This window comes from Schistocerca serialis, chromosome 1, assembly GCF_023864345.2.
Source record: "Schistocerca serialis cubense isolate TAMUIC-IGC-003099 chromosome 1, iqSchSeri2.2, whole genome shotgun sequence".
Lineage (NCBI taxonomy): Eukaryota > Metazoa > Arthropoda > Insecta > Orthoptera > Acrididae > Schistocerca > Schistocerca serialis.
In genome coordinates, this window is record NC_064638.1 from 48,444,557 (window position 1) to 48,516,645 (window position 72,089).

Sequence of the window (72,089 nt, forward strand, 5' to 3'; positions counted from 1 at the left end):
TATCTTGGTGATCACGTTCAGAATGCGTTGTGCAATGCGTTCCATTAATTCAGCTACGTCCGTAATTGGAGCACTGAACACAACATCTTTCATATAACCCCACGTAAGACGCACGGATAAAGATCAGGTGACCCGGAAGACCGGCTGTAGGGAAATGACGGCTGATAATTCTAACATTTCCGAAATTCCCCTGCAGCCGATTCATTGGCTGTACAACGTGCGGAAGAGAGCCATCTTGCATAAAAATGACCCTACAAACACGCATGCACGCTATGAAAGGGTCGGACTGACGTTGGTGCGCTTAACAATCTCGTAGCGTTTACCAGTGACGGTACAGATAATAGGATCAACAGGGCTACTTGCCTCGAAAAACACGATCAACGGCGTCGTCATCCCGAGCCGCATAGTCGCCTTTGCAGATGGAAGTGGTACCGACTGATGTGCGTGTGGATTTTCTCTTGCCCATACTCTGCATTCAAATGTCTCTGGAGGTCTTCGTTTGTTCGTTTGTCCACCGAATGTTGCATAGTCAGTCATTGTCCACTTACAAGTGAACAAGAAATTCCAGAGCGAAAGTTTGTCTTGCTAGCAAGTCAGCAGGAAGCAACCCCTGAACATGGGTCATCTTGTACGGTTAGAAATGCAGGATGTTTCGTAGGACTTGCTCGTAGGCATGTCCAACGTTCGGGCAGTTCCCCATGCACTGCATTTTTGCTCACTACAAAAAAAAAAAAAAAGAAAAAATGGTTCAAATGGCTCTGAGCACTATGGGACTCAACATCTTAGGTCATAAGTCCCCTAGAACTTAGAACTACTTAAACCTAACTAACCTAAGGACATCACACACACCCATGCCCGAGGCAGGATTCGAACCTGCGACCGTAGCAGCCTCGCGGTTCCGGACTGCAGCGCCAGAACCGCACGGCCACCGCGGCCGGCTTTTCCTCACTACCACTCGACCCCTACTGCAGTGCTGTGCCCATACCTCCGACAGATGTCACATCAAGTGCTTTCCTCCCTATGTTACACTGCACTAAAAATTAAAAAGGTATATAATGAAATGAAGGTCTATCTTTTCGAATTTTGTAATGATTTTTCTCCATAACCCAAACATACATCGGACCAGTGCCTTTTTCCATACCCCTGAGTGTCCGAAGCTTCTGCATGGCTACTGGCACACAGCCACCGTTCTGGTAAAAAGAGCTCTACCAGCAGCGCGCGACCCTTCAAGTAGACAGCCATGCTGGGCGTGTCGGAGCAAACTGAGGGGCAGCCGCGTGGCGCGCGTCTGCCTGTTGTGGAGCGTACTCTGACGCTTACTACTGGTCAATTTTTTTTTTTTTTGACGTCCCCCCCCCCCCCCCCCTGTGTCAGTAATATGATGTTAAAATATGGCGTCATTCTGAGCAGTGTTCTCTTTCTACAACGTTTTGAAACTGGTACGTTGATTACGGGCACTTTGTAGATATATGCAAGTGAAAACCGGAACGTGGAAGAATGCAAAGTGACGACCGAATTCACCTTAAATGGTACCATAGAATGCCGCACAAAAAAATAATTTTGAATTGTTTTTTCCAGCAATCTTGCAAGCAGTACAAACTATTCAACATTACAACTCTCCATGAGGCAAGCATAGTTTACTCAGAATAGTATGCTACATTAAATATAGCTCCAAACCAGACACGTCTCAACACTCCAAGCACTGTACACGAATGTGTATTCGCACACCAACTTCAAACAAGGAGCACATACGAATTCTCCGTCACCAATGAGAACTTTCCAATGCAGTGGCAATGCAAAGGGTTTGCAAATATGTCAGAATAGATTTGTATTGAAGGTTAATATCGCAGACATAGTCGTGACATAAACATTACTGATTTTGAGAATGAGACAATAGCTGGTGTGAAAAAGAAAGAACTAACAACAGACAGCTTCAGTAGGCCTTTGGAATCTTCACACTAAATTATCTGCCTACAAAAAACTATTGAGACTGGGAAAACTGAGGAGTCTGAAGAATGTTTTTCGAAATATTCATTCTTTGCCAGCTCTATCACGTGTACCTTTACCGCGACACATAAATATATTTATCACTGATATATGTTTTTGATTATGATCAGTGTTGTTTTTCTGGGGGAACGCTGGGGGATGCGTACCCCTAAACTTTTTCGTCAACAAAGTACACTGCTGGCCATTAAAAATGCTACACCACGAAGATGACGTGCTACAGACGCGGAATTTAGCCAACAGGAAGAAGATGCTGTGATATGCAAATGATTGGCTTTTCATAGCATTCACACGAGGTTGGCAACTGTGGCGGCACCTACTATGTGCTGACATGAGGAAAATTTCAAACCGATTTCTCATACACATACAGCAGTTGACCGGCGTTGCCTGGTGAAACGTTGCTGTGATGCCACGTGTAAGGAGAAGAAATGCGTACCATATCGTTTCCGACTTTGATAGAGGTCGGATTGTAGCCTATCGCGATTGCGTTTTATCGTATCGTGATATTGCTGCTCGCGTTGGTCGAGATCCAATGGCTGTTAGCAGAATATGGAATCGGTGGGTTCAGGAGGGTAATACGGAACACCGTGCTAGATCTCAACGGCCTCGTATCACTAGCAGTCGAGATGACAGGCATCTTATCCGCATGGCTGTAACGGATCGTGCAGGCACGTTTCGATCCCTGAGTCAACAGATGGGGACGTTTGCAAGACAAAAACCATCTGCACGAACAGTTCGACAACGTTTTCAGCAGCATGGACTATCAGATCGGAGACCATGGCTGCGGTTACCCTTGACGCTGCATCACAGACAGGAGCGCCTGCGATGGTGTACTCAACGACGAACCTGGGTGCACGAATGGCAAAACTTCATTTTTTCGGATGAATCCAGTTTTTGTTTACAGCATCATGATGGTCGCATCCGTGTTTGGCGACATCGCGGTGAACGCTTATTGGAAGCGTGTATTCGTCATCGCCATTATGGCGTATCACCCAGCATGATGTTATGGGGTACCATTGGTTACACGTCTCGGTCACCTCTTGTTCGCATTTACGGCACTTTGAACAGTGGACCCTACATTTCAGATGTGTTACGACCCGCGGCTCTACCCTTCATTCGATCCCTGCGAAACCCTACATTTCAGCAGGATAATGCACGACCGCATGTTGCAGGTCCTGCACGGGCCTTTCTGGATACAGAAAATGTTCGAGTGCTGCCCTGGCCAGCACATGCTGCAGATCTCTCACCAACTGAAAACGTCTGGTCAATGGTGGCCGAGCAACTGGCTCGTCACAATACGCCAGTCACCACTCTTGATGAACTATGGTATCGTGTTGAAGCTGCATGGGCAGCTGTACCTGTACACGCCATCCAAGCTCTGTTTGACTCAATGCCCAGCCGTATCAAGGCCTTTATTACAGCCAGAGGTGGTTGTTCTGGGTACCGATTTCTCAGGATCTATGCATCCAAACTGCGTTAAAATATAATCACATGTCAGTTCTAGTATAATATATGTATCCAATGAATGCCAGTTTATTATCTGCATTTCTTCTTGGTGTAGCCATTTTAATGGCCAGTAGCGTAATTTTTTTTTTTTTTTTTTTTACTATGTTGAGAACTTGGAAGAGTGCCAAAGATTTATTTCACGAAAGTAATTTTTTTTATTTCATTTTATCGTGTTGTTAATTGCAATACGAACGACACCAGTGCAGTTTTTGGTGGGAAAAGATATGTCGTTGACTGTTTCAAGCATTTCGAAGCTGCGGCAACGGTTCTCGACAACTGAGTCGCTGGCAGCCAGTTCGACGAGCATGTAGTGCCCTCGCCCGCTAATAGTCGGCGATGGTAGTGCAAAACGGATATCCGTATGCTCAAACGCCGAGCTACCGATAGATGTCTCTTCGGTCCCACTACTATGATCCTTCGCGATTCATCTTTGTTCTGTTGTTCTTGATACGTTTGCGTTGAACAAGTGAATGTGAACGTGGGTTTTCCCAAATGAATCTGATCGTCTCACCAACAAGAGCTTCATTTCATCTTTGCATAGTCAGCAAGCCGATGTTCATAAAGTCGGTTGGTCCTCCACTGATGCAGTTCCAGCCTATGGACTATGTACGCTCTTAGTTCACGAAAGGCAGACATCTTGCTACTGATAGCAAGAGTAAAGTAAGAAAGCGTCAAGACTAGCCATGAACTAAAGTCAGTTTGGAAACTGTTGAATTGCTATTAATGTAAGTTATACTGTAGTTTTAAAGTGAAATAAAATTTCAGCAGTATTAAAGATTGGGTCAGTTGAAGCATGGGATACCACCCATCATCTATGCCATTTCGAGAGCCAAACCAGGTTACAAAATATTTTTGTAATATAGTTTCTATTGTTGTTGATCATAGGTGTGGATGGTTTTTGTTGTATTGTGTCTTTTAGTGGTGTTTTACAGGGTAAAATATGTGTTCGGTAAGATTTCCTTGTATTGTTTTGTATGTCGGAGGGTTGATTGGACTCACCTGTTTCATTTGAGGTCTATTATAGGTCAGTTGAAGTGTACGATACCATTTTTTTCAATGGTCGGGGGTTGATGGGAATCGCATGCTTCATTTTAGGTGATATAAACTGAAGTGTTCGATACCACATTCGCTTGTCTGTTTGGGTGTTTCTCAGTATCGCCCGCTTCGTTTGAGTTGTAAAGTCAACTGAAGAGTCCGATACCATTTTTTTGTAGTTCGACATGTTGATGACGTATCCCATGCTTCGGTTACAAGTAATTTTCACTGCATTATATTCAATGTCGGAGTACCCTCAAACTTTTTCTTACAAAAAAAGCACTGATTATAATGGACAAGTTTTTGTAGTCATACAAGAGGTAGTTGGCAAATCGATGAGACTTCCACTTCAGAGACTGAAGTTATTAAGAGATAAATGTCACATGAAATTCATTGCGCTAAAATGGAACTATAGCAAAAAATATACGTACAGAGCTGCGTGAACCAGTTTTTAGGCTAAATACGACAATAGGAACAAAACTCTCAGACAGAGGACATCCTGCATAGTTTAGTACATCCACACGTGTTATCCGTCTCTGTCTAAGTCTTGCTTGTCCTGTGTCGTCTGTTGTCTTTTCCATTGTTCGTTTTTATTCTGTGTGGGTGTTTGAAGTTTTGAAAAAAGGGACCGATGACTGTAGCAGTCTGGTTCCTTCAATCCCACAAACCAATCAGCCACACGTGTTATCAGCACACACATTCTAAAGACTAAGCTTGTTTACTGTTGGGATGATTCATTACAGAGTGCATCGAAAGTGTCTTAAATGTGGATTTTAGTTTTATATTTTACTTTTACGTCATGTTGTGTTTGCGTCTTGTGATGTTCGTCACTGTCAATAATGAGCAATGCACCCCTCTGGTGCTGTTAATGGCCCGCTGTTCGTATACAGAAGAACAAATTGATGTCTACTGGTGAGCTCTGCCAAGCATTTTGAAAGGAAGGTGTTTTAAAGAAATTTTGATTATACATTTCAATGACATTCCTCGTTTGGAATCCTCTTCTGAATCACAGTTGTCTTGGGAGAATATCCTGACCTCTAGGATCGCCTAGGCTTGTATTAGTGACAACCTCTGTCACATTCGCTGCTCAACGTGACCATCAAAATTAATACGCGTAAGAGCAATTATCATAATTAAAAGTTGTATTTTTATTACGTGCAACGGATAATTAGGATGAAAAAGGTATTCTTCATGACAGGTATGTGAGAGAAGGGAAGGCTGATATGCAGACGACAGGTAGTTTGTAAATAACATGAACAGCTTCGCACTCGTTTACTCCCTGTCTCAATTTCAGAGCTATTAGGCGTTGGGCGACCATCTATATTTCTGATCATTTAATGCAATGGAGTAGGGGCCGAGGACGAGCAACTTTGGGTACTTCTGAAGCGTGAGATTCAGAAATCAAAGTATGAATTTATTATCTCGAATGAAAAACGGCCCACAGTTGCACTAATTATGTCTATTCTAAACCTTGACCATGTTATAATAGTATAGCCTTCTTCAGAAATCCTGTTTTCACAGTTTTTAAGACGTATTCATATACCTGTGTGCTGCCTTCACTAACTGGGCAGGTACGTATTTCATTATTTTCATTAGAGACAATTTCGTAACGGTTGCTGGTGTTGCTGCCATGATGAAAATAATGACTTTATTAATTTAGCAATAACACTCTCTACCGTATCTTCCTTCGCCGTCGGCGTTGTCGTTGTTATCGTGAGACACCGTTATACCAAGAGGAAAGGCGCGTCGATCTTAGAGCATGAGATATGATGACCTTAAGCCATTGACAACACACAACGGTCACGCTAGCACCTGATTCCAGAATAGCTGCAGTAGTTAAGATCTACGAACTATCCCTTGTTGACCAGGTCCCCAAAACTTAACTCGTAACGAGATCCTTTCAAAGCAAATCGTCATAACGATAGTCTATAAAGGCTTCGTACAACGAGAAGAAATGTTACGGTTGATTGAATAATAACAGATACGACCAAACTGTCTTGTCTCTTCTGCTTTATTTAATATAACTTCGTTCACAGTTTCATTTCGCATTCACCGAAACCCTTTGATGAACAGTTTTGGTTGCTTAACACCAACAGTTAATAATAATGATACATCTTTTCTCCTTTTTATAAATTGAAGCCCGCTCTCCGTGATATAACAAAAAAAAAAAACCGGTCTCAATACCGCGTCCCTCGTGAGATGCGAATAGACTTATCCCGGAATTGACCGCCCTGTAGGTGTACTCAATTTAATGACCACACTTCGCTGTCCGCTATTTCGCGTAACTGAATGTCCATTTGTTAGTCTGATTAAACACTGTAGCTATTTAAAATTCGCCCCTATATTTTTCACAACGCACAACTAGCACTTCGTTACTTATTTTTTTTCTTTCTAAGAGTAAACGAAAAAAAAGACGCCGTATAATCGGCTTAGTCGACATAAAGCAAAACACCTTAATATGCCTCTTCTTATAGGATCGGCTACTTTACTCATTAATTTACTCCATATTGTTTCCAATAACACTAAACAGGTATCGCCGTTATATTTTAATTGTATTCAAAAGCATGTTACTACTATTATGACCAACCAAATCGTCACAAATCGCGCGGCGTGCGTTTTTAATGGTAACTTTACGGTATTCAATTTCCGTTGCAGCTATCTTGACTCGTAATGTTACACGGCCCCCCAGACTGTGATGTCTTGAAGAGGGTTCCAGATAGAACAGACTTTTTTTGTACAGTGTCAGGAGAGGGTATTTGTTTCGGTGAATACACTCACTCTCAGATTCACTCAACAAGTCAGTACATACATTCTACAATATTTAAGTTGAGTTAATGGGCCTAGACAAAATGCCTAAATTCCACATTTGTTTATAGGTTGTCTTAAAAACACTTCGCACTAATCACTTTCACACCACATATTTTTCTTGGATGAAGCCATCAGTTCTTCAACCGACTGTGCAAGGCAGGGATCACAGCCGGGTTCGACGATTGGCATCCTAGGCCAAAACCCTTATTAGCCCAATTGTTTAACCAGAGAGGATTTGGTCCTTTTCTGTTCCTCTTAATTCCACTTTTAAATCATCCATCCTCGCTGTTCGGTGAGAGGATAAATCGTATTTCAGCGTCGACATTGTTGCTGATACCAAGAAGGTATCTCATGGAAATCGTCGGTACATTCTTTAATTTTCTTTGTAAGTTAGTATAAGTACGTATTTATCCACTGGTGCTTTTATTTAGTCCACTGAGTGTAGTCTTGGTATCATTCAGTGTTTCTTGAATCTATATTTTGCTCATTATTGATAATACTTCTTCAGGTCTATGTGAGGGAACAAGCCTTTAATTACATCACTATCACAATCTGCCAGGAGGTAGCTCCCTTCATGAGGTATTTTCATTATTTTGTAAGGACCTGTATATAAATATTGCCATTTCTTATTCAGTCTTTTCCTGGTTGATGCTTTTGGGTGATTTCTCAATAAAATTTCTTCCCCTACATCATATGTGACTACTTTCTTCACATGTTTATCAAAACGGGTTTTTCTCAATTGTGCTTGATGCTTCAGGTTTTCGTAGACCTTCTTCACCATATCTTCTTTCTTGGTAATCTTTTGTTCTATCGCAGGTATTTTCTTCATCCATTCTGGCACAATACTTTCACCAAATACTATTTGGTTAGGTGAATAACCAGTCGATAAGTGTGGTAAGTCATTATACACTTTCTCAAATTCATAAATCCAATCGATCCATTTATAATGTTGTTTGGGTATGTACGTCCGTAAAAAACGGTTCAACTCTCGGAAGATTCTCTCAACCGGATTTCCACAAGGGTAAAATCTTGAGCGTTCTACGGATCGGAGCGTGGAATGTCAGATCCCTTAATCGGGCAGGTAGGTTAGAAAATTTAAAAAGGGAAATGGATAGGTTGAAGTTAGATATAGTGGGAATTAGTGAAGTTCGGTGGCAGGAGGAACAAGACTTCTGGTCAGGTGAATACAGAGTTATAAACAAAAAATCAAATAGGGGTAATGCAGGAGTAGGTTTAATAATGAATAGGAAAATAGGAATGCGGGTAAGCTACTACAAACAGCATAGTGAACGCATTATTGTGGCCAAGATAGATACTAAGCCCACGCCTACTACAGTAGTACAAGTTTATATGCCAACTAGCTCTGCAGATGACGAAGAAATTGAAGAAATGTATGATGAAATAAAAGAAATTATTCAGATTGTGAAGGGAGACGAAAATTTAATAGTCATGGGTGACTGGAATTCGAGTGTAGGAAAAGGGAGAGAAGGAAACATAGTAGGTGAATATGGATTGGGGGACAGAAATGAAAGAGGAAGCCGCCTGGTCGAATTTTGCACAGAGCACAACATAATCATAACTAACACTTGGTTTAAGAATCATGTAAGAAGGTTGTATACATGGAAGAACCCTGGAGATACTAAAAGGTATCAGATAGATTATATAATGGTAAGACAGAGATTTAGGAACCAGGTTTTAAATTGTAAGACATTTCCAGGGGCAGATGTGGACTCTGACCACAATCTATTGGTTATGACCTGTAGATTAAAACTGAAGAAACTGCAAAAAGGTGGGAATTTAAGGAGATGGGACCTGGATAAACTAAGAGAACCAGAGGTTGTACAGAGATTCAGGGAGAGCATAAGGGAGCAATTGACAGGAATGGGGGAAATAAATACAGTAGAAGAAGAATGGGTAGCTTTGAGGGATGAAGTAATGAAGGCAGCAGAGGATCAAGTAGGTAAAAAGACGAGGGTTAGTAGAAATCCTTGGGTAACAGAAGAAATATTGAATTTAATTGATGAAAGGAGAAAATATAAAAATGCAGTAAGTGAAACAGGCAAAAAGGAATACAAACGTCTCAAAAATGAGATCGACAGGAAGTGCAAAATGGCTATGCAGGGATGGCTAGAGGACAAATGTAAGGATGTAGAGGCCTATCTCACTAGGGGTAAGATGGATACCGCCTACAGGAAAATTAAAGAGACCTTTGGAGATAAGAGAACGACTTGTATGAATATCAAGAGCTCAGATGGAAACCCAGTGCTAAGCAAAGAAGGGAAAGCAGAAAGGTGGAAGGAGTATATAGAGGGTCTATACAAGGGCGATGTACTTGAGGACAATATTATGGAAATGGAAGAGGATGTAGATGAAGATGAAATGGGAGATATGATATTGCGTGAAGAGTTTGACAGAGCACTGAAAGACCTGAGTCGAAACAAGGCCCCCGGAGTAGACAATATTCCATTGGAACTACTGACGGCCGTGGGAGAGCCAGTCCTGACAAAACTCTACCATCTGGTGAGCAAGATGTATGAAACAGGCGATATACCCTCAGACTTCAAGAAGAATATAATAATTCCAATCCCAAAGAAAGCAGGTGTTGACAGATGTGAAAATTACCGAACTATCAGCTTAATAAGTCACAGCTGCAAAATACTAACACGAATTCTTTACAGACGAATGGAAAAACTAGTAGAAGCCAACCTCGGGGAAGATCAGTTTGGATTCCGTAGAAAGACTGGAACACGTGAGGCAATACTGACCTTACGACTTATCTTAGAAGAAAGATTAAGGAAAGGCAAACCTACGTTTCTAGCATTTGTAGACTTAGAGAAAGCTTTTGACAATGTTGACTGGAATACTCTCTTTCAAATTCTAAAGGTGGCAGGGGTAAAATACAGGGAGCGAAAGGCTATTTACAATTTGTACAGAAACCAGATGGCAGTTATAAGAGTCGATGGACATGAGAGGGAAGCAGTGGTTGGGAAGGGAGTAAGACAGGGTTGTAGCCTCTCCCCGATGTTGTTCAATCTGTATATTGAGCAAGCAGTAAAGGAAACAAAAGAAAAATTCGGAGTAGGTATTAAAATTCATGGAGAAGAAATAAAAACTTTGAGGTTCGCCGATGACATTGTAATTCTGTCAGAGACAGCAAAGGACTTGGAAGAGCAGTTGAACGGAATGGACAGTGTCTTGAAAGGGGGATATAAGATGAACATCAACAAAAGCAAAACAAGGATAATGGAATGTAGTCTAATTAAGTCGGGTGATGCTGAGGGAATTAGATTAGGAAATGAGGCACTTAAAGTAGTAAAGGAGTTTTGCTATTTGGGGAGCAAAATAAGTGATGATGGTCGAAGTAGAGAGGATATAAAATGTAGGCTGGCAATGGCAAGGAAAGCGTTTCTGAAGAAGAGAAATTTGTTAACATCGAGTATAGATTTAAGTGTCAGGAAGTCATTTCTGAAAGTATTCGTATGGAGTGTAGCCATGTATGGAAGTGAAACATGGACGATAAATAGTTTGTACAAGAAGAGAATAGAAGCTTTCGAAATGTGGTGCTACAGAAGAATGCTGAAGATTAGATGGGTAGATCACATAACTAATGAGGAAGTATTGAATAGGATTGGGGAGAAGAGAAGTTTGTGGCAGAACTTGACAAGAAGAAGGGACCGGTTGGTAGGACATGTTCTGAGGCATCAAGGGATCACCAATTTAGTATTGGAGGGCAGCGTGGAGGGTAAAAATCGTAGAGGGAGACCAAGAGATGAATACACTAAGCAGATTCAGAAGGATGTAGGTTGCAGTAGGTACTGGGAGATGAAGAAGCTTGCACAGGATAGAGTAGCATGGAGAGCTGCATCAAACCAGTCTCAGGACTGAAGACCACAACAACAACAAAATCTTGAGATGTAAATGTGCTGGATTCCTTGTTCTTTCATAGTGTCTCTCCATACTTCGCTTGTATAATAAGCAGCGTTGTCTGTCAAGACCATTATAGGTTTGCCAAGCTCAGTTATATAGTTGTTGATAAATTTGCGTGACATGGGTCGAACGTGGAGATTTTTCAAAGGATATAATTTCACATATTTTGAAAAGAGATCATAGAAAGCCAATACATATTTGATCCGTCCATGTGTCATGGGACATGGCCCACAGACATCACATGACACCAACATTAAAGGTTGTTGTGGGATGATAGGATGTAATTCTATCTTTCGACAATAGTTTATGGGTTTCGCCTTCTGACATATTTTGCACCTCTTAAGAATATTTGTAGCTATACGTCCCAAATTTGGATGATAGAAGTATTGTGCTATTTTGGTTGTACATTTAGCGGCACCAAAATGACCCCAATTCAAGTGAGTCTACCATACTAGTGATTCTAAATATTTATTTGGAACACAAACTTTCCAAACATCTTCTTCATCCTTCTTTCGATACAATATTCCAGATTTTAATTGATACTGTTCTTGAGAGTGACTTAGCGTTTTGCTTTCAACAGAATGCCTAATGGCTTTCCACAACTTATCATCTTCTTGCAGTTGTGGAAGACTTCGACATAGCTGTGAAATCTGCCTCTCACAATATTGCCTTGATAAATTCATAACTTTAAAGTCAATAGTCCGTTCTTCACACTCGTCGTCATTCTTTCTTTTCGGTAGTCTTGAAAGAGCATCGGCTATGATGTTGTCTTTCCCTCTGATGTATTTGAGCATAATATCATATTCTTGCAGTAGCAAGGCCCACCGGGTTAAACGTGAATGGAACATCCTTCCTGTTAAAATAAAAGATAAAGCTTTGTGGTCACAGAATACAATGATCTTCTTTCCATATACAAAATAGCGAAACTTTCTAAGGGACCAGACCACGGCCAGTACTTCCAACTCAGTAGTACAATATGCACGTTCACAGCTAGAGAGTGTTCTGCTGGCAAACCCAATTATTTTGATGGTACTGATATCTTCTGGATTGTCCATCTGGAAAAGAGTGGCACCCAATCCTGTTTCAGAAGCATCCGCAGCAATATAAAAATCTTGATCAAGTCTCGGATTATGTAATAGTGGAGCATTAGTAAAAGCATTGCGAATGTTATCAAAAGCTTGCGTGCATTCGTAGTTCCACTCCCACATGACATTTTTTCTTAACAGCCGTAACAAACAGTCTTGGCTTCCTAACTGATTGGGTAAAAATCGTCGAAAAAATGAAACTAAGCCTATAAATGACTTTAGTTCCATCCTATTTTTTGGATATGCACATCTGTTAATCGCATCCATCTTTTTAGGATTTGGTTTTATCCCTTCAGGAGTGATTATATGTCCAAGAAATTTCAATTGGTTATGAGCAAACTTGGATTTGCTCAAATTTACAGTAACTCCGTATTCCAAAAATTTCGCAAAAACTCTTCTTAATAAGTCCAAATGTTCCTCCCAAGTTTCAGAAGCAATTAGCAAATCATCCACATATAACGTAACTTCATTCAAAAGGTCTCTGCCCAGCACGGTATCTAATGCCGATATGAAAACACCACCGCTTATTTTCAACCCAAATGGCATGACGGTATACTTGTACCTTCGGCCCAGAAAAATGAATGCAGTATATTTTATAGATTCTTTCGATATTCTAGTTTGCCAATATGAACTACGCATATCCAAAGAAGTTAAGAAGCGGGCACCATAAAACTTTTGTAGTAACTCTTCTAGGTTCTCTGGTCGCGTTTGTACAGGTATAATGATCTTATTGATCTCTCTGGCATCCAACACCAATCTGATGTCACCATTGGGTTTAATTACCGCCACAAGAGGGTTACAATATTCGGAATCTGAGAGCTCAATAATACCCCATTCTAACATTTTATTGATTTCCTTTCTGACTACTTCTTTCTTTGTCCATGGGATAGAATAGGAAGTATGACAAAAGGGTTTATGTGCATACGTCTTTATATGGAATTCAAAGTCTTTTATTATACCCGGACGTTTACCAAAAATCGACTGATATGCATCCAACAAGTAGTACAGTTCGTCCCTTTGGATAACAGATAAATATTCTGATTCTAACACCTTTTCCTGCAATGACATTTTATCAATCATTTCTTCAGAACATTCAATAAGGCATATATCATACACATTTTCATCATCAATACTGACATATTTTACCATTAGATTCATACGCAACTGATTTGGAATTACTCGGCCCTTTCTCAGAGTGGCTGTCAAAACATTACCATTGGAATTAAATATACATTCAACTTTCTCTAAATTAATGATTGCACCGGTCTCACATAAAAAATCCAAACCCCAGATACATGGTACTGTCATTTTAGGAAGAACCAGGAATGTACTTTCTATTTGAGCCCCCCGTATTGTAACGTCGACACGTACCTGTTTCACAACTTTTTGCATTTTTGCGCTGAACGCGCCAGACACGGTACATCCTGTGATAGGAAAAGTGGGTATTTTTACCCCTCGGCTTATCTGTTTTAAACAGTCCAGCGTCATGACACTAATAGTTGCTCCAGTATCAATTAATATTTCAACATCAACATTATTTATACTTGTTGGAATTATTGCCTGTAAAATTTGTCCACATTTATTAGAAACTTCAGGTTTTTCTTCAATTAATTCATTCCTTATATCCTGATCATTATTGTACCTTAATACTCTCAGTTCAAATTGATGCCTGCCTTCCTTCTCCTTTCCAGTCATCCTAGGAAGGCATTTGGTGACTGGTATTAGTTTAATCTATCTCGTTGAGTCATCGGTGGGGGTTCATGAACTTCCACAATCCGTACAGTATGATCCGAGTTACGGTATTCACCTCGTCGCACATTGGAGGCTTCTTCGCCCTTTGGTATAACTCCTTGTGCTGGATGAGGACTCGAGGCATTTGTTCCATCCTGCCGATGAACATTATGCTTCGAATTATCTTCCCAAGGTCGAATACAATTGGGATCATCACTTGGGTACCTGTTACTCTTATTACTATCACTACTATGCACAATCGCGTCACCATATCGAGGTTTACCTCTAGCACAGTAAGTATCTCTTCTGTATTTATTATAATCATTGTTTTTATTGCAACCATAGGATGAAGATTGTCCACGCTCCTGTGATGCGGGTTTGATCTGGTTTTCGGTATTATTATTATCATATGTTAAATTATTATTATTATTATAATTATTCGTATTACTATGAGTGTGAGTCGACATTTGATTACCACTCATTTGTCTTGCGTCTTCCATAATCATATCTATAGAGTCAATCACCGACAAGAACTGTTCTGCATCGTGGTCAGGAACATTTATTAACTTTTCACGTATATTTATGGGCAACCTTCCCTTCAAAATTCTGATCACTTCCTTGTGAGAAATTGGATCACTCCAATAACGTGTCTTATTTATGTACTTTTCAAAATATTGCCTTAAAGTACTCCTTTTACTGTTAAAATACTCAGGTTGGTAAACCTCTTTTCTTAATTTCTCTTGTTTACTCGACGACCAGTATTAAGCCAAAAAAAGTTGTTCAAACTCAGCGCAAGTATGGAAACTTTCACTTACTTCAGCGGCCCATAATGCGGCTTCTCCGGTAATTTTGGATACTATAAATTGAAGTCGGTCGTGTTCTGACCAGCTACGTGGAAATATTCTTCTGAAATTATTGATAAAGATTTTCGGATGCAGGTTGTTCTTTTCAGTGGAGAATGTTGGGAATTGTCTACTTTTAAAAATGCTGTTCTCCGCCTTTAAAGAAGACAAATATCCTCGCTGACCAAAAGAATCATCATCTTTACCAACCGAATCATCAACTTCCCAATGCAAATTTTCACCACAATTGCACGTCGTATTTTCACATGTTCGGTTGTTTTTCAACCTATTCTCCGAACGTTCGTCCTCTGTCAACAAATTTTGTGATGACTTTCGTTCTAACTCCGCCAATTTATGATTGGTTTCCTTTTGCCATTTAGGTAACTCATCAACTATTTTCTCTTTTATTTTCTGAATTTTGCTAGTGAAGAGCTTAATTAATTCATCATTTCTACTTAGGTGCTCATTGATATTTTCATTTGGCTGGAATCCAATAGTAGTCTTAACCTTGTCTACAATTTCATTTTCTTTTATTTCTATCCATTCAGATAGATTTTCGTCAAATCTTTTAGTTTGATCTACTAAATACTTGTCAATCCCCTTACGAGCATCGGACTCAAACTCAACTATTTGTTTCGAAAGCTCTTCTATCTGTGCGCTAGCATTGAAACAGCTGCTTTCACACTTAACCATCCTATTGGACAGGCCATCATAACTCTTCGAAACTACCTCATATTTCTTTTCTACGTCATGAAGTTTTCCCATTAAAATATTATATTGCCTTTCTAAGGTGTTAGAAAACTCTACAGCTAGTTCTCCAAATTTCGCATTTAGTTGAGTCTCCCAGTCTGCCTTTAATTCTTTCTTAGTATTTTCCAGTTTATAATCAAAGGTGTTCAGATTGCTTTCCAAAGAATCCATTTTAACTTCTAATGAACCAAATTTGGCCTCAAATTTTTCGTTTAACTTTTGATTGTCCTCTTTTAATTGCTTATTATCTTTTTCTAGTGAACCAAGTCTTCCATTCATTACACCCATTTGAGTATTTATTGATACCAGCATATCAAACATTTTTTGATTAATATTTCCATTTTGAGGATCAACTTGCTGATCTATACCGCAAGGATAGGATAAACGCCAATGGTGGAGGAGTATTTATAGCAGTAAAGAATTCAATAATATCCAGTGAAGTTATTAGCGAATGCGAATGTGAAATAATCTGGGTTAAGTTAAGTATCAAAGGTGGGTCAGATATGATAGTCGGATGCTTCTATAGACCACCTGCATCAGCAACCGTAGTAGTTGAGCGCCTCAGAGAGAACCTGCAGAACGTCGTGAAGAAGTTTCGTGATCATGCTATTGTAATAGGGGGAGACTTCAATCTACCAGGTATAGAATGGGATAGTCACACAATCAGAACTGGAGCCAGGGACAGAGACTCTTGTGACAATATCCTGACTGCCTTGTCCGAGAATTACTTCGAGCAGATAGTTAGAGAACCAACTCGTGAAGCTAACGTTTTAGACCTCACAGCAACAAATAGACCGGAACTTTTCGACTCCGTGAATGTAGAAGAGGGTATCAGTGATCATAAGTCAGTGGTTGCATCAATGACTACAAGTGTAATAAGAAATGCCAAGAAAGGAAGGAAAATATATTTGCTTAACAAGAGTGATAGGGCACAAATCGCAGAATATCTGAGTGACCACCATCAAACGTTCATTTCTGAGGAAGAGGATGTGGAACAAAAATGGAAAAAATTCAGAAACATCGTCCAGTACGCCTTAGATAAGTTCGTACCGACTAAGGTCCAAAGCGAGGGGAAAGATCCACCGTGGTATAACAATCATGTACGAAAGGTACTACGGAAACAAAGAAAGCTTCATCATAGGTTTAAGAGTAGTCGAATCATAGCTGATAAGGAAAAGCTGAACGAAGCGAAAAAGAGCGTAAAGAGAGCAATGAGAGAAGCATTCAACGAATTCGAACATAAAACATTGGCAAACAATCTAAACAAGAACCCTAAAAAGTTTTGGTCATATGTAAAATCGGTAAGCGGATCTAAATCCCCTATTCAGTCACTCGTTGACCACGATGGCACCGAAACAGAGGACGACCGAAGAAAGGCAGAAATACTGAATTCAGTGTTCCGAAACTGTTTCACTGCGGAAAATCGTAACACGGTCCCTGACTTCAGCCGTCGCACGGACGCCAAAATGGAAAATATTGAAATAAACTATATCGGAATTGAAAAACAACTGCTATCACTTAGTAGCGGAAAAGCATCCGGACCAGACGAGATACCCTTAAGATTCTACAGTGATTATGCTAAAGAACTTGCCCCCTTTCTATCAGCAATTTATCGTAGATCGCTGGAAGAACGTAAAGTACCTAGCGACTGGAAGAAAGCGCAGGTCGTTCCCATTTTCAAGAAGGGTCATAAATCAGATGCGAATAATTATAGGCCTATTTCGCTTACGTCAATCTGTTGTAGAATAATGGAACATGTTTTGTGTTCTCGTATTATGACGTTCTTAGATAATACAAATCTCCTTCATCTTAACCAACATGGATTCCGCAAACAGAGATCATGTGAAACTCAGCTCGCCCTATTTGCCCAAGAAATTCACAGTGCCGTAGACACTGGCGAGCAGATTGATGCCGTATTCCTGGACTTCAGGAAGGCATTTGATACGGTTCCGCACTTACGTTTAGTGAAAAAAATACGAGCTTACGGAATATCGGACCAGGTTTGTGATTGGATTCAGGATTTCCTAGAAGAAAGAACACAACATGTCATTCTTAACGGTTCAAAATCTGCAGATGTAGAGGTAATTTCGGGAGTACCGCAGGGAAGCGTGATTGGACCTTTATTGTTTACAATATACATAAATGACTTAGTTGACAACATCGGTAGCTCCGTGAGGCTATTTGCAGATGACACGGTTGTCTACAAGAAAGTAGCAACATCAGAAGACTCGTACGTACTCCAGGAGGACCTGCAGAGGATTAATGCATGGTGCGACAGCTGGCAGCTTTCCCTAAACGTAGATAAATGTAATATAATGCGCATACATAGGGGCAGAAATCCATTCCAGTACGATTATGCCATAGGTGGTAAATCATTGGAAGCGGTAACGACCGTAAAATACTTAGGAGTTACTATCCGGAGCGATCTGAAGTGGAATGATCACATAAAACAAATAGTGGGAAAAGCAGGCGCCAGGTTGAGATTCATAGGAAGAATTCTAAGAAAATGTGACTCATCGACGAAAGAAGTAGCTTACAAAACGTTTGTTCGTTCGATTCTTGAGTATTGCTCATCAGTATGGGACCCTTACCAGGTTGGATTAATAGAAGAGATAGACATGATCCAGCGAAAAGCAGCGCGATTCGTCATGGGGACATTTAGTCAGAGCGTTACGGAGATGCTGAACAAGCTCCAGTGGCGGACACTTCAAGAAAGGCGTTACACAATACGGAGAGGTTTATTATCGAAATTACGAGAGAGCACATTCCGGGAAGAGATGGGCAACATATTACTACCGCCCACATATATCTCGCGTAATGATTACAACGAAAAGATCCGAGAAATTAGAGCAAATACGGAGACTTACAAGCAGTCGTTCTTCCCACGCACAATTCGTGAATGGAACAGGGAAGGGGGGATCAGATAGTGGTACAATAAGTACCCTCCGCCACACACCGTAAGGTGGCTCGCGGAGTATAGATGTAGATGTAGATGTACTTCCGAAACCTCAAGATCTTTATGTTCTCCCACGCTGCTTACCTTACTTATCATTGTACTTGAATCTCCTAACGGCTCTAAATCAATAACTGTATTATTATCTGTACATGTCTCCTGTCCCAGATTGAGCTCATGGGATGCATCATCCATATCCTCTTCACTTTCCTCTCTCTACTCATTACTCTACTCAACTGCACATTATTATGTATTCTTTTCGTTCGTTTTAACATGATTATTCACTACCAAGACATACACTTATTTTCACTATGGATTTATATATATTTCTCTACCGAAAACACAAGTCTCAACTTCTTTTTTTTTTTTTATAATTACACAGTTATTTTAATCATACCAGGTAGTATCGCTCACTTTTAGCGATTATTGAAGAATACCTCTTTCATTGGACAGACTCACTGGCTGCTACTATATTTTCCAACTCTAGGGTTCGTGAATCCGGATGACACTCGACTCGATGCAGCAATCCTCGATCGATCGAGCCGCACGTTGTGGCGCCACTTCTACCGTATCCTCCTTAGCCGTCGGCGTTGTCGTTGTTACCGTGAGACACCGTTATACCAAGAGGAAAGGCACGTCGATCTTAGAGCATGAGATATGATGACCTTAAGCCATTGACAACACACAACGGTCACGCTAGCACCTGATTCCAGAATAGCTGCAGTAGTTAAGATCTACGAACTATCCCTTGTTGACCAGGTCCCCAAAACTTAACTCGTAACGAGATCCCTTCAAAGCAAATTGTCATAACGATCGTCTATAAAGGCTTCGTACAACGAGAAGAAATGTTATAGTTGATTGAGTAATAACAGATACGACCAAACTGTCTTGTCTCTTCTGCTTTATTTAATATAACTTCGTTCACAGTTTCATTTCGCATTCACCACTCATTCACCGAAACCCTTTGATGAACAGTTTTGGTTGCTTAACACCAACAGTTAATGATAATGATACATCTTTTCTCCTTTTTATAAATTGAAGCCCGCTCTCCTTGATATAATAAGAAAAAAAACCTGCCTCAATACCGCGTCCCTCGTGAGATGCGAATAGACTTATCCCGGAATTGACCGCCCTGTAGGTGTACTCAATTTAATGACCACACTTCGCTGTCCGCTATTTCGCGTAACTGAATGTCCATTTGTTAGTCTGATTAAACACTGTAGCTATTTAAAATTCGCCCCTATATTTTTCACAACGCACAATTAGCACTTCGTTACTTTTTTTTTTTCTTTCTAAGGGTTAACCAAAAAAAAATGACGCCGTATAATCGGCTTAGTCGACATAAAGCAAAACACCTTAATATGCCCAATTTCACCTCTTCTTATAGGATCGGCTACCTTACTCATTAATTTACTACATATTGTTTCCAATAACACTAAACAGGTATAGCCGTTATATTTTAATTGTATTCAAAAGCATGTTACTACTATTATGACCAACCAAATCGTCACAATTCGCGCGACATGCGTTTTTAATGATAACTTTACGCTATCCAATTAAATCGCGCGGCGTGCGTTTTTAATGATAACTTTACGCTATTCAATTTCCGTTGCAGCTATCTTGACTCGTAATGTTTCAACTCCATCTCTCGGTGTCAGTAGACTTTCAGCACGCAAGTAAAATAAATTGACAAAACATGTATAAACCCATAAGCTATCACAATCTGGCTTTCGAAAATGGTGAGCTATGTTAAGAAAAAGACAGGAAGCACTCAGTCCACTTGTGTGTATGCTCAACCAGAAAAGGAACAATAGCCGCACTGGAATCCATTCTTATTCCACTGACCAGAGGGAAGTCGATAGTGTTAGTGAAATGCGTCAGACCTGTGAAAGAATTTTCAGAATCAGTACCCAAATGCGAGGAAAAAACTTCAGCAACTTAAAGAAATTGTCTTCATGAACAGATGGTAATTTTGCACTGTAAAATGACCATGGTGAAACGTTTGGAAATACAGATCCGAAATGGGGAACTCAGGATGGGAGCGTGCAAAAAAATCTGAGCCATTTGTAGCTATTCAGTCAATCCAACGCATCCTGGACACGTGGAAAAAGTCACCGTTAGTCCAGGTGCGGAATACCAACCACACTCCTGAAGTCTACTGACCTCACTCACTAGACAAACTCACCAGATTCAACGTTTTCCTCCTACAAACATATGTTGACAATGCAAACACACGGTTCTTCGAACTATGGCCACTCTGGATGTATCTGCAAAATACTCATGCATGCGTTCACTCACACACAAGCACATACGCGGAAAATGAGAATAAATCGGGATGTTCAAATATGAGTGAAGAAGACGAAGTTTGTTCCTCCCTTTTCCAGAAGCTACTTCTATTGACAGATTGATACATCAAACGGGCTTAACACTGCCCGAATGTTAAGAAGCCAAATGCTCTTCACATTCATGAAACGATTCAGCTGACTTCTTCAGTTATACGCGATTATTTTCGTTAAAACCCGGGGACTAACCTTTACTACAATTTACAGAAGGCTAACAAGTACATCTAAACCAAAGTGTGTGAGTTAATATGCAAAGAGAGAAAATTACGTGAACGAAGAAGACTTAAAACACGGAAGGAGTTTATGATAAAGACATTTTTTTTTTGTTACGATCAAGAATTGCTGTCCTTCACAGTAATTTCTGCTGACATTATAATTACAATATTTTTGTCAGAAAGGCTACTGAAACAAGAGAAAAGTAATGTGAAGTAGTGGCGTCAAGAAAATAAGGACTAATCTAGTTAGACACTGATGTGCACTTACTACATTCCATATAAAACGAGTACATTACTTTATTCGTATTAAATTTCGTGTTACACGTACATCGGTTGTCATTGCACACTATTTTGTTAGGATAATACTAACATGTTAAGGGAGCACAAGGAGAACATGCGGTTCATCAGGAATGGTTGTGTTCTTACTTTATCCTTCTTGGCTCCTGCTATCGCATGAAATAATGCAGAAGAAGGGGGAACACTGAACGATAAAAATGTCCTAGATGGTGTATGTTGGTAAAGACAGATAATACATTAATGATGTATCAGAAGAAAATCTATCTGATGGTTACGTAGCTGAGGAAGATCGTTTGTTTCAAGGTGACAGTCATTTAAATAGTCTTGACGAGGCTTACAGAATCAGTACCGAGCGGAATGCTGATCCGACAGCGTACTGTGCCACCCTTCAGATACCACTCGTAGGAGATATATTGTATGAACTGGCTCTAACAATACTCCAATACACAGGTGAAAGGCAACGTTGGATAATGTAGTTCACTCTCGTAATACTACAATAAGTTGTACGAACACTACGTTGCTGCATTCAACGACGTAGTCAGTGTGATTTGAAATAAACGTCTCTACATCACGTAATGTTTGATATTCAACTTCTCACACTACAACTTAAAACTGCAGCTGACTACGAATCACTGTGTACAAAAGGATGGACACAATAACACTTTTCGTGGTATAAAGGGGACAGTGGTAAGTATCTGAATGTTTATTACAACACCTCATCTGACTATCAGGATCCACCACGCTGGAAAGATAAACTACCACCAAAGCTAGTGTCAGTCACCTGAAAAACACTAGATGCGAAAGTCCACGGGGAATGGAAATGGTTTATTTACTATACCAGTAAGAACAACCTATAGCGAAGCGTTCTCTGTGTACTCTGACAACACAACCAAACACTTTCTCAACAACGTAGCTACCGGAAACGACTGCTTCCATGAGTAAGTGACGAATATGTCATATAGATCCGTTGCCTCTAGTAGTTACTCGTCTTTTAAACCATCAACGAATAATCATATGTACAAGCAATCAGAGTAAAAGTTATAAATTTTTACGTAAATAAGAGAATACGTTCACAAGGCAAAGATATAATTTAGTATTGTTCGTCTTTCGTTGTCAATCAATGGTAACCTCTATAATTAGCTCCTTGCAACAACAGTATCCTTGAACCTTCTGTGGTGGTGGTTGTTGGGATGTTTAAGGGGGACTAAACAGCGAAGGTCATCAGTCCCCCATTCCAAAATCAGGCGAGCCGAAAATCTACGGAGCAGATAAAAACCAAAGGGGGAGGAGATGTCCCCCCAGGCGCTAAAAGAACACAAAGGCAGCAACAAACTCTACAGACAAGAACAGGACAGAGGAACACCACACAGAAAGAAACAGAAGAAAGGAGGATGGCCGGAGACTGGTTGACTGACCACGAGAAAAAAAGGGAAAGAGGCAACCATCTGACGGCACACCAGAACAGCAACAGACACAAGGACAAAAGACACAGAAAGGGAAAGGCGCAGGACCTCCCTAAATCGAACCATAAAAAGGACTACTACGGATAAAATGTAAAACATTGTCAGCCATGGAGGCATCGTCGGATAAAACCAAAGCCAAAGTGCCCGGGAGATTAAAAGACTGCCGGAGTGTGCGCAGTCGAGGACACTCCAATACAATGTGGCCGACCGTCAGCCGGGACCCACACCGACACAAGGGGGGATCCTCCTGACACAACAGATGGCCATGCGTCAGGTATGTATGGCCGATGCGCAGCCGACACAGGACTACCGAGTCCCTGCGAGAAGCCCGCAGGGAGGAACGCCACACATCGGTCGTCTCCTTAACAGCCTGCAGCTTATTCGGGGATGTCAGGCCACGCCACCCATCAGCCCACACCCCAAGCACCTTACGGCGCAACACCAGCTGCAGGTCGCGAGCTGTGAGGCCGATCTCCAAAGCTGGGGCGTCGATCGCCCCCTTGGCCAGCCTGTCAACACGTTCGTTCCCCGGGATGCCAACGTGACCTGGCGTCCAAACCAAGACCACCGAACGTCCAGAACGGGCAATGGCGGAAACAGACTCCTGAATAGAGGACACCAGAGGAGAAGAGGGATAGCAGCAGTCAATGGCCTGAAGGCTGCTCAGGGAGTCACTGCAGATGACGATGGACCTACCTGAGCAGAAACGCATATGCTCAAGAGCGCGCAAGATGGCCACCAGCTCTGCAGTAAAAATACTGCAGCCAGCCGGCAAGGAGCGTTGCTCAACATGGGCAGCATGAGCAAAAGCGTAGGCAGTGCGACCCTCAACCAGGGAACCATCAGTGTAGACAGGCTCACAGCCCGGAAATGATTCGAGGAGCGCAAGAAAACGGCGACGGAGGGCCACAGGTGGAACCGAGTCCTTAGGTCCCTGTGCCAAATCCAGACGGACGGACGACTGGGACAAACACAAGGTAGGCGTAGGTGTACGGACCCGGAAGGGAGGCAGAAGAGGGAATGACCCCAGTTCTGACAGCAGGGACTGGACACAGACAGCTACGGAAAGCCCAGACCTAGGTCGCCGTTCGGGCAGATGGAGGACCATGGCAGGGAAAAGCAGGCGACGATTGGGATGGTCTGGCGAGCAATGCACGTGGACAGCATAGTCGGCGAGCAGTCGATGGCGGCGAATCCACAGCGGGGGAACCCCGGCCTCCACCAGTAGACTATCTACAGGGCTGGTACGAAAAGCGCCAGTTGCAAGCCGGACCCCACAGTGGTGTATGGGGTCTAACAACTTCAACACTGGGGGTGATGCAGACCCATAGGCCAGGCACCCATAATCAAGCCGGGACTGCACAAGGGCTCTGTACAATCGCAGCAGCGTGCAGCGATCTGCACCCCAAGACGTGTGGCTAAGGCAGCGGAGGGCGTTGAGGTGCCGCCAGCATTTTTGCTTCAGCTGAGTAACATGAGGAACCCATGTGAGACGGGAATCAAACACGAGTCCCAAGAAGCGGCAAGTGTCCACCACTTCAAGCAGGTGGCCGTCGAGGTAAAGTTCAGGATGAGGGTGGACCGTCCGACGCCTGCAGAAGTGCATAACGCGAGTCTTGGCTGCAGAGAACTGAAAACCATGAGTCAGAGCCCATGATGCTGCCTTGCGAACCTTCTGTAATTTTATCGTAATAATCTATTTCGTCAGTCTCTACTTTCCAGAATTAAATGGAATAACGTTTCATTTATAATTAATAACTTTTCAATAAAATGTAAACTTGCTTTCCCTGTCTAAATAAAGGTTAATTACTATCCTTTTTCGTTGCAAGTTATTAAATGAAGAATACTATTCGTTCTCGTTACGATTTTAATTTCTTTGAACTTTACTTTTACCAAAACGCCAGTCTTCCCTTATTGGCTTTTGTATTTACTTTGATACGAAAAGACATATTCGAAATAATAGTCTGCTTTGAAACAAATTTTTGAATATATTTCTTGTAATAGTTTAGGGATAAAGGACAAGTTGGGTAGCGACTTTTTCAGTTTGAAACAGTTAATTTTGTATTCCCTGCTATTGATTCGTTTACTGCTATCTCTCAGCGTTTTATTTTACGAGTGCTGATTCTCTATTCAAAACCCCACTAAGCGGAAATGTAGTAATGTTTTCTAGAAAAATATTCTCTTGGTCTGATCACGATGTTCTTACAAGCACTACCTAAACGACGCCTTAATTTTCGTGGTAGCATACATTCAACAGAAAGTAATTTGAAACACAAAACACACTGTAGACGTTTTCCACTGTAGACAACAGCGGGCTTGAAACTGCCGTCTAAGTACTTACCACCGCATTTCCTATGCTTTTGTTTTATATCTTCATTACCACTTTCTTTGCCGTCCTCAAAATCTCATTTTTTTACTTCCACGTGACAAATGTAAAAACTTTTCCATAGCTTATCACCCTTACCAATTTTGTAAGACGTCGCAAAATAGCAAAAGCTGGTTGAAAAGACAACAATCATCGATGCTGCTAAGTGTAACACGCGATTGTTCAACTTTGCAGTCTGACTAACAACTGACGCAGAATTCCGTTCAAATCACATAGGTTGATACCAGAAATGAAACTGCCAACAACTGCCATCTTTGCCACTGTGAAAATTCTACGGCGCCCCTGGCGGTCGTTCATGGCACTCCAGGGCGCTGCGGCGCGCTGTTTGAAGACAAATGCTTTAGTGTTGTGGACTTCATAGTCCGTGACAAGAAATCATTGAAGCGAAAATGTCTGAGTGAAGCTAACAGTCCTGTTTCCGTTCGGCAGAGAATCGTCACGACATCAGGTAGACTTAATCTTCAGATGTTTGTGAGTGGACTTCATGTGCAAAGCTCCCAGATGGACAGTGTTGTTTTGGTTGTTGTTATGGCGTAGACGGGTTTGATGGAGGCTACACAATTCCTTTACAATGTAGTTCCTTTTTACAAAAATGAATTATACCCTACGTTTTCCAAACTGTGTCGTGGGTTTGATCTGAAAAGCTAATCATCTGCATGTAAAAGCATAACACTGCACTTCAGTCAGTTTGCCGTTTGTTACATGTCGCCATCATGGTCAAGATCCTGCAATTTTATTGGGTATTCGTGTACGTCTGTTCCTTGCGTATTTAATTACAAATTTCATGCGTAGTGATTATTTGTTACTGAATACAATTATTTACGAAAGCACTAGTGTGTTTCCCGAGAACTCGTAGGTCCGTTGTCTTGGCTGGCTGGGAGTGCTTATTCTGCCTTCCTCGGCAGCTACGACCGTTGTAATACGCCATAAAAACTGCGAAGTGATAGACACGTAAGTCTCAACTGTGAGAAATGACGCAGAATTTTTCAGTATCATTCAACTGTACGTTAGTAGTGAACGAGAAAGATAATTGTTAACGAATGAAAAACGAAGTAGTCTGAAGCTGACATGTAGGAAAAAGGTAATATTCTTTTAGCTGGCTGTCATGTTAACAGCTGTTTCAAGGACTGTTGAATCAATACCGAAGGGTAAAGCTATTCGATAACATCTGTTTACTGTGCTATACAATATTTTTGTTCGTGAACTTCAGTATCTAGTATTTTATCAGATACTTTGATGTCATTAATTTAATTTATCCTGTTTCACACTCTCCGAATTACACTCCTGGAAATTGAAATAAGAACACCGTGAATTCATTGTCCCAGGAAGGGGAAACTTTATTGACACATTCCTGGGGTCAGATACATCACATGATCACACTGACAGAACCACAGGCACATAGACACAGGCAACAGAGCATGCACAATGTCGGCACTAGTACAGTGTATATCCACCTTTCGCAGCAATGCAGGCTGCTATTCTCCCATGGAGACGATCGTAGAGATGCTGGATGTAGTCCTGTGGAACGGCTTGCCATGCCATTTCCACCTGGCGCCTCAGTTGGACCAGCGTTCGTGCTGGACGTGCAGAACGCGTGAGACGACGCTTCATCCAGTGCCAAACATGCTCAATGGGGGACAGATCCGGAGATCTTGCTGGCCAGGGTAGTTGACTTACACCTTGTAGAGCACGTTGGGTGGCACGGGATACATGCGGACGTGCATTGTCCTGTTGGAACAGCAAGTTCCCTTGCCGGTCTAGGAATGGTAGAACGATGGGTTCGATGACGGTTTGGATGTACCGTGCACTATTCAGTGTCCCCTCGACGATCACCAGTGGTGTACAGCCAGTGTAGGAGATCGCTCACCACACCATGATGCCGGGTGTTGGCCCTGTGTGCCTCGGTCGTATGCAGTCCTGATTGTGGCGCTCACCTGCACGGCGCCAAACACGCATACGACCATCATTGGCACCAAGGCAGAAGCGACTCTCATCGCTGAAGACAACACGTCTCCATTCGTCCCTCCATTCACGCCTGTCACGACACCACTGGAGGCGGGCTGCACGATGTTGGGGCGTGAGCGGCAGACGGCCTAACGGTGTGCGGGACCGTAGCCCAGCTTCATGGAGACGGTTGCGAATGGTCCTCGCCGATACCCCAGGAGCAACAGTGTCCCTAATTTGCTGGGAAGTGGCGGTGCGGTCCCCTACGGCACTGCGTAGGATCCTACGGTCTTGGCGTGCATCCGTGCGACGCTGCGGTCCGGTCCCAGGTCGACGGGCACGTGCACCTTCCGCCGACCACTGGCGACAACATCGATGTACTGTGGAGATCTCACGCCTCACGTGTTGAGCAATTCGGCGGTACGTCCACCCGGCCTCCCGCATGCCCACTATACGCCCTCGCTCAAAGTCCGTCAACTGCACATACGGTTCACGTCCACGCTGTCGCGGCATGCTACCAGTGTTAAAGACTGCGATGGAGCTCCGTATGCCACGGCAAACTGGCTGACACTGACGGCGGCGGTGCACAAATGCTGCGCAGCTAGCGCCATTCGACGGTCAACACCGCGGTTCCTGGTGTGTCCGCTGTGCCGTGCGTGTGATCATTGCTTGTAAAGCCCTCTCGCAGTGTCCGGAGCAAGTATGGTGGGTCTGACACACCGGTGTCAATGTGTTCTTTTTTCCATTTCCAGGAGTGTAATAATCTAGCGACTATCGAGTACCACATAAGCTACTATTCAGATCAGAAAAGAAACAACGGGCAGGGAAATAACAAGTAGGAAATTACCGGTAGCACTGTGAATGTGTACAGTGTGAATCTCTTCCTGTGTTACATGAATGGAGCGACGGTTGTTACAACACGTTTTTTGTTATTATTTATTGACTACCTTAGTCAAATGCTATGCTCTAAAATACCACATACATTGCATGTGAAATTTCTCAAGTAATATGTAATTATTAATTATTCATGTTTTTACCAATCTCTGTTGCAAAAGAGCCAAAAGGTCACCTGGACCCAAATGCAGTTTGCCTATGCCACGGCTTGTAAGTGCAACAAAAAAACTGATAGCAACATTTCATAGAATTTTGGAGCGATGTTAAAAATTGAAAGTGCTGGAATGTCATACTCACTAAGAAGAATATTGTTGCATTAAAGATTACGTACAATAAGGCAAGTATTAACTCATTTAAAACAATAATCAGACGTTGATGTTGTTTTATACTCAAGAAACATACTCCTTTACCAATCGGTGTTGGCGGGTACAAGGTGTTGGCGGAGGGGGGAGGGAGGGGTAGGGAGGATTACTTGTAAAGAAACGAAAACGAAAACTACACTCCTGGAAATTGAAATAAGAACACCGTGAATTCATTGTCCCAGGAAGGGGAAACTTTATTGACACATTCCTGGGGTCAGATACATCACATGATCACACTGACAGAACCACAGGCACATAGACACAGGCAACAGAGCATGCACAATGTCGGCACTAGTACAGTGTATATCCACCTTTCGCAGCAATGCAGGCTGCTATTCTCCCATGGAGACGATCGTAGAGATGCTGGATGTAGTCCTGTGGAACGGCTTGCCATGCCATTTCCACCTGGCGCCTCAGTTGGACCAGCGTTCGTGCTGGACGTGCAGACCGCGTGAGACGACGCTTCATCCAGTCCAAAACATGCTCAATGGGGGACAGATCCGGAGATCTTGCTGGCCAGGGTAGTTGACTTACACCTTGTAGAGCACGTTGGGTGGCACGGGATACATGCGGACGTGCATTGTCCTGTTGGAACAGCAAGTTCCCTTGCCGGTTTAGAAATGGTAGAACGATGGGTTCGATGACGGTTTGGATGTACCGTGCACTATTCAGTGTCCCCTCGACGATCACCAGTGGTGTACGGCCAGTGTAGGAGATCGCTCCCCACACCATGATGCCGGGTGTTGGCCCTGTGTGCCTCGGTCGTATGCAGTCCTGATTGTGGCGCTCACCTGCACAGCGCCAAACACGCATACGACCATCATTGGCACCAAGGCAGAAGCGACTCTCATCGCTGAAGACGACACGTCTCCATTCCTACCTCCATTCACGCCTGTCGCGACACCACTGGAGGCGGGCTGCACGATGTTGGGGCGTGAGCGGAAGACGGCCTAACGGTGTGCGGTACCGTAGCCCAGCTTCATGGAGACGGTTGCGAATGGTCCTCGCCGATACCCCAGGAGCAACAGTGTCCCTAATTTGCTGGGAAGTGGCGGTGCGGTCCCCTACGGCACTGCGTAGGATCCTACGGTCTTGGCGTGCATCCGTGCGTCGCTGCGGTCCGGTCCCAGGTCGACGGGCACGTGCACCTTCCGCCGACCACTGGCGACAACATCGATGTACTGTGGAGACCTCACGCCCCACGTGTTGAGCAATTCGGCGGTACGTCCATCCGGCCTCCCACATGCCCACTATACGCCCTCACTCAAAGTCCGTCAACTGCAGATACGGTTCACGTCCACGCTGTCCCGGCATGCTACCAGTGTTAAAGACTGCGATGGAGCTCCGTATGCCACGGCAAACTGGCTGACATTGACGGCGGCGGTGCACAAATGCTGCGGAGCTAGCGCCATTCGACGGCCAACACCGCGGTTCCTGGTGTGTCCGCTGTGCCGTGCGTGTGATCATTGCTTGTACAGCCCTCTCGCAATGTCCAGAGCAAGTATGGTGGGTCTGACACACCGGTGTCAATGTGTTTTTTTTCCATTTCCAGGAGTGTATATAGAAACGAAGATGATCTGGAGTAATAAGATAAATTACTTCTTACAGGAATAAATTGGTTTAGCTGATTGAGTTGTTCCTCTGACAAGCAGTTATTCACATCCAGAATCCAGAAAGCACAGTACGTGATAGTATGCTACACCACAGATTCTTAGAACTCTACATCACGGTAAGCGTTACTGCTGTAGTGAACAGTTCAATACCAGCTTGAAAAAGACGTAACGGTATTTTAAACTCAAGTTTTTGAGTAGTTTTTTGCATATTCATGACAGCTTTTATTTTTGTGTGTATCTACCAATCCTTTTTATATCACAGAAGTAGGTTACTGGTGTCAAGGACTTGGATAAGAATAACAATACGTATTTGTAATTTTTTCCTCTCCGCCTTTCAAATGTGCCATGCTAGTTGCTGAAAGTTACTGGTACTGATGAAATCTTCTCGAGTTTCAGTCCTCGTGGCTACGCCGAATTTCCACGACGTTTCGATGAGTGCCATTGTCATCAGCTTCTGGCGAAGCGTCGAGATCGTGCTGGTGTGCCTTACAAATCAGCATATTAGATTTTGCAAATAAAAGGTTAGTTTACAGAACAGTCGACGTCTTTTCACAAGGAAATGAATACAGAGTAGCGACCTGCTTTCCTTCCTTTTTTGTTTAGAAAACTGTGAAGAAGCACAAAAGTGAAGTGGATCTTACTGCACATAAGGAAAGTGTGGTTTCAGTTGCGTGAGACTACGGTTGTGTGTGTGACTTACCTTTGCGCGCTCGTGTCTGTGTGTGTGTGTGTATGTGTGTGTGTGTGTGTGTGTGTGTGTTTGTGTCTAGTGTTGACGAACACCTTAATGGCAGAAAGCTTTACTTGTGAGAGTCTTTTTGTTGTGTCTATCTTTGCTTATAATACTATTGTTAAAAAAAAGTTTTGTTGCACTTGATGCACACTGGTAGCCCGTGTTGCCCTCTCTTTCTCAATAATGGCAGCACAGCGTCTCGGCATATCTCGAATCAGCTTTCGAATGAAATCCTGTGGTGTTTCTCGATACTCCTCTAGTAAGGCTCCCTCCAAATGCTGCACCGTTTCCGGAGGATCTGCACACGTCCTGAGTCTTCTCTTCAGAAAATCCCATCCTTGTGCTATGTAGTTTACGTCGGGACTACATGCTGGCCACTCTAGAACACTGATATTGTGTCGCCGAATAAAAGTTTGCTCTGGGGTTGCAACATGGTCGTGAGCGTTGTCGTGATGTCGTGCATTAGAAGAAATCTTTACCAAACATCTTGTGTCGAAGGTTGTAAATTAGGATCAAACATTTCGTTGATGTACCTCTCCCCTATTAGACGTGTGCTATTCCTTCTGTGAACCATGACCAGTTCTTTTCCAGTGTACACTGTAATTACTTCCCACAGCGTTACAGCGTATTCTCCAAAATTGACTGTTGGAGACACTGCAGCTTCCTTATTATGTGTCTCACGAGTTCAGAAATGGTTCAAATGGCTCTAAGCACTATGGGACTCAACGTCTGAGGTCATCAGTCCCATAGACATAGAACTACATTAAACCTAATTAACCTAAGGACACCACACACATCCATGCCCGAGGCAGGATTCGAAGCTGCAAACGTAGCAGCGGCGCGGTTCCGGACTGAAGCGCCTAGAACCGCTGGGCCACAGCGGCCGGCCCCTCACGAGTTCTCCATACCCCGATACGACCATCGTTTCCACGGAAGTTCACTCTACTTTCGTCGCAAAGCAGCACTTTACTCCAATGCCTTAACGACCGATGCCTGTGGTATTCGGTAAAGTGCAGCCTCCTTTTTTCCATGTAAGTTCAATCTGCCATCTTTACCTAAACTGATACTCGTGTAGTCTGTTATGAATTGTTTGGTGTATTTTTCACTGATAGTGGAACTGCAACAACCAGAAAAGTTTACTCTTGTGCAAAAGATCTCAAAGTACTAACAGCAATTTTCTTTATTTTTCTTTTCGATTAGTGTATATACATGAGCGGCGGCTGCCTGTCCGCAGGCCCATGGCGTACAAAGGGAGGGGGTGGGGGGGGGGGGGTGGGGGTAGGGTCCCTGGTGACTCATCATGCGTCGGGGGGCGTGGACCAGCGTCAACTGCTGCCTATATTGGAGGCGTGGGGCTGCTGGAGCAGGGCTCCACGCCAAACTCCGCTGATAGCCCTAGCTCGATAGCCACCAAGTAGACACAGTGTTTCTGTTTTCTCAAATTCCAAAGTATGTCCCTCGCTGAGGCTGTTTGCTGCCACTATGTCCCTGATGTACGAATCTAATGTGTTCCGTCCAGCGTTGCGAGATGCTGCCCTGTGTTTGCCCAGAGTGTTGGTAGCCGCATTCGCAAGGGATGTGCAGTATACACCGTGTATTTGCAGTTCTAGTTGTCCTTTATCGAGCCAAGTGTATTTTTCGTTTCTCGTGGGGATCGAACAAAGGCCTTGATGTTGTTTCCGACGATTCTCGCAGTTTTGCCTGAAGGAGACCCAGTATAGAGGACAGAAGCGAGTTTGTGTTCCTCTCTCTCTCTGTCTCTTATTTGAAGATAGCTCCATCATTCCTTTTCTTCAGTGTACGTCTAATATGCGCTTCTCTGTACACATTTTGGCTACACAGCTGTAAGGTGTGTATCTCGGCTATGAGGCTGTCTTCATCACAAATGGCTCGCTCGCTGTGTACTGGAGTCGTCAGAACGGTGTACCGCTGCGCCGGCTGGTGACAGCTCGCTGCACGACGGTACGGATGTGAGTGGTTCTTTCTTCCATAGACGTTATGTCCTAGGACACCGTCTGCATGCCTTCTTATTACAACGTCCAAAAAAATGGAAGACTTCCGTTATGTTCTAGCTCCAACGCGAACTGCAAGTATTCACGGATGTTTGTTCAGACGGACCGGCAACTGAATCAGAGCTTCTCGACCATGTTCCCACACGCCAAAGGTGTCACTCTCGTAAATTATTGGCGCTGTATTTGGAAACGATTGCGATGAAATTGATCTCTACCGTCGAATTGGTGTATCTGAAGTCACAGAGATATAACTGTTCGCTTCTTGACATCTTCACTAACGCTGGCACGTATGTGTCCCATGACAGGTTATCAAAGAAGCATGATACTGGTGTAATTCAATGTTCAAAGCGTAAAGGGAAGTTTACCAACAGTTTTCAGAATTCTTATAATTAGACAATTGCACCTGACGGTTGTCCTGTCTCAGTTTTCGTTGTTAAGAAGCCACTGACTGTTTCATTTTCTAATATACCTCTTGTTCATTAGAGGTTTGTCTAAAGATATTACCTATGGCTGCTTTTGCGTAATCAGCTAAAATTTTGGAAATTTGTGGTAAGGACTATGAGACCAAAGTGCTGAGGTCATCGGTCCCTAGGCTTACGCACTACTTAATCTAACTTTAACTTACGCTAAGGACAACACAGACACCCATGCTAGAGGGAGGACTTGAACCTCTGACGGGGGGGAGCTGCACGAACCGTGACAAGGCTCCTTATGCCGCCCGGCTATTCTGCGCAATCAGCTAACCTAATAGGGAAGTTAACAGTACGAATTAAGGTGAATAATAATTTTACTGACTGAAGTAATGCTTATTGGTGGAACTGTTAAGAAAACCAATATTTCCTGTTACTTACTTTTAAGTACACGAATAGATATATTGACGATATATCGACATGCCAACACAGATCGACTACGGTGACACAGATGTAACTCGTGCACTGTGCACACCTCTGCCGCCAATCAACGTCTCTGGCGCATTTGCATCTGTGGCCGCATGCGCATTTGCGCGTTACACGAGTATAAAGGGACGAAGCGAGCACTGGAGCGGCTGCTACCCTACCTATCAACTCGTCCAAGTCCTGGTCAGCCTTCCGTCGCCTTACCGGAACTAAGCCCTCCCCCTACTATCCTCTTCTCCATGATGATCACCCCTTCCCTGACGCCCTTAGTAAGGCCAATCAGTTTGCCTCCTACCTGTCCGATGTGTTTTCCATCCCCGATGATCCCCAGTTCGATTACTCCCTCTTCCCGGATATCTGCGATCGAACTGACACCTCTGTCCCTCCCCTCGCTCCTGGTTTCCAGTACTTGGACAACATTGCACACACGGAACTCAATGCCCCTATCACTACACAGGATCTCATTGCTACACTCCGCACAAAACGCAATACCGCTCCCGGTCACGATCGTGTCACCTACCGTCACCTTCGTGAAGCTCCTGTCTCTTTCCTCTCCACTCTGGCCAGGCTCTACAATGTAGTCCTGTCCACCGGTTACTACCCCGACCTGTGGAAAACCTCCCATATCCTCATGTTCCTTATACCTGGCAAACCGCCGTCCGCCGTCTCCTCCTACCGTCCCATCAGCCTTACCTCGGTCTTTACCAAGGTCCTGGAATCTATCCTCACCCGACGCATCCACCAGCATCTCCGTCAGCACCGTCTCCTTCCCGTTACCCAGTGTGGTTTTCGGCCTTCCTTCTCATCTCCTTTCCGACCAGCTTAATTCCCGTCGCTCCGCAATCTTCCTCTCCCTGGACCTCGAACGTGCCTATGACCGCGTATGGCATTCCGGTCTCCTCTTCAAGCTCCAAACCTTCGCCCTTCCCATTAACTATGTCTGTCTGATCGGCTCCTTTCTCTACCGCCGTCCTTCCTATGTCACCATCCATAACACAGATTCCTACACCTTTTTCCCCTCCGTCAGTGTGCCCCAAGGCTCCGTCCTCTCCCCCCTTCTGTACCTTTTGTACACGGCGGACATGCCGCCGCCGTCACCCCCCGTCCACCTTCTCCAGTTTGCCGATGACACCGCCTTCCTTGCCCTTGCCCCCACCCTGCAGCGCTCCCAACACCTTCTCCCATCTTGCCCAGTTCACCGCTTGGTGCAACCAGTGGTTGCTCAAGGTCAATCCCTCCAAAACCCAGGCGATCATTGTAGGCAAAACCACCTCTTCCTTCCGCCTCCTTGATATCTATCTCACCATCTATGGCCGTCCTATCGCCCTCACTCCCACCCTTAAGTACCTTGGCGTCACCCTCGACCGTCGCCTCTCCTGGACTCCCCACCTCCGGATAATCCAAGACATCTACCCCTCCTACCAACTTTGATCCTCCCACATTCCTCCAGTGCTTGCTCCTCTGGGCACCCTCCCTCCCTTCTCTCCCTTTTCCCTCCCTCCTCCATTTCTCCCCACTCCTCCCCCGGGCTTCCCCTCTCCTGTCCCTCTCCTCCTGCCCCCGTATCATCAGCCATTGGCATCCTTGTTCTCCCCTCTCCCCCACCTCACCCCTGTTCCCCTCTTGGCAGGTCCCCGGACTCGCACACACTAAGTGAACATTCGCGCGCCGGAGATCACCGCCATCAGTGTCTCGTGTGTGCCGTCATGTTTAGTGTTCAGTGTTCACCGTCACACTCCATCGTTCGCCAGTGCCATCGTCTTCTTCAGTGTTTGTGCATCGTATCAACAGTTTACAGTGTGGATTATCGTCGAGTGTGAACGGCTCCGTGTTTGTCTTTATGTGTCTCCTGTTTTATTGCCCACCATTCTGTAACTTATGTGTCTTCTCCGTGTTTTTTTCTCATAGTGTATCCTCTGGCTGAAGAGCAGCGTAGAATGCTGCTGACAGCCTGCCTGTTGTACAGGTTTAAAATAACAATAAAGAAAAAAAAAAGAAACTGGAGTGGCAGTCTTGTGGCCTACTCTGAAGATGGCTGAATGTTATACAGCCGAAATATTAGAAGAAGAAGGAGCATTCTTGCGGCTGAACCCGAAACTTAATGGAACAGTCTTTGTGCCGCCAAAACCTGAAGATTGACGTCAGGTACCTCAGCGGGGAGGAGATGGTTTTATGTGTTCGGCGATTGGATAAGCTTCGACACTTGAGAGCAAGATTACTGAGCTCCTTAAGTTTCCTACTAAGGTGCTGTGAAAAAGGGCATAATTCCGAAGTTTGCCAGATTACTACATTCTATAAAATGGATGTCTATGAATAAAATTTTAACCAAAGCTGGTTCTGCTTTTGTTAAGGAGAGGATCCACTTTACTCGCCAAAATTTAGACCTGGTTTCTGAAGAACTTTATCGACATTACCTGAAGATGTCTGTGGTGATACCCCGTGATTCCTGGAATTGGATTGATGGTACAACTTGGGCCAAATCAGACTGGATTCGTGAGGTGGCCACGTCCAGACAGGCTGCAAAATTTAGTCGACTGAAGACGACATCGCAGCGAGAAACTGTTATTCGACGCCCTGTCATTAATATGATAGGTAGAGATTTGGACGATACTACGATGATGGTCTTGAGTGGGGGACTGAATTTTGCACCCACGCCTCAGGTCCTGCCATTACCTTCTTTTATCAGCGCCACTGAAGAAGTGGTTCGGCCACTTCCCTCGGATTCAGCAGAGGAAATAGGACGTGAAACATGCCGCGCAATTATGAAGGCTCGCCCACAAAGGATTAATGTATCTGTGGCAGTGAGGGCTGCACTACGTAAGCTTCGCCAGGATACTCAGACGGTGATACTCCCAGCGTATAAAGGTAATGCTACTGTTTTATTGTCTCGGGACGAATACCATGATAAAATGTACAATTATTGAGTGAAAGCATCTACCGGGAGGTCATCAGGGATCCCACGAATTGAGTGGCGAAGAAAACTGCTTCGCTTCTGAATGATTCTCCCTTCCCACCAGAGGTTTCCCGGAGATTGAAACCAAGTGGTGTAGTGCCTCCTAGATTTTATGGACTACCAAAGGTCCACAAGAAAGATGTTCCTCTCTGCCTCATAGTGAGTAACATAGGCTCTCCAACCTATGACGTGGCCAAACACCTGGCATCGTTGTTGAGGCCTCTTGTGGGATAATGTGCTCACCACATAACAAACTCAGCTGATTTCATTAGTAAACTCAAATCATTGAAACCAAACCCTTCTGATATATTAGTTAGTTTCGATGTGGTGTCTTTATTCAAAAAGGTTCCCCTTCCAGAATCTCTACAACTTATTGAAAGAAGTATCGGAAAAAAGATTTCAGCTTTATTCAAACATGTTCTGATCTCTACATACTTCTTATTTAACAACGAATTTTTTGAACAGACGGATAGAGTCACCGTTGGTAGTCCCTTATCTCCCCTGGTGGCCAATTTATTTATGGAAGACTTCGAGGAGAAGGTGCTTGAATCTGCTGACTTGAAACCCATGGTATTCTGGAGGCATGTTGGACCTTTGTAGTTTGGCCCCATGGTGAAAATAACTTGCAAGACTTCTTAAGACATCTGAACTCCCTCCACGATCAAATAAAGTTCACAATGGGAATAGAAAAGGAGGGATGCCTTCCATTCTTGGATGTTCTGGTTCGGCGCAGAGATGATGGTACTTTGGGACATGAAGTGTATCGGAAGCCGACGCACACTGATTTGTATTTACGTGCAAATAGCTGCCACCATCCTGCACATCCCCCCATGAACCATGGACCTTGCCGTTGGTGGGGAGGCTTACGTGCCTCTGCGATACAGATAGCCGTACCGTAGGTGCAACCACAATGGAGGGGTATCTGTTGAGAGGCCAGACAAACGTGTGGTTCCTGAAGAGGGGCAGCAGCCTTTTCAGTAGTTGCAAGGGCAACAGTCTGGATGATTGACTGATCTGGCCTTGTAACAATAACCAAAACGGCCTTGCTGTGCTGGTACTGCGAATGGCTGAAAGCAAGGGGAAACTACGGCCGTAAATTTTTCCCGAGGGCATGCAGCTTTACTGTATGATTAAATGATGAAGGCGTCCTCTTGGGTAAAATATTCCGGAGGTAAAATAGTCCCCCATTCGGATCTCCGGGCGGGGACTACTCAAGAGGATGTCGTTATCAGGAGAAAGAAAACTGGCGTTCTACGGATCGGAGCGTAGAATGTCAGATCCCTTAATCGGGCAGGTAGGTTAGAAAATTTAAAAAGGGAAATGGATAGGTTAAAGATAGATATAGTGGGAATTAGTGAAGTTCGGTGGCAGGAGGAACAAGACTTCTGGTCAGGTGACTACAGGGTTATAAACACAAAGTCAAATAAGGGTAATGCAGGAGTAGGTTTAACAATGAATAGGAAAATAGGAATGCGGGTAAGCTACTACAAACAGCATAGTGAACGCATTATTGTGGCCAAGATACACTCCTGGAAATTGAAATAAGAACACCGTGAATTCATTGTCCCAGGAAGGGGAAACTTTATTGACACATTCCTGGGGTCAGATACATCACATGATCACACTGACAGAACCACAGGCACATAGACACAGGCAACAGAGCATGCACAATGTCGGCACTAGTACAGTGTATATCCACCTTTCGCAGCAATGCAGGTTGCTATTCTCCCATGGAGACGATCGTAGAGATGCTGGATGTAGTCCTGTGGAACGGCTTGCCATGCCATTTTCACCTGGCGCCTCAGTTGGACCAGCGTTCGTGCTGGACGTGCAGACCACGTGAGACGACGCTTCATCCAGTCCCAAACATGCTCAATGGGGGACAGATCTGGAGATCTTGCTGGCCAGGGTAGTTGACTTACACCTTCTAGAGCATGTTAGGTGGCACGGGATACATGCGGACGTGCATTGTCCTGTTGGAACAGCAAGTTCCCTTGCCGGTCTAGGAATGGTAGAACGATGGGTTCGATGACGGTTTGGATGTACCGTGCACTATTCAGTGTCCCCTCGACGATCACCAGTGGTGTACGGCCAGTGTAGGAGATCGCTCCCCGCACCATGATGCCGGGTGTTGGCCCTGTGTGCCTCGGTCGTATGCAGTCCTGATGGTGGCGCTCACCTGCACGGCGCCAAACACGCATACGACCATCATTGGTACCAAGGCAGAAGCGACTCTCATCGCTGAAGACGACACGTCTCCATTCGTCCCTCCATTCACGCCTGTCGCGACACCACTGGAGGCGGGCTGCACGATGTTGGGGCGTGAGCGGAAGACGGCCTAACGGTGAGCGGGACCGTAGCCCAGCTTCATGGAGACGGTTGCGAATGGTCCTCGCCGATACCCCAGGAGCAACAGTGTCCCTAATTTGCTGGGAAGTGGCGGTGCGGTCCCCTACGGCACTGCGTAGGATCCTACGGTCTTGGCGTGCATCCGTGCGTCGCTGCGGTCCGGTCCCAAGTCGACGGGCACGTGCACCTTCCGCCGACCACTGGCGACAACATCGATGTACTGTGGAGACCTCACGCCCCACGTGTTGAGCAATTCGGCGGTACGTCCACCCGGCCTCCCGCATGCCCACTATACGCCCTCGCTCAAAGTCCGTCAACTGCACATACGGTTCACGTCCACGCTGTCGCGGCATGCTACCAGTGTTAAAGACTGCGATGGAGCTCCGTATGCCACAGCAAACTGGCTGACACTGACGGCGGCGGTGCACAAATGCTGCGCAGCTAGCGCCATTCGACGGCCAACACCGCGGTTCCTGGTGTGTCCGCTGTGCCGTGCGTGTGATCATTGCTTGTACAGCCCTCTCGCAGTGTCCGGAGCAAGTATAGTGGGTCTGACACACCGGTGTCAATGTGTTCTTTTTTCCATTTCCAGGAGTGTAGATACGAAGCCCACACCTACTACAGTAGTACAAGTTTATATGCCAACTAGCTCTGCAGATGACGAAGAAATAAAAGAAATTATTCAGATAGTGAAGGGAGACGAAAATTTAATAGTCATGGGTGACTGGAATTCGAGTGTAGAAAAAGGGAGAGAAGGAAACGTAGTAGGTGAATATGGATTGGGGCTAAGAAATGAAACAGGAAGCCGCCTGGTAGAATTTTGCACAGAGCACAACATAATCATAGCTAACACTTGGTTTAAGAATCATGATAGAAGGTTGTATACATGGAAGAAACGTGGAGATACTAAAAGGTATCAGATAGATTATATAATTGTAAGACAGAGATTTAGGAACCAGGTTTTAAATTGTAAGACATTTCCAGGGGCAGATGTGGACTCTGACCACAATCTATTGGTTATGACCTGTAGATTAAAACTGAAGAAACTGCAAAAAGGTGGGAATTTAAGGAGATGGGACCTGGATAAACTGAAAGAACCAGAGGTTGTACAGAGTTTCAGGGAGAGCATAAGGTAACCATTGACAGGAATGGGGGAAAGAAATACAGTAGAAGAAGAATGGCTAGCTTTGAGGGATGAAATAGTGAAGGCAGCAGAGGATCAAATAGGTAAAAAGACGAGGGCTAGTAGAAATCCTTGGGTAACATAAGAAATATTGAATTTAATAGATGAAAGGAGAAAATATAAAAATGCAGTAAATGAAGCAGGCAAAAAGGAATACAAACTTCTCAAAAATGAGATCAACAGGAAGTGCAAAATGGCTAAGCAGAGATGGCTAGAGGACAAATGTAAGGATGTAGAGGCTTATCTCACTAGAGGTAAGATAGATACTGCCTACAGGAAAATTAAAGAGACCTTTGGAGATAAGAGAACCACTTGTATGAACATCAAGAGCTCAGATGGAAACCCAGTTCTAAGCAAAGAAGGGAAAGCAGAAAGGTGGAAGAAGTATATAGAGGGTCTATACAAGGGCGATGCACTTGAGGACAATATTATGGAAATGGAAGAGGATGTAGATGAAGATGAAATGGGAGATACGATACTGCGTGAAGAGTTTGACAGAGCACTGAAAGACCTGAGTCGAAACAAGGCCCCGGGAGTAGACAACATTCCATTAGAACTACTGACGGCCTTGGGAGGGCCAGTCCTGACAAAACTCTACCATCTGGTGAGCAAGATGTATGAAACAGGCGAAATACCCTCAGACTTCAAGAAGAATATAATAATTCCAATCCCAAAGAAAGTAGGAGTTGACAGATGTGAAAATTACCGAACAATCAGTTTAATAAGCCACAGCTGCAAAATACTAACACGAATTCTTTACAGACGAATGGAAAAACTAGTAGAAGCCGACCTCAGGGATGATCAGTTTGGATTCCGTAGAAATACTGGAACACGTGAGGCAATACTGACCTTACGACTTATCTTAGAAGAAAGATTAAGGAAAGGCAAACCTACGTTTCTAGCATTTGTAGACTTAGAGAAAGCTTTTGACAATGTTGACTGGAATACTCTCTTTCAAATTCTAAAGGTGGCAAGGGTAAAATACAGGGAATGAAAGGCTATTTTCAATTTGTACAGAAACCAGACGGCGGTTATAAGAGTCGAGGGGCATGAAAGGGAAGCAGTGGTTGGGAAGGGAGTAAAACAGGGTTATAGCCTCTCCCTGATGTTATTCAATCTGTATATTGAGCAAGCAGTAAAGGAAACAAAAGAAAAATTCGGAGTAGGTATTAAAACCCACGGAGAAGAAATAAAAACGCTGAGGTTCGCCGATGACATTGTAATTCTGTCAGAGACAGCAAAGGACTTGGAAGAGCAGTTGAACGGAATGGATGGTGTCTTGAAGGGAAGATATAAGATGAACATCAACAAAAGCAAAACGAGGATAATCGAATGTAGTCGAATTAAGTCGGGTGATGCTGAGGGTATAAGATTAGGAAATGAGACACTTAGAGTAGTAAAGGAGTTTTGCTATTTGGGGAGCAAAATAACTGATGATGGTCGAAGTAGAGAGGATATAAAATGTAGACTGGCAATGGCAAGGAAAGCGTTTCTGAAGAAGAGAAATTTGTTAACATCGAGTATAGATTTAAGTGTCAGGAAGTCATTTCTGAAAGTATTTGTATGCAGTGTAGCCATGTATGGAAGCGAAACATGGACGGTAAAGGAAAAAGAAGGTGTAAGGTGTAGAGATGGAGGGTAGGGGGGACACAACGGTGAAGACGTGGCGGGGGGCGGGGATGGGAGAGGAGAGGAGCAACCAAATAGTTTGGTCAAGAAGAGAATAGAAGCTTTCGAAATGTGGTGCTACAGAAGAATGCTGAAGATTAGATGGGTAGATCACATAACTAATGAGGAAGTATTGAATAGGATTGGGGAGAAGAGAAGTTTGTGGCACAAATTGACTAGAAGAAGGAATCGGTTGGTAGGACATGTTCTGAGGCATCAATGGATCACCAATTTAGTATTGGAGGGCAGCGTGGAGGGTAAAAATCGTAGGGGGAGACCAAGAGATGAATACACTAAGCAGATTCAGAAGGATGTAGGTTGCAGTAGGTACTGGGAGATGAAGAAGCTTGCACAGGATAGAGTAGCATGGAGAGCTGCATCAAACCAGTCTCAGGACTGAAGATCACAACAACAACAACATCCTGCACAGACGATGAGTGTTGTCCGAACTTTGACCTATAGATCGCATATTATTATACACTACTGGAAATGGAAAAAGAACACATTGACACCGGTGTGTCAGACCCACCATACTTGCTCCGGACACTGCGAGAGGGCTGTACAAGCAATGATCACACACACGGCACAGCGGACACACCAGGAACCGCGGTGTTGGCCGTCGAATGGCGCTAGCTGCGCAGCATTTGTGCACCGCCGCCGTCAGTGTCAGCCAGTTTGCCGTGGCATACGGAGCTCCATCGCAGTCTTTAACACTGGTAGCATGCCGCGACAGCATGGACGTGAACCGTATGTGCAGTTGACGGACTTTGGGCGAGGGCGTATAGTGGGCATGCGGGAGGCCGGGTGGACGTACCGCCGAATTGCTCAACACGTGGGGCGTGAGGTCTCCACAGTACATCGATGTTGTCGCCAGTGGTCGGCGGAAGGTGCACGTGCACGTCGACCTGGGACCGGACCGCAGCGACGCACGGATGCACGCCAAGACCGTAGGATCCTACGCAGTGCCGTAGGGGACCGCACCGCCACTTCCCAGCAAATTAGGGACACTGTTGCTCCTGGGGTATCGGCGAGGACCATTCGCAACCGTCTCCATGAAGCTGGGCTACGGTCCCGCACACCGTTAGGCCGTCTTCCGCTCACGCCCCAACATCGTGCAGCCCGCCTCAAGTGGTGTCGCGACAGGCATGTGTGGAGGGACGAATGGAGACGTGTTATCTTCAGCGATGAGAGTCGCTTCTGCCTTGGTGCCAATGATGGTCGTATGCGTGTTTGGCGCCGTGCAGGTGAGCGCCACAATCAGGACTGCATACGACCGAGGCACACAGGGCCAACACCCGGCATCATGGTGTGGGGAGCGATCTCTTACACTGGCCGTACACCACTGGTGATCGTCGAGGGGACACTGAATAGTGCACGGTACATCCAAACCGTCATCGAACCCATCGTTCTACCATTCCTAAACCGGCAAGGGAACTTGCTGTTCCAACAGGACAATGCACGTCCGCATGTATCCCGTGCCACCCAACGTGCTCTAGAAGGTGTAAGTCAACTACCCTGGCCAGCAAGATCTCCGGATCTGTCCCCCATTGAGCATGTTTGGGACTGGATGAAGCGTCGTCTCACGCGGTCTGCACGTCCAGCACGAACGCTGGTCCATCTGAGGCGCCAGGTGGAAATGGCATGGCAAGCCGTTCCACAGGACTACAACCAGCATCTCTACGATCGTCTCCATGGGAGAATAGCAGCCTGCATTGCTGCGAAAGGTGGATATACACTGTACTAGTGCCGACATTGTGCATGCTCTGTTGCCTGTGTCTATGTGCCTGTGGTTCTGTCAGTGTGATCATGTGATGTATCTGACCCCAGGAATGTGTCAATAAAGTTTCCCCTTCCTGGGACAATGAATTCACGGTGTTCTTATTTCAATTTCCAGGAGTGTATTATTTGTGACGAAAGCAAGATGAGGTTTCCCACCTACAAAGAGTGTTTTAAGACAACAGGTACTCGCCACTGCAAATACAGAAGGCACTGAATATGAAACCGAAAGAGGCCACAAAGAAAGCAGAAGAAGACGAAGAAACCTTTAAGCCGATGGCCTTCCTGCCACATGTTGGTAGCCCCTCAGCAAAAATAGGTCGGATTCTCAGCAGTAAAAGTGATTTTTCGTCCTACACCCAAGACAGCTGCAGTCGTGGGCTCCGTCAAAGATGATTTGCTGCTCCGAACATGTGTAGTTTACAAAATTCGATGTGAATGTGGCCTTTCTTACGTTGGACAAACAACTCGTACTGTCCAAGAAAGATGTACAGAGCACCGGAGGTACACTCTATCAAGTCGACAGTGGCAGAGCACTGTATTGATATAGGTCACAGTATTTTGTATGACAACGTCGAAATTTTGCCAACTAAATCATCTTTTTGGGACTCGATAGTGAAGGAGGCAATTCAGATTCGCTTGACGAAAAATGTAATTACTGGAGATAGTGATTTCAACCTTGATAAATCATGAAATCTGGCACTTGGTGTAATTGACTCACAAAGAGGTCGTCACAGGGCAACTCACAATGATATATGGACATGCCAACACCGATCGACTACAGTGTCATAGATGTAACTCGTCCATTGTGCACGCCTATGCCGCCAATCAACGTCTCTGGCGCATTTGTATCTGTGGCCGCATGCACAGTTGCGCGTTACACGAGTATAAAGGGACGAAGCGAGCACTGGAGCGCCCCTCCCCCCCCCCCAAATCTATAAGTCCCTCCATATCCTTGAGCGTCATGCACTCTGCCTCACCTTCCGTATACGCCTCCCATCCCCCATGTGGATCCTCTATGATCTCATTCCTTTCCCCCATCTGCTCCTATTCCTCAAACATATCCGCATTCTCTACACCCCCGCCGTCTTGAACCCCATCACCCCCTGGTTGCTCCTTTCCTCTCCCATCCCCGCCCCCTGCCACGTCTTCACCGTTGTGTCCCCCCTACCCTCCATCTCTACACCTTACATCTCCTTTCCCAAGGTGGCTTCCATCAACTCCCCCTCCCGGATGATGCCCTCTCTCCCTCCATTTATCCCTCCTATCAACTCTGATCCTCACTACCCCTCCTTTCCTCTGTCCTTTCCCTGGGCTCCCTCTTCCCCCTTCCGTCCTGTTTTCTCCCCACTTAACCTCTCCCTACCTCCCTTCTCCCCCCCCCAAGTCCTTTTGTATTCCCCTCCTCTGCCTACCCCTGTCACGTCTGCCCAGCGCTCTCCCACCCCTCTTATGGGTCCTCATCCTCCATCAGCTCATTTCCTGGTCCCCCCCCCCTTTTTTATTTTCCCATCGTCTGTCCAGTTTCCCCCCACCTGCTCTCGGCTGTGGTATGTCACATTTGCCAACTTTTTAGTGCAGTGTTCCAGTGACTGTTCAGTGTTGTTCGTCTTTCTCGTGTTGCGAACAGAAACCATGCTGTTGCTGGATGTGAATTTTATGTCTTTTGCGAACAGACACCAGACTGTCGCTGTGTTTTTTTAATTGTCTGTATATTGTTTTACCTGTCTGCTTTGTATGTATTTTCTTAGCGTCGTCATCCCTCTGTTCTTTGTTTTAAGTTCCACGATTTCTTTTCGCCATGTTACTCTTTAAGTCTCCGATTTTATCGCCTGTTTTTATTATTTATTCTCTTCATCTTTCTAACAAAGTCTGTAGGCTGAAGAGCGGCATACTAAGCTGTTGCCAGCCCGCCCCCTTTGGGGGGAATTGAAATTCAATAAAGGAAAAAGAAAAAGTGGAGCGGCAGTCTTGCGGCTCACTCTGAAGGTGGCTGAGCGTTACACAGCCTAAATATTAGAAGATCAAGGAGAATTCTTGCGGCTGCAGACCCGAAACTTTATGGAAAAGGTCTGCATTCGGCTATGTCAGCTGCTTTGTGTGTTTGGCCATCTTCTATTCCTCCGGTGAATTGGTGCCTCACTGACAGTTCCCGTAACTCCGTGTTGTGGTCCACTCTCTCTAGCCTTCCACCTTTTTTCTGACAAAGTGGTCTTCTACAGAGTCTTTTCCTGCACTCTACCACTCTCCACCCTCCAGAACTTAATCCCACTGGTGTTCTTCCACATTTCCCTTTCGTTGAAGGCATTATTTTTTAACGTGGTTCACGATATTATAAAAATGTGCAAGTTATTTTCTTTAGTTAAGTAAATCATTTCAGTTTTAACATTTTTTATTACCAGTCTCCCAAAGCTTAACGTTCTAAATCAAGTCTAGCTGTCAGAATTGGTCTCCTCTAGTTTCCAGAACTGGCGAGTTAGCTGTTACTTTTGAGTGAAGCTCTCCCAGTTACCCTGGTTATGCTGTGCAGAAACTCTAACACGTCTGTCTTCGTGCTCCTTGGACATATTGTGCAATATTAAGTAAGGAAACAGGGCAAAAACTAAATAAGTCGTCGAATATGAATTGTTACAATACTAGAAACAATAAACAATGAACGGTGCTTCAAGTACAAATTAATAAAACGGGTGATGAATTCTACGATTTGAAAGTCATAGCAACACAGCTGCAGAAATGAGTGTAGAACAGCCCATGTTAACCAATAACCCTGTTATAATTTTTAACAAAAGTGATTTTTCAGAATGCTGCCCGGAAAGTCTGTGGTTGGAGGACATTTAGGAATCGGTAGAATCCTTAGCAAGCTTAGGTTATTCCTTAGTTGGCCAACCTTGTATAGGTATATGTGGAGTTTCGAGGGGTGAGTGCCATAACTGTAAAATTCCTAAACACAATTTTAATACTGTCAGGGGATTTTTACAATCTTGAAGAGAACACTCTCCCATTGATAAACTCTTTGTTGATTATGTGGGCCACCTGCCACGTACTGGTAGTGCCAGTCAGTATATCCTGGTCGTGACTGATGACACCTCCAGATTTGTCTGGTTCGTACACAGTAGTAGGCTGACAGCTGGGTTAATTATTCGTCAATTGTCGGAGATATATTCCACATTGGGCAATCCCGATACCATTGTCAGTGAGAACACTTCTCCCTTACTCTCACAAGAGTTTAAAAGACTTAGCTTCGGTAATGTGATAATTCACTCCACAATTGTACCGAACTGTCCACAACCTTCATTTATGGAGGGACTGAACTGCAGTCTGAAGACGTCCTTAATTATTTTCCATTCCCTTTACTCCACAAGCGCGGTTATTCAGTAGCATGTCTCAATTTGGTGTTTAATTCCGCCAACCATGTAGCCCTTAAAACCACCTTCACTTCCTTGGTGTTTGGTCATCGTTTCAACTCCCCACTGTACAATCTGTGATGAGTTAACGATCTGTTCCCTGAGAATATCACACCTAGCCTGATTCAGGAGAACTGGTCACAAGTGGTAGGAAATATTAATATCTCACCCAAGAGGCAGGCGCGCCATTACAGTCTTGGGCAAAGCAAGTTTAAGGTGTGTGGTAGTGATAAGGTTTCGTTTACAAAATCTTTCTCCCAGGGGTCAAAGTACGGCGCAATTCCTGATAATTGGCACCTCGCTTAGTAGGACCTTGTGAGGTTATCTAGGTTCTTAATCTTAATCCAGTCACCCTACTGGTACGTAACATCGCTACAGGAAAGTTTTCTAGAGTACATGTCTCCAAGGTCAAGGGAGGGAGCTAAATTTACTGTTCTCTGTTTGAGATAAATTGGCGGACGGGCTCTCTTGAGTTTTTGGTGGGAAAGGATGAGCCGTGGCGCTCGATTCGATATACTGCTAGTGGGCTCGTTAGCGATTTTTGCATGCAAAACTGGCTGATTGATGGTGTGAGGTAAGTCCAAGAGATGGCGTGAGTGGTACGTCAGCAACGAGTGAGGCCAATGGATACAGAGTGGGCGCCGAACCGTGAAGTGCAGAGGCAGTCAGGAACATGGTGTGGCTGCGAGGAGTGGCATGTGTGGAGACAAAGAGAGGAACCGTGCACTGTTTGCGGGGCTGCTGCCTGCATGTTGCCGCTTGTGGTGTCTGGAAACTGATACACTGTTGGGTGGAGCCACAATTGTCAGGTGCTAACTTCGATCCAGGACATCTCGGCATCCTGTGTGGCCAACTCCAGTTCCTGAATCTGGTGAGACGATTCGTCCGATTAGTTCTTGTTTACAAGTAAAATACATCTTGCACTGCTTATAAGTTCAAGTGGAACTGACGGACAAGAATTCTATCATTTTATCCGGCGTAATGAGCCAGCGCTTGGGATAGCCTATGATCCAAAGCAGTATAACATGTGACAGTCAAAATGTTATATAGTTGTGACTGTTAGACAGGTCGCTGTGCCGTCGTAAGTCTAATTTTCTACCTTGAGTTTAGGGGCAGATATTGATGTTCAGGTAACTGCCCGATTTGTGGCTGAGCTCCCAGTTTCTTGTTACTTGAATTCAAAGCCACGCAGTGTTTAAGGAGACCAATGTAGGAAAGTCACTCTCACTTGCCTTAAATGGAATTGGTTTATTCCCCTTTGCAGTTGTTCATCCTGGTGTGCAACAATTTGTTCATTTAGAATTTCAGTCTGTATTAGTTCAGTCCATCCAGGGCCTTGTGAAATCCCCCCAGGTAACAGGCGAGAGCTTAGGGCGGGGTTTCCACTGCCCTGGTCGGCCACGGGTCTGGCGCTGCTCTCACAGTGACCGACCGACGTGCCGGTGTTATAAAACGCCGAGCCATCTCCTGTCGGACTGCTGACAGTTCGAGGCAGGAGCTGTAAAACAGTAACAACTTTGTTACTTTGTTAAGCACATCTCTCTTTGCTCTGATGCCTGTCAGCGTTTAAGTTGGGAGAATACTTCGCACTGACCTGCTGATATTTACTTCATCATTAGTGAGCGACCTGGCCTGTTTGCTCCTAAATACATTGTAACCTGAACTGCTGTCAATTAAAGCCTTAGTGAGTGCAGTGTAGCATGTTTATTAATTATAATTATTAATTGGAAGATTATTACTAGAGTTTGCGCCAGGCGCATATTTTTTTCTAAAATTGTAAATAATATTCAAATTCTTTTGAAAAGATAAATTGTTATTGATAGATAGTTCAGTAAGCGCTAGCCACTAGCTTTCTTAAATCTAAAATTTACTGAAATTCTTAGTAAAGTCTGGTTTACAGTGTGTCGTGATGTATTTTTCTTAGCTAAAATTTATTTACTGCGTAATTTTCATTTCATTCATGTATTTTATACACGAAGAAATTTTCTTAATTGTGTCCATGCACTCGCTGGTTAAACTTGTAAAAATGAATTGTCATCATGAAAACTGTGAATGATATTGCTGTTGATGGGTTAGCCCTCCCACTCCACACATTTGTGTGTTGATCTCTCCCAGTGGCCGCCATTTCATTTAGCAATTGTGGAGCATTGACGGGTTCACTACTCCACGAAATATGGAAACGTTTTTATAAGTCTTTCTCGCAGTGACAGTCCTAGATTTCCACCTGCTGATCAAAACTGGAACTAACCTTTTCCCGACGTAACTCAGACCCAAGTAAACGCATTGGAATATCTACCAAGTTTCCCTGCCGTACTGCCACACTGCTCCTCTGTGAACAGCTGTACTTTAATTATAACCACCTGGTAGTTTCGTCTTCCCCCATATTCCAATATTTCCACTGCGTCAAACACGGAAACAAGAAGTTTACTATTGTAAGGCGTATAATAACACAAAGAAAATTTGTAGATCTTACTATAGGTCTGCTCTGAGGAGACCATTATAATACAATTAAGTTATTTGAACTCTTATGAATTTACTTTTAGTGACAACCTTTCATTGCATTTATGTGCAGGCTTTTAAACTTAATCTATTTTTTGTTTCTGATGTTGGTGATGTATTTGCGTGGATTACAATGCGTGATACAATTTCGCCGAGTTGACGATTACCATTATCATATATTTTCTTTCTTCTCGTAAGTTGAATTCGAAATAATATTCGTAAGATTGCAGCCTCTAGTGTAGATGTCCATCTACTCGCGGAACAATTATTGTAACCCACTAACCATACATAATAATGTTTTAAAATACAGTGATTCCATACATACAAGAAGAATGAATACTTTGAAAATATCCCACAGAATATCTCCCGTTTATTCCATGTAAATTGTAGTTTACAATATGGTGCTTCTCTGATAGCGCTTTCTTTTTCCACTTGATGTTTGAACGTCATTACAGTTGGTCTGTGTTAATGAAAGGTAATTTACCCATTTTGAAATATACTCTAGTGAATAACTGTTACATTCATGCATCTTAAATCGATCCTTACACAGCTTCTTATGTTAGTTATATCCTTATTGCTATGTTGCTTATTAAATACTGACACAATAACTGGTACACATGTGTATGGATTTTTGTTCTCAAGTTGTCAGAGGAGACTTTTGAATGCACACTAAGGGGAATGGTCCACTCACATTTGGCGGAGTGTAGTTACGTCTCTTATTGCTAAACTACAATCGTTCTCTTCTTCTGTGGTACCATATTTCTTATGTATAGATAAATTACAAACTAGGAGGGCTGATATATTAATATGTTTGGTTGATTTTATGAAACTAACGTTGTGGATTGTTGTTTTGAAGTGGCAACTCAATACTGGGACATTTTCATACTTTCTGCTTGTTTAATTGGGAGAAGCAAAATGTTCGTGGTTTTTTCTGCAAAAGGAACTTGTATTTGCACTGAATGATCAAATGTGAGTTGCTAGAACACTACTTTCTGTAGAGAACCTTTGTCAGGTAGGTGGATTTAAGATGATTTTCAATGTTTAGTAGGAGAATAATATTTAGGAATGGTGGACGGGTCAAGGGATTTATCAGGATTAGCAAAGTCAGTGGTATCGGTAAGTGAAGTTTCTGTTACATAGTGATGTTTCGGTAGGAGGAACTTCTTGAGTGATAGTACTGACGTTGGATTGCACTTTAAGATCTTGTGAAATCAGTACTAACTTAGTTTTAGGTTAAGAAAACATTTCTAATAAATATGTTTCGAGCTGTGCACTTGATTTAAGACCTATATTGAAGTTCTGAGTGCAATTGCTTGTTTCTGGTAACTTTACGAAATATTACTGTGCATTAAATGTACCGAATTGTATGGAAGCCTAGTCTAAAATAGTCAAAAACTAATATAATGGAGTTGTGTCTTTGTCACTGAACATTCTTACGGATCTGGAGTTTATCTGATGCCAGATGGTGATTTCTGTATCTGTAACGAAACTTATTACTGGCTTTATGTGGGCTGTTGCAACAATTAGTTTAATTACAGTGGAGTAGTAAGCACAACTTAGATTGCCAGTTTCATCATTGTACTTTTCAGTGGTGAGAAGTGGTAGCTTAGTAGAGCGGAGAGTGGACATACCTCTAACCCTCTCGTCCCCCATCCTGCACGATGATGGTAACTGTGATTTGGCCGGAGTGGAATTTATAACTATTTTCAAATTTCTTGAGAGTACTATATACATTCCGATACATGGATTTCATGACTTCATTGGACTTATTTGCTCAGGGATGTGTATAATGATGTTTGTAAATGTCGCATGAGCAAGTTAATGCCAGAAATCTGAATTGTCTCAGGTGTACAGTTTGCATCGTATAGTGCTTGTGTTCGTTGTTAATGCCCTGCTGAATTATTACTCTACCCTTTAGTGTGAACCTGCATTGAAACTAATATTATGTTGTTGTGGGAAGGAAGCCTGAATTCAGCTGAATGTGGTTTATGTTACTCCAGTCCCTATGTTATCCCTCTTTAGATGTTTGTTTAGAAAATTTCTAGTTTTCACAGGGGATGAAATTCCCATGTTGCAACAACAGATTGCACTGGAATAAAAGGAAATGGTAGAGCTAAACAGATTAATAGTACTTGTGGTGGGAAATATAAGAAAATTATATCTGTCAAAAATTAGTTAAAAAGAAGTGACAGACAAGGAGGTTAATGTTTGTGGAGGAAGGAACAATCTGAGTTACATAATAGTCTAGAAGCTGGTCCAAGTCAGGCTGTAGCGAGTCAGGTTAACGAGCAAGTAACTAGTCAGGCGACAGCTTTGGAAAATCTTGAACATGGAGTAGAAGTATGAAAGGTCAATATAGATAATAGCATTTCAAGAATCAGAGAAGGTTGATGAACTTTCTACTGCTGTAGCCAAACTGGCCGCTAGTGGTATGTAGAGCTCGGATAGCCCAGTGATTGTGGACAGAGCTAACAGTTTGTTTGAAGGAGCTGGTTGATGCCACACTGACCCACAGTTCATGTCAGACCAACGTTGGGACATAAATCTGAGTTAGAATTATTTACCGTAAGTGTATAACACGATTTAGTTGTCAATCTGATAGTGGAGGAACAGGATTAACTAGCTACATAGCCTGTGATAGGCTTCGATGAAAATGAACAGATAAAGAGGAAGCAAACCAAACGTTAGGAAGGAGAAGCGACTTCACACTTACAGTGGTTTTATTAATGCTGTCCCAAGAAGGAGTAAATCTTCAAAACTCGAAATTTTTTGCTGAACACTAATATATATCAATTTTTGTTGCTAAATGACCGTCTCTAATGGCTTAAATGTCAATGAAAAGTTCAATACAAGTCTTAGAACCTACAGAATTTGCGCAGTGTCGATGCAGACCTCAGTGTGTGTGGTACTTAATAGGTACAAAATTTTCTCGTGTTAAGGTATTCAGCGTAACATATCTACAGTTTGTGCTTATGTCCTAGTTAAGATTCTTCGTGTAACCAGGCTGCTTCCAAGTGATCTCCTATGAGTATTTTTCCACGTTTTAAAGATTTATTTTCATGAATGAAGCCTTAGTCATACGTCTTGTTAGTTTCTTCCCTAAGAATGGCAATATAACCAACGGTCTTGCCACATTGTATCTCACACAATAAACAAAGTTCATCACTATCAGGCCAGGGTTGTACCTGGATATTCCAGGTGCAATTGGATTTGAAAGACAGGCACTTTTGAGTGTCAGATCTGATTTGATGAACGACTAGTTTCATCATATGATTATCATGAATGTTTTGATGTAGCAGTATTGGATTATCTGAATAATGTGTGATATAATGAGAATATATGGGGCAACAACTTGCATTTTTTTATGAGTCTGAAACTGTGACACGTGATTATGAGTAGATATTTTCTATGTTGTGAGGTTCAGCACATGCTGAGAATGATCTATGGGATGATTTATGACAGTTATGGTTAGGATTTACTTGATATTTTACTTGATGTTTTCTTGGATGAGTGACGTTCTTCTTTGATAGAAACAAGTTTTATGGAAGATATTTGTAGGCACGATCTGGCATGTTGTGGATATTTATATTTTTCAGAAGTTTCTATTATACCTCTAGGATTCCACAGCTGTCAGGATAAGGGGTGGTTCTGTCATAGCACGTTGAATAGTGAGTACTGATTCGCAATGGTTGTCTCTTGGTCTGTGTCACATGAGCATACGATACGAAAGATGCCTCGTTTGTTCGATATTTGGGCCAGACTGAGGAAGCTGTGAAGATGAAGGTGGATCTTATGTATGGCGAGGTTACCATATTAACACTCAGTGGCTTATACTGACTGTGCATATGAGGATGTAACAAGGTCAAGGTCACTCATCCCGAGGCAGTGCTTATTTCGTCTACCATTTTCTGATATGTTTCCTACTCTTGTTATAAGCTATATCTGTGTGAATGTATATTTATTACAGTGACTGGATATGGTGTGAGGGTTGTTTGAAAAGGTTGGCCATCTAAGAGAAAATGTGTGCCTCCACACAATTATTGCGTGTAACAGATACAATCTTAAGAACCCCTTGATTTGGAAAGTTTCTTCTCATCCAATCACTCTTTCTACCCTCTCTCTCTCTGTTTCTCTTCCTCTCTCCCTGCCTCTAGCCTTTCAATCCTATCTGAGAATACCATCAAAAATTGTTATTTATGTATAATTTTACCACTGTAGCCAAAATAATTATTGCTCTTAAATTTTTCATTATGTCACCGGGTTATATAAACAAGTATGAAGTTTAAGCTTGACAAAATCGGATTTATATACCATTTCAAATATTTGCTCGAACTCATGTGCTCAGCACCTCGAAAAAAAGATCTTTAAAAACCTTTCAAACTTATTCTGTAATAATGATGTTATGCTGTATACTCTTTGTACTTTCTGATAATTGTCCTCTTTTGTGATTTGATCCTTGTACCTAATAGCCTTCAGACGCAATTTTTGTTTACAAAATATGACAGTATACATGTGATGCGTTACGGTGGTGAAAGAAACCTGTGACCACTGCAGGTAAATCTATTTTATTTATTTTATTTTTACCGTTTGATATACGTTTAGTTTTCTGTCACAAGAAGAACAAAACCGTGTTCTGAAGTGGTATCTTATACGTTCCTCCAAAAATTTTAACACAATACACACATACAATGACGCTCTGAAGAAATTGGTGTAGGCACGCGTATTAAAATAGAGAGATACGTAAACAGACAGAATACGGCGATGCGTTCGGCAACGCCTATATAAGACAACAAGGGACTGGTGCAGTTGTTAGATTTGTTACTGCTCCTACAATGGCAGGTTATTAAGATTTAAGTGAGTTTGAAAGTGGTGTTACAGTCGGCGTACGAGCGATGGGACACAGCATCTCCGAGGTAGCGATGAAGTGGAGAATTTCCCGTATGACCATTTCACGAATGTATCGTGAATATGAGGAATCCGGTAAAACATAAAACCTCCGACACCACTGCCGCCGGAAAGAGATTGTGCAAGAACGGGACCAACGACGACTGGACAGAATCGTTCAGTGTGACAGAAGTGCAACCCTCGGCCAAATTGCTGCAGATTTCAATGCTGGGCCATCAACATGTCAGCGTGCGAACCATGCAACGAAATATCATAGATAAGGCCCACTCGTGTACCCTTGATGACTGCATGACATAAAGCTTTACGCCTCGTATGTGTCGTAAACACCGACATTGGATTGTTGATGACTGGAAGCATGTTGCCTGGTCGGTCTAGTATCGTTTCAAATTGTATCGAGCGGATGGACGTGTTCGGGTATGGAGACAACGTCATTAATCCATAGATCCTGCATGTCAGCAGGGGACTGTTGAAGCTGGTGGAGGCTCTGCAGTGGCATGGGACGCCTGCAATTGGAGTCATACGGAACCCCTGATACATCTAGATACGACTCTGACAGGTGCCACCTACGTAAGTATTCTATGTGATCATCTGCATCCATTCATGTTCATTTAGCATTCCGACGGGCTTGCGCAATTCCAGCAGTACAATGCGACGCCCCATACGTCCAGGATTGCTACGGCGTGATCCAGGAACACTCTTCTGAGTTTAAGCATTTCCGCTTACCACCAAACTCCCCAGACATAAACATTGTAGGGCAATCTGGTATGCTTTGCAATGTGCTGTTCAGAAGATCTGTGGACAGACCTGCAGGATTCATGGTATCAGTTCCCTTCAGCACTACTTCAGACATTAGTCGAGTCCATGCCACGTCGTGCTGAGGCACTTCTGCGTGCTCGAGGGGGCCCTACACGATAATAGGCAGGTGTACTAGTTTCTTTGGCTCTTTGGTGTATGTCATACTAACAAATGTAAATCCGCCTGATATGGAGGTTTAAACCTTTGAAATTCGTCGTGGAGATAAATAAACGGTGATTGGCATCAGTAACGGTAAAGCCTAACCTAAAATATTCGCATTAAAAGACTTGAATCATTTTGCAGCGTTTGTTGTTACACCATAATATTTTTGGTTACGTAAAATATAATCATCTACACAGTGAGATAGATCCGACCCATCACAAAATATACCAGTAGCCTATAATATACAGCTAAAGAACAAAGTACATTATCGCTGTGTGTGTAAACGTCGTTCTCAGTATCTACAACCTGGAGGAGTCCAACCTGTGCTTTTGACATTAAATTATTTATTGCCGAATGAACAAGTAGTGACCGTATAATTCTTTAACTATAATTTTTGATAATGGCGAGAAAAGAAAATTGGATAGAAGTTTGGCAGTATTTCTGGACCTCAAGTCTTCAGCTTCAGCTTATTTCGGCCGTTTGGGAAAAGTTCCACTGATAAATAACTGGCTACACAAATAATTTTGTATGTTACTAAACTCTAAACAACACTCTTTAGATAACTCTGTTGATTTGTTATTTCCACTATAAGAATTTTTTTATTTTAAAGCTTTTGTGTTGGACATTAGTTTTATACTGAGGTTCCTACTCTTTTTAATAGTGGCTGGGTTAAGGTATTCCGTGGTAGAGCCTACTGAACCTGACAATCCCATTTGTTCAGCAACATTCATGAGACTCTTGTTAATGAGTTTCGCAACACTGTTCACATTCGTCACGAAAGCATCCTCTAATCTTAATGCTATCTCGTCCACTTCGTATGCGGCTATATTACACTTCTCCTGCACTATATCATAGATTGTCTTCATTGTGTCACCTGACGTGCCTATCTTTCTCTCATAACGCATTTGCATAATATTCTGTGTTAGTGCCTGCGATATTATGGAATACCATCAACATCAGACCTGTTTGTGACTGGTAGGTACTGTTTCCTATTAATTGTACTGGTTGTCTTTAATCTTTGAGAAACATATGGTCTCTTTGTAGACTTCAGGCTAATCTGGGATACTTTTGGGGAAAAACGACTTTAAACTAAATCCGTGGTTTGATTAATGAAAGTATTGTGTTTTTCATTCATGACATGAGCGTTGCATAAAACCTTCAGTTCATGCCTTTGAGGAGTTTCTAAAATAATCAGTTTTGTCTTACTGACTGTTGTATCACCTTCTGTGGGGCCAGCACCCACAAAAAAAAGGAGAGAAGTTGCGATGGCCGGTGGCAAGAATCTAAAATAGTCTGTATGTAATAGTTTTCAATTAGTAGAACTTTTTATTTCTAAAGAGGAAATAAATAAAACCGAACTCTTTTCGTTGTGAGATGGCTTCCTGTGCTTGCCGTGCCTCATACATGAAATTACATTCATACATTATTACTACTGATAGAATCGTCTTCCTATTACTCAGTGCTAATGCTCCCTAAGTCTGCGACCGAACTGGGGCCGACCGATGGGTGGCCTGTTAGGTCAGCGTTGACATGGGGCGCTCAACGCTGTCTTCCTGGAGGTGTCGTTCCATTGGCGTGTTCGTCGGTGCAGCTCCATCGGGTTCTTGCCACCCACAGTATCACGGTAGGACGCGAATCTGGGAACAGAAAATCTGCGGAAGAAAATCTGCGGAAGAGTCTCACAATCGACTAGCAAGAATCTCGTTCTGACGGCGGCGCAGTAAGCCATCAGGACCTCGAATTAAATGCATTCAGGAGCCCACCTTTCGAACGATCTGTTCTCTCATCCGTGTCTGGTGCGAAGAAAAAATGTGAATAGAGTATACTCATTAGCTGCAAAGCGATACTTGCGTAGCGTGGGAGGCGCCGTGTTCTGTGGTGGGTGCAGCAACTGAAGCAGCGTGCGGTGGCGCCGGCCATGTAGAAGCTCCGCCGGCAACGAACCGTCACGGGAATGGGAGCAGTACGTGGCGAGAAGGAGCTGCAGCGCTTGCTCCCCCGTGTGGCGGGAATGTATTTTGTTCGTGTGTTGCTTGAATGTATCCCACTGCGGGTCCGGAGGTTAGAATAGGCGGTATTCCTGCCTGTCTTAAGAGGCGACTAAAAGGAGTCTCACAAGTTTCGGCCTTTATGTCATGGTCCCCCAGTAGGGCTTGACCTTCATATTAGGTAATTTTCCTGAAGAGCGTGCCAATTGGGAAAGGGCGCCTTGCACGGTGCATCGTGTCCATAGGGCAATGAGATCATAAGCCCCATTTCTCGTCGTCCCATTGCAGCCCTGCTCATTCTCCATCTCTTGAGTGAGGCTACATTCCTGGGTGCGGTTTCCCCCATCCACTATGCAGTCTCGCCTTCTGCGCCGACGACGACCGTGGTCTTCTTTGCACCTGTTATCCAGCACGGTAGACGGTCTGTTGTGGTGGGGCTGCCATGTACCCAGCTGGTTGTAGACCTAGGGATCGCTCTGCTGATGACTGTGCTGTTCAGCCCCCACGTACGCCGAGGAGTAGATCCCTATCTCCCTGGGGCACTGAGACTCCCAGCAATGACCATCCTGCCAGGTGGCCCTTGCTGAGGCTGCATGGCGCCTGTGGGGAGGGCTCTTGGTCGGATTGGGTGGCATCCGGGCGGATCGCCGTCAATGAAGCATGGTACATCATCTCTTGCTGGTGGTCAGACATCAGCAGTCTCTAAGCGTTCTAGGGCTCAGTTCAATGCACAGAAGTATGACCCAAAATCGTTCCCCTCGCTGGCCACACCATGGGAGGAGCAAAAGGCTAAGAATGGCAGTGAGACTTATTCGCCCCAGTACCTGGTTTGTACGAGAGCTGATGGAGAGTCTTTCATGACGATGAAGTCTCAGTTCCTTCTAGAGCATCTAGAAGACAAGTTTGGGGAGATGGAGGGCTTGTCCAAAATGCGCTCAAAGGCAGTTTTGATAAAAAGAGCACCATCTGCCCAGTCACTGGCATTAATCGCTTGTAACAGGTTGGGGGATATTTCTGTTACCATCATGGCCCACAAGAGCTTAAATAAGGTCCAGGGCATTATATTCAACAGGGACCTTCTTTTGCAGTCTGAATACGAGCTGCGCGCCAATTTGGAGCGGCGAGGTGTTCATTTTGTTCTGCTCGTTCATCGGTGTATGAGGGATAATCAGGTTGCCATCGGCACCTTCATCATGGCCTTCAAGGGCCATGCCTTAGGAGGTCAAGGTGACTGTCTACTGCTGTGACATCAGGCCCTATATCCCTCCCCCAATGTGGTGCTTTAAATACTGGACGTTCGTCTGTATGTCATTGTGTTGTACTTCCAGCCTGACATGTCGATCTTGCAGACGCCCATCACATCCCAATATTCCATGTGCCCCGCCTCCCATCTATGTCAACTGCAAAGAGCATCATTCACCTTGCTGGCCGGACTCAAGAATTTCACAGAAAGAGGGGAAAATCATGGAATGTAAGACCCTGGACCGACTGACCTACACTGAGGCTAAGAGGAAATTTGAACGACTCCATCCTGTGCAAACGACTTCCTCTTATCCCACAGTAACGACAACAGTGATACCCTCATCAGTTAAGCGAATTCCAGTCGGCTCTCCGAGCTGTAAGACTACACCTGCCACCTCACCCATGGGGGGTGGGGGCACAACCCTTCCTGTTGCTCCTGCACCACCGACATTGGGAGCAGTAACCCCCCCCCCCCCCACCTTCACCATCAGGGACATACATCCCCACTTTCGAGCCAGAGAAGCATATTACTTCTTTGGCTCCTCTCACTAGGAAGGGTTCCCTTGGGTCACTCCCTTCTGAGGTTGTTACCGGTGGTAGAGCTGACCCACCAGTGGCTGAAGCAACCACAGGTAGCTGGTTGTAGGGCTTCACGGTCCTCTTCAGTCCCAGTGTGATCAACCTAAGGGGCAGTGAGAGAAACCAAAAAAGCAAAATATCACCCAGATCCAAGGCACTGCAATGGCACCTACACCACCGCTGCCTACAAGTTCTGTGTCTGAGGATGAGGTGAAGATTCTGGTGTCCGCTGTGGACCTGGATCTCACTGAACCCTCAGACACAATAGATACAGACAGTTCAAGCAATACGTTGGTGGCAGGCGGTGACTCTGAGGTGTAAACTGCCTCATTGAATGTTCATTGCCTTCCCAGCCTCACAATGCTATTATCCTCCAGTAGAATTGCGGTGGTTTTTCCACCATTTTGCTGAGCTCTGAGAACTTCTCAGCCTTCAACTTTTCTTCTGCATTGCCCTCCAGGAAACTTGGTTTCCGGTGATGTGAACCCCTGCCCTCCATGGGTATTGGGGTTATTACAAGAATCGGGCAGCTTATGAGAGGCTATCTGGTGTTGTCTGCGTCTATGTCCTTAACTCTCTTTACAGCGAGTGTGTCCCTCTTCAAACACCTTTAGAAGCTGTTGCTGTTAGGGTGTGGACGCCTCAGGCTGTTACTATCTGCAGCCTCTATCTTCCACTGGATGGCGATGTCCTACAGCATCTATGGCAGCGCTGTTAGCCCAGCTGCCACCACCTTTTCTATTACTGGGCGACTTTAACGCCATTAACCCTTTGTGGGGTGGATTGGTGGCAACAGCCCGAGGCACTGTCGTTGAACGAGTGTTGGCACAGCTCGACCGTTCTATCTTGAATAATGGTGCCTCCACACATTTCAGTGTGGTGCATGGCACGTACTCATCCATTGGCCTTTTGGTCTGCAGCCCTGGCCTTCTACCCCCTGTCTGGTGAAGTGTGCATGACTTGTGCGGTAGTGCCCACTTTCCGATCTTTCTGTCACTACCCCAGTGTCACACACTTGGGCGCCTATCCAGATGGGCTTTGAATAAGGCTGACTGGGACATGTTTGCCTCCATTGCCACTATTGAGCCTCTTTCTCATGATGCCATTGATGTGGTGGTTCACACAGTCACCACCGGCATCGTTTCTGCAGCGGAATCGGCAATTCCCTGTTCTTCTGGGTCCCGTCGGTAGAGAACTGTGCCTGGTCACCAGAGATCTCTGAGGCGATTTGCTATTACAGGCGGGCCCTCTAACGTCATAAGTGGCACCCATCACTGTACCACCTCATTGAGTTTAAGTGGCTCCATGCCAGAGCCCGATGCCTCATTCCCTGACGGAAGCAGGAGTGCTGGGAATGGTATGCCTCCACCATTGGCATCCATACCTCTCCATCTCACGTTTGGACCAAGATTAGGCGTACCAGGGTTTCCCTGAATCGAGCAGTCTGTACTGACACCAACACAATTGCAGAAATCTTAGCAGAGAATTACACTCAGATTTTTGCTTTTATAAATTACCCACAGGCCCTCCACTCCCTGCAAGAGTGGTTGGAACGTCAGAGCTTTTCATTCCATACACTGCACCCCAAATCGTACAATGCTCCATTCAGTGACTGGGAATTCCAAAGTGCCTTAGCCGCTTGCCCTGATATGGATTCTGGGCCAGATGGCATCCACTATCAGATGCTTAAACACCTCTCAGTTAACTGCCAGCGACGCCTCCAAGACTTTTCAACTGTATCTGGGTGAGTTCCCATCACAATGGCAGGAAAGCGTCATTATCCCCATGCCGAAACCTGGCAAGAACTCACTGGAGGTGGACAGCTACCGCCCCATTAGCCTCACCAACGTTCCATGCAAATTGCTCAAATGCATGGTGAGCCAGAGGTTGAGATGGCTACTTTAGTCTTGGGGCCTTTTGGCTACAGTCCAGGGTGTGTTCCGCAAGGGCCGCTATGTCACCGATAATCTGGTCTGCCTGGAGTTAGCCATGTGTACAGCATTTTCCCGCCGACAGGTTGCCATCTTTTTTGACATGCAGAAGGCATACGATACAACATGGTGACATCACATCCCCACCACGCTTCATGGGTGGGATTTAAGGGGCCCACTTCCGACTTTTATTCAAAATTTTCTGTCGCTTCATTCATTCCATGTGGACGTTGGTCCTTCCCATAGTCCCTCCTAAGGCCAGGAGAATGGGGTCCCACAAGGCTCAGTCTTGTGTGTATGCCTCTTTTTAGTTGGTGTCAATGGGCTAACTGCAGCTGTGGGAACGTCTGTATTGGCTTATTTGTATGTTGATGACTTTTGCCTTACTATAGCTCCACTGGCACTGCAGTTGCTGAACGGCAGCTACAGGGCGCTATCCGCAGGGTGCAGTCTTTGGCCATCATAGACGGCTTCCAGTTCTCGACTGCCAAGACCTGTGTCATGCATTTCTGTTGGCGTCGTACTGTTCACGCTGACCCACAGCTTTATCTTGACAGTGAACCTCTTGCCATGGTGGAGATGCATCGGTTTTTGGGCTTGTTGATGCCCAGTTGACTTGGCTCTCTCATATTTGGCAGATTAAACAAACGTGTTGGTGTCATCTTAACGTTATTCGTTGCTTGCATCACACCAGCTGTGGTGCCGATCGGTCTACCCTTCTACGACTGTATCAGGCACTGATTCAGTCCTGTCTCGATTATGCGAACCTGCCTTATAGTTTGTCATCGCCTTCCGTGTTGCAATTGCTTGACCCCATACTTCACTGCGAGATCCTACTCAAAACTGGAACTTTCGGAATAAGCCCTGTAAACAGCATACTCGTTGTGGAGGCTGGTGCCCCGCCATTGCGGATCCGGCGCCGATGACTACTGGCCGCTTATGCTGCACATGTTTGTAGCTTGCCCAGACATCAAAATTACCGTCTCCTGTTCCGCAACTCGGTCGTCCATCTTCCCGAATGGTGGCCCTGGTCAGAGTGTACCATCACAGTTCACACCCGGGCTATTTTTTTTGGGCTTGAATTCTTCTCTCTTCCACCTGTTTTCTGGGCCCATATACATATACACCCATGGTGTGTGCCCCGTCCTTGCCTTCAGCTGGATTTGGCACAGGGCACGAAGGACTCAGTCGTTCCTGAGACCCACTGCTGCTGCTTTCTGTCCATCCTTGCCACGTTTTGTGGCTCTGACGTGGTCTATACTGACGATGGTTGCTGTTCGAGCTGATTATGCTATTACTCTTGGGGATCATTCTCAACAAGGCTCATTGCCAGATGGCTGCAGTGTTTTCACTGCAGAGTACGTAGCCATCTCTCACGCCCTATAGTATATCTGCTCTGATTAGGTGAGTTCTTCGTCATCTTTGGTGACTCTCTGAGCCTTTTACAAGCTATTGATCAGTGTTTTCCTCGTTCTTGTCTGGTGATGGCTATCCTGGAGTCCATCCATACTCTTGCCAGTTGTAGCCATTTCATGGTTTTTGTGTGGACCACGGGTCATGTCGGCATCCCAGGTATTGAACATTGTTGACAGGCTGCCCAAACAGGCTATCAGTGCCTTGGCCCTGGAGATTGGCTCTATGTTGCTGTGGATCAGTGTTGACAGAGGTCCAAATTTTGTTGGACTGTCCACTTTCAAAGGCACTCAGGCACACGTTTGTGCTGCCTGATACTCTCCCTGCTGTTTTTACGGATGATGCTGCAATGGCAGGCTTAGTTTTGAGTTTTATTCGAGTGTGGGATTATTATCGCTCAATCTGAGGGTTTGTCCGATTTTGTGTTGCGTCTGGCCTTTGGCCTATTGTTTTAGATAGGGGTTTTGGTGTGCCTCTTTGTGGTTGGCTTTTCCTTTTTTGTTTCCATGGTCCACCAACCACTTTGTGCTTTTAATCCTTTTGTCTGATCTTTGTCTGTGCCTTTCTTGTCCTGTGTCGTCCCTTGTCATCTCTGTTGCTTGTTTTTGTTCCTTGTGGGTGTTTCATGGTCGTGAAAAAAGGGACTGATTGCCTTTGTAGTCTGGTCCCTTCAACCCCCCACAAACAAAACTATCTTTAATGTATGCACAACTCATTCAGGTTCTTCATTCAACTAATGATGAAACGGAACAGTGGTATGGTGAGTGATACTACAGACTATACAAGATTATTCGAAGTTCTAAGCTGTAAACTGTGGTCAGTTGCCTGTGAGCCACACTTCTGGCTAACCTTCCAAGGAGAAAATTGATGACAAAGGCTGAATGGGACTACGCAACGTAGTCAAGTTCATGGGCAATGCAAACGGATATTTGGTAAAAGAATTCTCTACAGTAAGCCAACTAGCGTTCCAAAAGGGACGAGCAGAGTCAATATGCACATGATGCCATGGCGACTGAGACTTTGGCCAAGCTGAAAACGTTTGCTAAGGGGCGAGGAGGGTTTCACCCTATGTGCAAGTCTGTGAACATCATCTGTTGAATATGGGCGTGCATACCAGTCCATGTAAGTGCCGGCACGCTACATGTTTCGTGTTTCCAATTCCTGAATGTTCTTGTAGGAGCTTTATGCAGCACTTTAGAAATAAGCACATCCTACTTTCCAGTCATTTCGTAATAAAGTCACAGCATCTTGGACGGAGAGGTTATGCTGACGACAAAATAGTGGCACACAAAGAAATTCTGAATGTTTTTCACAGAAGGAGGCCAAGCAGTACAGATGCAGTGCAACAAAAGGTACCTGTCAGGCTCTGGTTCTGTGGCCTGACCAGTTTTCCTATAGTGCAGTGGAAAATTCAGTAAGAGTTCAGTGCCCCGCGCATCTGTCTGACAACAAGATGCGGCAGTAGCGTCGAATTCAGAATCAGAACCAATAGGAAGCCGAGAGAAGGCGTCAGCATGCTTCGACATGGATCGGTACAATACCTCGTACTGATATTGTGACAATAACAAAGCCCAGAGTTGCAGCTTCTGAGCCGTACACGACGGAAGAGGTTTCGATGGATGAATCAAAGACTGACCTACCTTCTAGTCCATCACTAGGTAAGACTTCCGACCAGACAGATAATGGTGAAACTTTTTCATGCCATAGATAATAGTGAGTGCATCGTTATTGATCTGGGAATAGTTACATTGAGTCTTGGAAGCCAAAGTGCTCGGACTTTGCTGTAAAGCAAATATGTGCGAGAATACAGGTCTGATTCTCTACGAAGAGGTGTCCACTGCAAAAACCACTGGCTTAACAGGATCTAAAAGAGAAAGTCACCTTCACTCAAAAAGGCATATAGGTTACTGGAATGCATCCTGACAATCTTTGGTCCAAACAAAAGACACATTGTCCATTCACAACCGATGGAATAGAGCAACGATGCGAGGTGTGCTGGGAAAAATCGGATACAATGTCTCATCTTCCTGAGAACTGACTTCAATTCCATGACTTTCCATGTGGCAGGGCAGTCCTGGATGGCCAGAAAAGAAGTAGAGCAAACTTCGTTCTGCCCCACTGTCCATTGTTGCCAGATGTGACCAACATGGTGGTGATGACATCATCCAGGATGGCATACATGATGTCAGATGATGACACGAGTACCACTATCGAAAATGACCGCTTTTGGCTGGAAATTTGAATTTTGGCGGCAAGATTATGTTAATTGGGCTACCTCCACTAACCTAACCCTCTTCTCTCCACCCCATCCCCTCCCCTCCCCCACAAAATGGTGGGAAATTCAAATTTCATCAGAACGCTGCAACACACCATGGATACCTCCACTAACCTAAGAAAGTGGCAGGAAAATAGGTCACTTGGGCTACCTCCACTAACCTAAGTCATCCGACCACCACCTATTCCTAGGAATTGGTGGGAAAAGGACTTGGCCTCTGCCGCATAGGATGGACGTAAGTCTTTATTTTGCATGCACTCATTATTTAAACAATTTGAGGCAGTACTGCCATCCAGTGTGTCCACCATGAAGTCTGGAGTCCAACTGCCCTAGTACACAATACTGCCACCAGAGAGTGCTATCATCCCTCCTATGACATAATCCAAGATGGTGGTCTGGAGGGGAAAATGGTGGGAAAATGGCTCAGCCTGCACTGGGCTGTTGGAGAGAGGAAGGAGTGTACTTTATTTATTTTGGAACAATTTATTTAGGGACAGATTTCACGTAATTCATGTATCACAATGATAAAAGAAGTACTCGCCCTGATGTGCTTGGAGTCACAATAAACGGTCTGCAGACCTGCAAACTACTCGGAAATAATGCAGTACACTGATGTACAGATATGCAAACAACTCGTAAATCACCAAAATAATGCAACACACAGCTCATAGACCTGTAAACTACTCATAAATCACCGAAATAGTGCAGTACACTGAAGTGTAGACACGAAAACAACTCGTAAATTATCAAATTAACGCATGTAAAACGCTCTGCAGGCACGCTCACTACTTGTAAACTGTCTAAGTAATGCATAGCATGGCCTACAGGCCAGCCCACAAAATAATACAACAGACACGCAAAGAATGAGCACATTCACTGCCCACCACCCCCTGTCTACTGGGCCGCACAGGATGCTATCACACACGCTCCCAGGAGTTGGGTTCCACCGGCAGCCCCCGCAAAGGGATGACGCGACCATCAGCTGCCGAGTCATGCACAGGTGCACATTTGGATCCTGCAAATATGAGGCAGTGGCATCCCTTTCATACTTGTGAGAAATTCCTCTGGAAATACATGTTGACCTGGGCAAAATTGCTGACGTGACTGGACAGGAATGAACACCAATTTGCAGAGGGACTCACCCTCACAGATGCTGAAATCCGTTCCATTGTTTCCCAGAATGGAACAGGCTGCTTTCTCTTCCTCGTGATTCTACCGGGACATTCGAGCTGGGTATAGTCGTGCTTAAGTGTCCAGTGTGGCTGACACATGACTGTGAATTGCATACGCATAGCTACACGCCATCGCAACTGCATCTAAGGAGGTTCTCAGTGTTATAGTGATGTCACATAGCTATGTAAAACAAGAACCAAGTCAACCTCCCGGTAATTGTATAGTGCCTCCGAAATAGGTAACACTTGCTTTTGTAGGAGCTTCTGTGATGTCTCAACTTGTCTGCATGGAAATGGTTGCCCTAACAGGACCTGCTTACAGAAATAGCGCAGAATAACATCGAATGCATTCTTCCTCTCGGTCCTAACAACACATCCCACCCATCTTGTGTTACACGTACTGCTTTCAACATACGCAAACGTTCTCACCACTGTGTAGAGACACCTATATTCCAGCACAAATGATGTCTGGTGAGTGAATGAAGAATTATGATTGGCTCTTATCGAATTTACCCGCTGAATTACTAATGCCACCAGTGTGGAAGAACAGTCTGCCTTTTTTTTCTTTCTGCAGACGATAGTTTCAGCAGCAAGAACTATTTTACACAGGTCGCCATATTGCACCGACAATTAAACCTTGCAAGGTGCTCTGCATATCGTCAGGTACGGAAAGACTCTTACTCAGTTACACTGCTCTCTCAATGAGGACAAGAGCTTGAATATTAGAGCGTGAAACTGATATCCAACTGCCGGCCGGAGTAGCCGAGTGGTTCTAGGTGCTACAGTCTGGAACCACGCGACCGCTACGGTTGCAGTTTCGAAGCCTGCCTCAGGCATGGATGTGTGTGATGTCCTTAAGTTAGTTAGGTTTAAGTAGTTCTAGGTTCTAGGGGACTGATGACCTCAGCAGTTAAGTCCCATAGTGCTCAGAGCCATTTGATCTCCAACTCAGCAATATATCACTGCGTACTGTGTCAGTGTAGTAAACAAACAATTCATATCCTGCACGATACAAAATAACCCCTTTTCCATCACTCGTACATATACTGTGAAGACAGATAGCATGAGCACATGCACTGTAGGTATACTCGCGGCACTAGATATTTCCAACGAGGGCGGTTATGGACAACCAACGCATGACCAGAGCACATTCAGTGGATTGAAGTCAATCTCACAACTGATCTACAAATTCTGGATCGGCTCCCTTCGGCAAAAACGCATTACTCTTTCCAACACAACCTGTTTGCTTTCTTACACACATCTGCAGACTGTGGGATTACAAGATAAATAGTTTGGTAGAATATCAGACTATTTTCATGGTACTTCTTGATATCAAGCAGACAGCAATATCGCTTGCATGGAAGTATCACTCATGTGACATAACTGATCTACATATTCTGGATCGGCTCCCTTCGGCACAAAGGCATTACTGTTTCAGGCCCAACCTGCTTGCTTTAGTACATTCATCTCCACACTCTGGGATTACAAGAACATATGTAATTTCGCATAGTTTGGTAGAATATCATACTATTTTCACGGTACTTCTCGACATCAAGCAAACAGCAATATCGCTTGCATAGCAGTATTACTCGTGTGACATTATTCCAAAGATATAGACTGGAAATTATTTCTGTAGAAACCCAAAATTTTAGCTAGGTGCAGCATGCTGTAAACCATAGAGAAACTAGAAACTTATGCCATCTGTGAAGACCTTTACAGAAAAAGAACTCGAAAAAAAAATAGATGAAACTGATATTTCCACTCGCGAACACTTATGTCGGTTATGTACCAGATTCTAAATCATCCCAATAGTTTACAGAGTCAACTAAGGTGTTTCTCACGTCTAGAGAACCAGTAAACGTGTCTTCCACCTGCTAGATGCACACACCACAATCGATGTTCTCTCTACTAAATAAAGACGCGAAATGTGAAGAACCAGTCAGCTAAACAGTTTACATGGGTGGCAATAATGGCCCAGCACAAACACACGTCCATATTGAATCTTCTCAAATTTCCACAAGATCAGGAAAGCTGTCATACTAAGTATTAGGTCGCTATTCGGCTGTGTACACAGTTAAGTCAGCTACATTCCTGCACCCCAACAGGCCTCTATGTTCGGACAGCTCCTACCGTTATATGTAAACGTGAATAATTCCCACTACAGGCCACCAGCACTGCACGCCTAGGTATAATCATTATCCTAAGACATCGGTCACATATGTATTTTGATCGCTATATTTACAATCCCCCCCCCCATGAACCATGGACCTTGCCATTGGTGGGGAGGCTTGCGTGGCTCAGCGATACAGATAGCCGTACCGTAAGTGCAACCACAACGGAGGGGTATCTGTTGAGAGGCCAGACTAACGTGTGGTTCCTGAAGAGGGGCAGCAGCCTTTTCAGTAGTTGCAAGGGCAACAGTCTGGATGATTGACTGATCTGGCCTTGTAACAATAACCAAAACGGCCTTGCTGTGCTGGTACTGCGAACGGCTGAAAGCAAGGGGAAACTACAGCCGTAATTTTTCCCGAGGGCATGCAGCTTTACTGTATGATTAAATGATGATGGCGTCCTCTTGGGTAAAATATTCCAGAGGTAAAATATTCCCCCATTTGGATCTCCGGGCGGGGACTACTCAAGAGGATGTCGTTATCAAGAGAAAGAAAACTGGCCTTCTACGGATTGGATTGTGGAATGTCGGATCCCTTAATCGCGCAGGTAGGTTAGAATAAATAAAAAGGGAAATGGAGAGGTTAAAGTTAGATATAGAGGGAATTAGTGAAGTTCGGTGGCAGGAGGAACAAGACTTCTGGTCAGGTGACTACAGGGTTATAAACACAAAATCAAATACGGGGTAATGCAGGAGTAGGTTTAATAATGAATAGGAAAATAGGAATGCGGGTAAGCTACTACAAACAGCATAGTGAACGCATTATTGTGGCCAAGATAGATACGAAGCCCACACCTACTACAGTAGTATAAGTTTATATGCCAACTAGCTCTGCAGATGACGAAGAAATTGAAAAAATGTATGATGAAATAAAAGAAATTATTCAGATAGTGAAGGGAGACGAAAATTTAATAGCCATGGGTGACTGGAATTCGAGTGTAGGAAAAGGGAGAGAAGGAAACGTAGTAGGTGAATATGGATTGGGGCTAAGAAATGAAAGAGGAAGCCGCCTGGTAGAATTTTGCACAGAGCACAACATAATCATAGCTAACACTTGGTTTAAGAACCATGAAAGAAGGTTGTATACATGGAAGAACCCTGGAGATAGTAAAAGGTATCAGATAGATTATATAATGGTAAGACAGAGATTTAGGAACCAGGTTTTAAATTGTAAGACATTTCCAGGGGCAGATGTGGACTCTGACCACAATCTATTGGTTATGACCTGTAGATTAAAACTGAAGAAACTGCAAAAAGGTGGGAATTTAAGGAGATGGGACCTGGATAAACTGAAAGAATCAGAGGTTGTACAGTGTTTCAGGGAAAGCATAAGGGAACAATTGACAGGAATGGGGGAAAGAAATACAGTAGAAGGAGAATGAGTAGCTTTGAGGGATGAAGTAGTGAAGGCAGCAGAGGATCAAGTAGGTAAAAGGACGAGGGCTAGTAGAAATCCTTGGGTAACAGAAGAAATATTGAATTTAGTTGACGAAAGGAGAAAATATAAAAATGCAGTAAATGAAGCAGGCAAAAAGGAATACAAGCGTCTCAAAAATGATATCGACAGGAAGTGCAAAATGGCTAAGCAGGGATGGCTAGAGGACAAATGTAAGGATGTAGAGGCTTATCTCACTAGGGGTAAGATAGATACTGCCTACAGGAAAATTAAAGAGACCTTTGGAGATACGAGAACCACATGTATGAATATCAAGAGCTCAGATGGAAACCCAGTTCTAAGCAAAGAAGCGAAAGCAGAAAGGTGGAAGGAGTATATAGAGGGTCTATACAAGGGCGATGTACTTGAGGACAATATTATGGAAATGGAAGAGGATGTAGATGAAGATGAAATGGGAGATACGATACTGCGTGAAGAGTTTGACAGAGCACTGAAAGACCTGAGTCGAACCAAGGCCCCGGGAGTAGACAACATTCCATTGGAACTACTGACGGCCTTGGGAGGGCCAGTCCTGACAAAACTCTACCATCTGGTGAGCAAGATGTATGAAACAAACGACATACCCTCAGACTTCAAGAAGAATATAATAATTCCAATCCCAAAGAAAGCAGGTGTTGACAGATGTGAAAATTACCGAACAATCAGTTTAATAAGCCACAGCTGCAAAATACTAACACGAATTCTTTACAGACGAATGGAAAAACTAGTAGAAGCCGACCTCGGGGAAGATCAGTTTGGATTCCGTAGAAACACTGGAACACGTGAGGCAATACTGACCTTACGACTTATCTTAGAAGAAAGATTAAGGAAAGGCAAACCTACGTTTCTAGAATTTGTACACTTAGAGAAAGCGTTTGACAATGTTGATTGGAATACTCTCTTTCAAATTCTAAAGGTGCCATGGGTAAAATACAGGGAGCGAAAGACTATTTACAATTTGTACAGAAACCAGATGGCAGTTATAAGAGTCGAGGGCCATGAAAGGGAAGCAGTGGTTGGGAAGGGAGTAAGACAGGGTTGTAGCCTCTCCCTGATGTTATTCAATCTGTATATTGAGCAAGCAGTAAAGGAAACAAAAGAAAAATTCGGAGTAGGTATTAAAATCCATGGAGAAGAAATAAAAACTTTGAGGTTCTCCGGTGACATTGTAATTCTGTCAGAGACAGCAAAGGACTTGGAAGAGCAGTTGAACGGAATAGACAGTATCTTGAAAGGAGGATATAAGATGAACATCAACAAAAGCAAAACGAGGATAATGGAATGTAGTGTAATTAAGTCTGGTGATGCTAAGAGAATTAGATTAGGAAAGGAGACACTTAAAGTAGTAAAGGAGTTTTGCTATTTGGGGAGCAAAATAACTGATGACGGTCGAAGTAGAGAGGATATAAAATGTAGACTGGCAACGGCAAGGAAAGCGTTTCTGAAGAAGAGAAATTTGTTAACATCGAGTATAGATTTAAGTGTCAGGAAGCCATTTCTGAAACTATTTGTATGGAGTGTAGCCATGTATGGAAGTGAAACATGGACGATAAATAGTTTGGACAAGAAGAGAATAGAAGCTTTCGAAATGTGGTGCTACAGAAGAATGCTGAAGATTAGATGGGTAGATCACATAACTAATGAGGAAGTACTGAATAGGATTGGGGAGAAGAGAAGTTTGTGGCACAACCTGACCAGAAGAAGGGATAGGTTAGTAGGACATGTTCTGAGGCATCAAGGGATCACTAATTTAGTATTGTAGGGCAGCGTGGAGGGTAAAAATCGTAGAGGGAGACCAAGAGATGAATACACTAAGCAGATTCAGAAGGATGTAGGTTGCAGTAGGTACTGGGAGATGAAGAAGTTTGCACAGGATAGAGTAGCATGGAGAGCTGCATCAAACCAGTCTCAGGACTGAAGACCACAACAACAACAACATACTTACAATTAAATGTTACGATCGTGGTCTCAGTTGGAACGACATTCGACAGTGAGCCAAGGGTGGGAACTACATCCTGCTGACGACTGTGGCTCTAGAAATAGAAATATCTATAGCATTCTTATGACTTCACATACTCTCCCCTTTGCTACCACAGTATTCCACGTCAAATCCAGACCTTCCTGGAGACTGGACATAGCCATTTCCTTTGCACATGTCGGAACACAAACACATACTTTATAAGCCTGATGCTCATGGCGAACCTATCACGCATCCCCTACTGCTATGTAGAATGTTTCGCCAATAAGTGTTCGCTGGCGCCGGCCGGAGTGGCCGTGCGGTTCTAGGCGCTACAGTCTGGAACCGCGTGACAGTTACGGTCGCAGGTTCGAATCCTGCCTCGGGGATGGGCGTGTGTGATGTCCTTAGGTTAGTTAGGTTTAAGTAGTTCTA